Source organism: Macrosteles quadrilineatus, unplaced genomic scaffold, assembly GCF_028750875.1.
Source record: "Macrosteles quadrilineatus isolate MER2022 unplaced genomic scaffold, UCM_ALF_1.0 Scaffold_4__1_contigs__length_99947679, whole genome shotgun sequence".
In the NCBI taxonomy this organism is placed as follows: Eukaryota; Metazoa; Arthropoda; class Insecta; order Hemiptera; family Cicadellidae; genus Macrosteles; species Macrosteles quadrilineatus.
In genome coordinates, this window is record NW_026542597.1 from 17,584 (window position 1) to 89,672 (window position 72,089).

A 72,089-nucleotide genomic window follows, 5' to 3' on the forward strand; every position below is an offset into this window, starting at 1 on the left:
GTAATTAGAAGGTAGCTGGTTTGATTCTATGTTACTTTGTTTGTATTACCTGTCACTAGTTTGGTATTACTAATTTAATTAATCTTTGTCACAGGTGTACGAGGCTGCTGGGCTGGCCAATGCTGACAGTTTTATCCGACAGTTCCCTGATGGCTACAGTACCATTCTGGGGGAGAGAGGAGTTACCGTGTCTGGGGGCCAGAAACAGAGGATAGCTATCGCCCGCGCTCTACTGAAAATCCCATCCATCCTCATACTAGACGAGGCTACCAGGTCAGTTGCAAGGGAATGACTTGATCGTAAAACATGTTAAAATGTAACATGTAAAAATGTAACATGTGGAAATATAAGAAGTAAAAATGTAACATGTTAAAATGTAACGTGTTAAAATGTAACATTTTAAAATGTAACATGCTTAAATGTAACGTGTTAAAATGTAACATATTAAAATGTAACATGTAAAAATGTAACATGTAAAATTGTAACCTTTTAAAATGTAACATGCTTAAAGGTAACTTGTTAAAATGTAACACATTAAAAACGTTATGAGTACTGGTATGAGTAAAAGTTTTTATGTCAGCTTGGTGGTTGAGTGATTATAGTACTGCTGTACTCGCCTTGTAATTAGAAGGTAGCTGGTTTGATTCTATGTTACTTTGTTTGTATTACCTGTCACTAGTTTGGTATTACTAATTTAATTAATCTTTGTCACAGGTGTACGAGGCTGCTGGGCTGGCCAATGCTGACAGTTTTATCCGACAGTTACCTGATGGCTACAGTACCATTCTGGGGGAGAGAGGAGTTACCGTGTCTGGGGGCCAGAAACAGAGGATAGCTATCGCCGCTACAAGCGCTCTTAGCGCTCTACTGAAAATCCCATCCATCCTCATACTAGACGAGGCTACCAGGTCAGTTGCAAGGGAATGACTTGATCGTAAAACATGTTAAAATGTAACATGTAAAAATGTAACATGTGGAAATATAAGAAGTTAAAATGTAACATGTTAAAATGTAACGAGTTAAAATGTAACATTTTAAAATGTAACATGCTTAAATGTAACGTGTTAAAATGTAACATATTAAAATGTAACATGTAAAAATGTAACATGTAAAATTGTAACCTTTTAAAATGTCACATGCTTAAAGGTAACTTGTTAAAATGTAACACATTAAAAACGTTATGAGTACTGGTATGAGTAAAAGTTTTTATGTCAGCTTGGTGGTTGAGTGATTATAGTACTGCTGTACTCGCCTTGTAATCAGAAGGTAGCTGGTTTGATTCTATGTTACTTTGTTTGTATTACCTGTCACTAGTTTGGTATTACTAATTTAATTAATCTTTGTCACAGGTGTACGAGGCTGCTGGGCTGGCCAATGCTGACAGTTTTATCCGACAGTTCCCTGATGGCTACAGTACCATTCTGGGGGAGAGAGGAGTTACCGTGTCTGGGGGCCAGAAACAGAGGATAGCTATCGCCGCTACAAGCGCTCTTAGCGCTCTACTGAAAATCCCATCCATCCTCATACTAGACGAGGCTACCAGGTCAGTTGCAAGGGAATGACTTGATCGTAAAACATGTTAAAATGTAACATGTAAAAATGTAACATGTGGAAATATAAGAAGTAAAAATGTAACATGTTAAAATGTAACGTGTTAAAATGTAACATTTTAAAATGTAACATGCTTAAATGCAACGTGTTAAAATGTAACATATTAAAATGTAACATGTAAAAATGTAACATGTAAAATTGTAACCTTTTAAAATGTAACATGCTTAAAGGTAACTTGTTAAAATGTAACACATTAAAAACGTTATGAGTACTGGTATGAGTAAAAGTTTTTATGTCAGCTTGGTGGTTGAGTGATTATAGTACTGCTGTACTCGCCTTGTAATTAGAAGGTAGCTGGTTTGATTCTATGTTACTTTGTTTGTATTACCTGTCACTAGTTTGGTATTACTAATTTAATTAATCTTTGTCACAGGTGTACGAGGCTGCTGGGCTGGCCAATGCTGACAGTTTTATCCGACAGTTACCTGATGGCTACAGTACCATTCTGGGGGAGAGAGGAGTTACCGTGTCTGGGGGCCAGAAACAGAGGATAGCTATCGCCGCTACAAGCGCTCTTAGCGCTCTACTGAAAATCCCATCCATCCTCATACTAGACGAGGCTACCAGGTCAGTTGCAAGGGAATGACTTGATCGTAAAACATGTTAAAATGTAACATGTAAAAATGTAACATGTGGAAATATAAGAAGTTAAAATGTAACATGTTAAAATGTAACGAGTTAAAATGTAACATTTTAAAATGTAACATGCTTAAATGTAACGTGTTAAAATGTAACATATTAAAATGTAACATGTAAAAATGTAACATGTAAAATTGTAACCTTTTAAAATGTAACATGCTTAAAGGTAACTTGTTAAAATGTAACACATTAAAAACGTTATGAGTACTGGTATGAGTAAAAGTTTTTATGTCAGCTTGGTGGTTGAGTGATTATAGTACTGCTGTACTCGCCTTGTAATCAGAAGGTAGCTGGTTTGATTCTATGTTACTTTGTTTGTATTACCTGTCACTAGTTTGGTATTACTAATTTAATTAATCTTTGTCACAGGTGTACGAGGCTGCTGGGCTGGCCAATGCTGACAGTTTTATCCGACAGTTCCCTGATGGCTACAGTACCATTCTGGGGGAGAGAGGAGTTACCGTGTCTGGGGGCCAGAAACAGAGGATAGCTATCGCCGCTACAAGCGCTCTTAGCGCTCTACTGAAAATCCCATCCATCCTCATACTAGACGAGGCTACCAGGTCAGTTGCAAGGGAATGACTTGATCGTAAAACATGTTAAAATGTAACATGTAATAATGTAACATGTGGAAATATAAGAAGTTAAAATGTAACATGTTAAAATGTAACGTGTTAAAATGTAACATTTTAAAATGTAACATGCTTAAATGTAACGTGTTAAAATGTAACATATTAAAATGTAACATGTAAAAATGTAACATGTAAAATTGTAACCTTTTAAAATGTAACATGCTTAAAGGTAACTTGTTAAAATGTAACACATTAAAAACGTTATGAGTACTGGTATGAGTAAAAGTTTTTATGTCAGCTTGGTGGTTGAGTGATTATAGTACTGCTGTACTCGCCTTGTAATTAGAAGGTAGCTGGTTTGATTCTATGTTACTTTGTTTGTATTACCTGTCACTAGTTTGGTATTACTAATTTAATTAATCTTTGTCACAGGTGTACGAGGCTGCTGGGCTGGCCAATGCTGACAGTTTTATCCGACAGTTCCCTGATGGCTACAGTACCATTCTGGGGGAGAGAGGAGTTACCGTGTCTGGGGGCCAGAAACAGAGGATAGCTATCGCCGCTACAAGCGCTCTTAGCGCTCTACTGAAAATCCCATCCATCCTCATACTAGACGAGGCTACCAGGTCAGTTGCAAGGGAATGACTTGATCGTAAAACATGTTAAAATGTAACATGTAAAAATGTAACATGTGGAAATATAAGAAGTTAAAATGTAACATGTTAAAATGTAACGTGTTAAAATGTGACATTTTAAAATGTAACATGCTTAAATGTAACGTGTTAAAATGTAACATATTAAAATGTAACATGTAAAAATGTAACATGTAAAATTGTAACCTTTTAAAATGTAACATGCTTAAAGGTAACTTGTTAAAATGTAACATATTAAAAACGTTATGAGTACTGGTATGAGTAAAAGTTTTTATGTCAGCTTGGTGTTTGAGTGATTATAGTACTGCTGTAATCAGAAGGTAGCTGGTTTGATTCTATGTTACTTTGTTTGTATTACCCGTCACTAGTTTGGTATTACTAATTTAATTAATCTTTGTCACAGGTGTACGAGGCTGCTGGGCTGGCCAATGCTGACAGTTTTATCCGACAGTTCCCTGATGGCTACAGTACCATTCTGGGGGAGAGAGGAGTTACCGTGTCTGGGGGCCAGAAACAGAGGATAGCTATCGCCCGCGCTCTACTGAAAATCCCATCCATCCTCATACTAGACGAGGCTACCAGGTCAGTTGCAAGGGAAAGACTTGATCATAAAAAATGTTAAAATGTAACATGTAAATATGTAAAATGTAAAAATTTAGACGACGACGACGACGACGACGACGACGACGACGACGACGCCGACGACGACGACGACGACGACGAACACGACGACGACGACGACGACGACGACGACGACGACGACGACGACGACGACGACGACGACGACGACGACGACGACGACGACGACGACGACGACGACGACGACGACGACGACGACGACGACGACGACGACGACGACGACGACGACGACGACGACGACGACGACGACGACGACGACGACGACGACGACGGTTTTTATGTCAGCTTGGTGGTTGAGTGATTATAGTACTGCTGTACTCGCCTTGTAATCAGAAGGTAGCTGGTTTGATTCTATGTTACTTTGTTTGTATTACCTGTCACTAGTTTGGTATTACTAATTTAATTAATCTTTGTCACAGGTGTACGAGGCTGCTGGGCTGGCCAATGCTGACAGTTTTATCCGACAGTTCCCTGATGGCTACAGTACCATTCTGGGGGAGAGAGGAGTTACCGTGTCTGGGGGCCAGAAACAGAGGATAGCTATCGCCCGCGCTCTACTGAAAATCCCATCCATCCTCATACTAGACGAGGCTACCAGGTCAGTTGCAAGGGAATGACTTGATCGTAAAACATGTTAAAATGTAACATGTAAAAATGTAACATGTGGAAATATAAGAAGTAAAAATGTAACATGTTAAAATGTAACGTGTTAAAATGTAACATTTTAAAATGTAACATGCTTAAATGCAACGTGTTAAAATGTAACATATTAAAATGTAACATGTAAAAATGTAACATGTAAAATTGTAACCTTTTAAAATGTAACATGCTTAAAGGTAACTTGTTAAAATGTAACACATTAAAAACGTTATGAGTACTGGTATGAGTAAAAGTTTTTATGTCAGCTTGGTGGTTGAGTGATTATAGTACTGCTGTACTCGCCTTGTAATTAGAAGGTAGCTGGTTTGATTCTATGTTACTTTGTTTGTATTACCTGTCACTAGTTTGGTATTACTAATTTAATTAATCTTTGTCACAGGTGTACGAGGCTGCTGGGCTGGCCAATGCTGACAGTTTTATCCGACAGTTCCCTGATGGCTACAGTACCATTCTGGGGGAGAGAGGAGTTACCGTGTCTGGGGGCCAGAAACAGAGGATAGCTATCGCCGTTACAAGCGCTCTTAGCGCTCTCCTGAAAATCCCATCCATCCTCATACTAGACGAGGCTACCAGGTCAGTTGCAAGGGAATGACTTGATCGTAAAACATGTTAAAATGTAACATGTAAAAATGTAACATGTGGAAATATAAGAAGTTAAAATGTAACATGTTAAAATGTAACGTGTTAAAATGTGACATTTTAAAATGTAACATGCTTAAATGTAACGTGTTAAAATGTAACATATTAAAATGTAACATGTAAAAATGTAACATGTAAAATTGTAACCTTTTAAAATGTAACATGCTTAAAGGTAACTTGTTAAAATGTAACATATTAAAAACGTTATGAGTACTGGTATGAGTAAAAGTTTTTATGTCAGCTTGGTGGTTGAGTGATTATAGTACTGCTGTAATCAGAAGGTAGCTGGTTTGATTCTACGTTACTTTGTTTGTATTACCCGTCACTAGTTTGGTATTACTAATTTAATTAATCTTTGTCACAGGTGTACGAGGCTGCTGGGCTGGCCAATGCTGACAGTTTTATCCGACAGTTCCCTGATGGCTACAGTACCATTCTGGGGGAGAGAGGAGTTACCGTGTCTGGGGGCCAGAAACAGAGGATAGCTATCGCCCGCGCTCTACTGGAAATCCCATCCATCCTCATACTAGACGAGGCTACCAGGTCAGTTGCAAGGGAAAGACTTGATCATAAAAAATGTTAAAATGTAACATGTAAATATGTAAAATGTAAAAATTTAGACGACGACGACGACGACGCCGACGCCGACGACGACGACGACGACGACGACGACGACGACGACGACGACGACGACGACGACGACGACTACGACGAAGACGACGACGACGACGACGACGACGACGACGACGACGACGACGACGGTTTTTATGTCAGCTTGGTGGTTGAGTGATTATAGTACTGCTGTACTCGCCTTGTAATCAGAAGGTAGCTGGTTTGATTCTATGTTACTTTGTTTGTATTACCTGTCACTAGTTTGGTATTACTAATTTAATTAATCTTTGTCACAGGTGTACGAGGCTGCTGGGCTGGCCAATGCTGACAGTTTTATCCGACAGTTCCCTGATGGCTACAGTACCATTCTGGGGGAGAGAGGAGTTACCGTGTCTGGGGGCCAGAAACAGAGGATAGCTATCGCCGCTACAAGCGCTCTTAGCGCTCTACTGAAAATCCCATCCATCCTCATACTAGACGAGGCTACCAGGTCAGTTGCAAGGGAATGACTTGATCGTAAAACATGTTAAAATGTAACATGTAAAAATGTAACATGTGGAAATATAAGAAGTAAAAATGTAACATGTTAAAATGTAACGTGTTAAAATGTAACATTTTAAAATGTAACATGCTTAAATGTAACGTGTTAAAATGTAACATATTAAAATGTAACATGTAAAAATGTAACATGTAAAATTGTAACCTTTTAAAATGTAACATGCTTAAAGGTAACTTGTTAAAATGTAACACATTAAAAACGTTATGAGTACTGGTATGAGTAAAAGTTTTTATGTCAGCTTGGTGGTTGATGATTATAGTACTGCTGTACTCGCCTTGTAATTAGAAGGTAGCTGGTTTGATTCTATGTTACTTTGTTTGTATTACCTGTCACTAGTTTGGTATTACTAATTTAATTAATCTTTGTCACAGGTGTACGAGGCTGCTGGGCTGGCCAATGCTGACAGTTTTATCCGACAGTTCCCTGATGGCTACAGTACCATTCTGGGGGAGAGAGGAGTTACCGTGTCTGGGGGCCAGAAACAGAGGATAGCTATCGCCGCTACAAGCGCTCTTAGCGCTCTACTGAAAATCCCATCCATCCTCATACTAGACGAGGCTACCAGGTCAGTTGCAAGGGAATGACTTGATCGTAAAACATGTTAAAATGTAACATGTAAAAATGTAACATGTGGAAATATAAGAAGTTAAAATGTAACATGTTAAAATGTAACGAGTTAAAATGTAACATTTTAAAATGTAACATGCTTAAATGTAACGTGTTAAAATGTAACATATTAAAATGTAACATGTAAAAATGTAACATGTAAAATTGTAACCTTTTAAAATGTAACATGCTTAAAGGTAACTTGTTAAAATGTAACACATTAAAAACGTTATGAGTACTGGTATGAGTAAAAGTTTTTATGTCAGCTTGGTGGTTGAGTGATTATAGTACTGCTGTACTCGCCTTGTAATTAGAAGGTAGCTGGTTTGATTCTATGTTACTTTGTTTGTATTACCTGTCACTAGTTTGGTATTACTAATTTAATTAATCTTTGTCACAGGTGTACGAGGCTGCTGGGCTGGCCAATGCTGACAGTTTTATCCGACAGTTCCCTGATGGCTACAGTACCATTCTGGGGGAGAGAGGAGTTACCGTGTCTGGGGGCCAGAAACAGAGGATAGCTATCGCCCGCGCTCTACTGAAAATCCCATCCATCCTCATACTAGACGAGGCTACCAGGTCAGTTGCAAGGGAAAGACTTGATCATAAAAAATGTTAAAATGTAACATGTAAATATGTAAAATGTAAAAATGTAGACGACGACGACGACGACGACGACGACGACGACGGTTGGCAAAATGTGTTTTTGGGCCATTAATGCTGTATATTCTGTTCTTTGAAGGATTCTCCCCACTTTCAGCTGTCAGACGTTTCAAAATCAGGACGAGGTTGAGTGGATGGAGTGGGAGTCGTTTCTCATATGAGTCCTTGGAGGCTAGCGGCCATCTTGGATAATTTTAAACAGCTACTGAAGAGTTGCAATTTAAATATATAGTGAACTGTGATATTATAAATGTTCTTTTATAGTTTTGAATTGTTTTCCAAGGGAATCCATTTAAGCTTACGGCCGGATTTGCCTGCTATAAGAGTAATGTTAATTTCTGAAGAGTTATTTACCATCTCAAATTATTTTTAAAACACCAGAGTGATTATAATTTAACTACCTATTACACCGTGAGATTCAAATTTTCTTTGTAGTTTTTTTAATTGTTTACCGAATTAGAAGGTCTAGGCTCCAAGGACTTTTATACAGCCTGAATTTGTGAACGAAGCATGGACAAAATTTAACATCCTTGAGAGAGGTTGCCATATCACAAGAATCAATAGAACCAGAATAGTGTCACATTTCTATACTATCTAAACTTTATATAGTGAATAGACACTTCTGATCTCAATAAATTAACGTGTCCGATTAGAGGGTGGCCATAATTAGATTTTAAATATTTACGTTTACAAAAGTGTTATGAATGTAAAAAAAGAAATACTGTAACATAGATGAAGATGCAACTTGTCTACTTTAGCCTAAATGAAAGTGTTGGCCATGCGTTTACACAGTTGTATAACCAAAGGCTAGATTGAATATGTGACGCATACAATTGTATGAAAACAACTTTGACTTGTCCATGCATGTAAAAATCACAAATAAACGTCTTATGTCTTTGACAAGTTTAAGTGTACACTTGATTTATCCGGTTCACTGTCACAACATAGTCAGGTAGTCCGCGTGGCGCTCGCCCAACCCGGCGCTCGGCCCACGCAACCCTTAAAAGTTGGTACCTTACATCCTGGAATTTTACCCCTGACCAGAGCTGACGTCACTATTACGTAAGTCATCTGAGCTTTCTCAAGTTTGTTCGTGGGACAATCGTCTACAACCTGACTGATCACTTATTGCAAACGAAAAAAAAACTGGCCACTGATAAATCACTTGTTTGATTAGACCTAGCTTAGCTTTCTTTATTATTTTGTTCTTGGAATGTTTTTAAAAAGAAGTTCTGAGTTCCTTGGGGTAATACAGTAAGTAATCGCATTCTAAGCAAAATCTTAGACAAAAAGTTAGAGTCACCGGAGGTATTCGATCTGGTCACCTCTAGAACAACAGTCTAGTACTCTATCCACTACACCACAAACCCGAACACCAATGGCTGTGGCTGCTGAGGCTGACTAATGTATAGCGTCTTGGTTTCCCCTGTCAGGAACTGATGGGAGAGAACCTCTTTAGAGAAGGAGTGAGGGGGGGGGCGTGACGTCACTCTGCTCTTTAGGGAACACCATTACCGTAACGAGACGATATGATTCCATCGGTGTTCGTGACGTAGTTGATAGCGTCTCGGACTCGTGATCTGGAGGTCCCCAGTTCGAATCCCACCTGCGACACTAACTTTTTGTCCAAGGCTTTGCTTAGATTGCGAATCTTTTGTTAGAATTTGAGGCATTTATAATTTTATTTATGAACAGAGCTATTTTTTTTAAATAAGTAAACCTTCATTAGATTTATACTTTAACTTATATATTTTTTATATTATCAGCAAGTTTAGTTGGTTTGGTTAGGTTATGGCAGTTTAATTTTATAACAAATTTTAAAATTAATTTTATAATAAAAAATTAATCTTATAATTAAAATTAATTATAAGATGATTATTATATGCTGGCAGCGAGACTGACAAACGGAATTGCACGTGTATTCTCTACTAACATTCCACGGGCGTTGCACGTAAAACTAGTCGCGGGGCATTGTGGCATATGGGAGTGAACACACTCATCTTATCTCGCTGAATTTTTTCCACGGACGTTTCTAGTTTAAACCTGACTGATTTAGTACGTGGAGGGGGGGGAGTCGGAACACTGACACGGACGATTTTTGTTGCCAGTGTGGCATGCTCTATCAGTCTCACTGGTTTGCCCGAAAAATCTATCTCGTAAGACGAGTGTGGCCACGGTAAAACTGTTTTACGTGGGTCGCACGTGAAAACGGAAAAAACTGTTTCGCTGGTTAAAAGTTACAAGTGTGGCCCCGGCCTAAATAACTAACATCATTATCGGGTTTGTCTTAATCTCAATTCTCTTTCTCAATCATGCCTCAATTGTCTCAGTCCCAGTCACAGTCAGTACTCGGTAGTCGGTCCCGGTCTAGGTCGGTTCGGTTCGGTCTAGTCAGTTGGGAATTGCAATTGGACACGAATTAGGCCTAGGCCACGGCCGCCTTTAACTACAGGCCGCGGCCATCGAACTGGCAACGTCGCAAGTGGTGCTGTGTCACGTGACTGTGTTGTTTACATTTTGTTTGGATTGGAAGCAGCCGACGCCGACAGCCGACGCCGACACGCACTTTTAATATTTTTACACACTTTGCACTTGCTACTTGCAGAATGCAGACCAGACAAGTAAGTTAAGTACAGTTGTATAATCAAGTAGTCTGTTGTTGTTCAACTTGTACAGTACATTATTTTCACGAAATATGCTAAGTTAATTATTATTTCTCTAAATCATTTGAAGAATCGAGTTGTATCAGCAACAATACGTAAGTTTGATTTTGGTACAAAAACTAAAAACTAGCCTACAGATTAAAGAACCAGCTAAGATTTCAGTTCTAATCTTATTGTCTAATTGCCCATGTATTTATTAACTTATTAAGTAAGCCTATTTTGTAGTTTGGTCTAGGCATTGTCTTTATAAATATATCCAACATAGATCTGAAAGTAACAGACATAAATTGCGTCAATTAATCCCTTCATAAAGTTGAACGCAGATAAATTTAAATGCATTTTTTAAAGTAATAATTGAACAACAAAACGACCCTCACGAAGGTATTCGTGCTACTGACCTATTGTCTTAACTTTACAGCATTAACATAGACATTAAATTTCTGATCCATACCGTGTCTGTTCGTTTAAAGCCTATCATTGGCCTGTTCCTGTTCTAAGTTAAGTTAGTACTGTATTCGTGGGTTAGACAAGACATAGCCTATAGAAGCATTACATAGTTATAGTTAGTTTCTCTAAATTTTTGTCTAGACAAGGTAGTATCAGAGAGTGCCTAGGCTAGGCTTCACTGTGGACATCTAACTGATAACCTATTTAGTCTACCATGATCATTTAATGCTTAGGGAATTAAGTTAACAGGCATGCAGGCTATTGGTTAGTGACTGACTTAAATAACTTACATAAAACTAAAATGGCTATTTGCAAGACTAAACAAGTAGACTCACAATACTCACTTGTGAAGTCTAAATATTGTATTTCTTCGACTCTAGGTAGGTTATAAGTTAGCAAATATTTTAGTAAGTTATAGTCTATGTAACTACTTAGTATGATAACTTATTGTCGGTTTATGTCGATTTCTTAAAGATATTTTTTAAGTATACAGATTTGCACTCTGTCCATCTTTTATGCTACATTTCCGTTATTTAACTTAAGGTCACTTCAAATTTACAACTACAATAATTTTTCATTGTTCAGTATCAACAGTCTTTGGTGAGTCGGTGGCTCAGTTGGTAGCGTCCGGACTTCGGGCCTAAGGCAGCGATGCCGTGGGTCCGGATCCTGGTTACTGCCACTAAAATTTATCAGTACAGTTCACCTTCGTACTGTACCGGTTCACCCCTTGCTTTGCTAGATACGTTCCACAGCCAGATCTGTAGTCTTTTTGGATAAAAGAGGCCGCCAACCTCTTACAAAAAATAATAAAAATAAAATATTAAGTACTGTAAATATAAGCTTATAATTTCTGTATAGCCTACGCATAACTTAAATGGAAAACTCTTGTCTGCTACATATACGCTTTGGGTTTAAACAAATGCAACCAAGTGCCAGTAATAAAGTACCATGGCTCCATTTTAGTGTAACTCACTCATATGTATACCAGGTTGAATTGCTGAGCAAGACATCCAACAGCTGTAGGCCTATGTCTACTAGGAGGATGGTGGTTAACCTGCTTGCCACAAAGTTTTTTTTTCATTGGGGGACCGAGCAAGGCAGATTTTGGAAAGGCTAAACCAAACAAGTGCATCTCTTGGTAAGTTTTAATGTAGGATAATTAAATCTTAACCTAAATGGCTTCGCCAATTATTGGTATCAGCCCTAAATGAAAGAGTTGAATTAAAAAAAAAAAAAAATTTGTCTGGATGTCAATGTATGTAGTAGAGATATCTAACTCATTTATGTTTTACCAGGTGGATTGCTGAACAGCATGGGTGAAAGATTTCTACAACAGTACATCTACAGCAGATGTAACTACAGTAGTAACTAGGAGGATGGTGGTTGAACTAATTGCTACAACATTTTTCCATTCAGAAAAAAATATGGGGACCGAGCAAGGCTAAACCAAACAAATGCAAATGTTGGTAAGTTTAACACGTTCGCTGCTGAGCGCTAGATGGCGGGACGGCGCCAGTTGCTGAACTAACGCTCGGCTGCTGCGTGACATTGCCACCGATACACTGAATTACAGTAAAAACAACAGTAGTTATACTGGATGGCAATGTTCTGCAATAAAACTGGCTTTGGATATAGTACTAAGTGATTCTGATAGATAGCAGCACTACCCAGGTTACAGTCAGTAAAGTAGTGTCGCTATCTAGCAGGAAAGAGGTAAAACAAAGCCCTGTTCCAAACGACCCTGGTGGTGATTTGGGAAACTATATTTTTTATTGTCAGAAAAGTACGTCCGTACGAGCTGCAAAGAAATATAGAACGCTTGTGACGTGCTGGCTTATCCATAGCAACGTTAAACAACAATGAACGGTGACGTTCTGGAACGTTCTTAGCTCCTGGCGCCGTGGCCCGGCTGACGTTCCGGAACGTCCGTAGCAGCGAACGTGTTAATGAAATTACATCCGTACCTACATGGCTTTGCCAATTATTGGTATCAGCCTAAATGAAAGAGTGAGTTGAAATGCATAAACTTGTTTGAATTTCAATGTAATAAAGATGCAATCTTGTTTTTTACAATTGTTTAAAGGGAACGGAAAAATCAGTTGTTTGATCTGGGTAACTATTATTAACCAATTAAACTAAAAATTTGAATAAAAAAAAATCAACTGCATTTTAATTATTTACAGCTTGCAGGCTAATTAAAAGTGTAATTCAAAATAGTTTTTATTTAAAAAAAGTTTTATTTAGGCCTAATTAATTAGTTAATAATATCTACCCATATCACTAGTGGTGATCTATTAAACTCATTGCTACATTGTTGTCTAATGTTAAACATAGACTAAACATTCATAATAGCTCAATAGACATAACAGTAAATGATATAGCCTACCTAACTTATATAATATCTAACAGATTAGCCTACCTGAGACGGGTAACCATTAGCTTCAGTAGAAATATTTTTGTCTTAGTGTGGATTTATAATTTATTATAATGTCATCATGAATATCACCCGAGATCACAGCCGTTATATTATCTACCGTTACTTACTTACGCACTCCTGTGGCCATTTAAACCCTAGGCGGTCTTTGGCGTCGCCAACCATGTGCCTCCAGGATCCTCCATCTTCTGCCAGCTCTAGGTTTGCTCCCATTCTCCTTAGGACTTTTTCCCAATGCTCTCCTATCCTCCATAGTACCTCTTATCACATGCTTTACTATCTCTCTCTCACCTGTCTTTTGAATGTGGCTCAGCTATCTCAACCTTCTACTTGCCACTACCACAATAGGTACCTATCTAGTTCTCTAGTTCTCTATGAAATTCCCTCAACCCCCTATTTTTTTATTCTCCACAAAACTTATCTTTTATTGGTCCAAAAAACGCTTCTTAATATTTTATTTTCAAAAGTATTAAGTCTTTATTGGGATTTTTTAGTGAAAGAACAAGTCTATAAACCGTATAAAACTTACGTACCTCATCCCGCATTTTCAGTCTTAAAAAATTAGTCTGGGGATGACTAGCTTCGCGTCAAAGACCCATTATCAAATCCACATCAAACTGGGCGACAGAGGTCGTCATCAAAATGTATATATACGAGTCGACACATAAAGCTCAAATTTACACATAGATACAAGCACATTTATATACATTTAAAAAGCTATTGGCCGGCCACATTCGTTCACATACTGGATAAACCGACACAGTTTGTATGGCGGACACGATGGAACTATCCACAGTTCCATCATGTCCGACAAACAATAACAAATAGACACAGGAACTATGGATTTCATTACAATATTAGGCAGTTTTAGGTTAAATTCCCCCTCCCCTAAAACCGTCTTAGAAATATTGTGGACAAATCCATAGTTCCTGTGTCGGTTTGTCCTGTGCGTGAAGGAATGTGGCCGGCCTAAATATAAATAGCTTTTTAAATGTAAGTTAGGTACTCATATCCGTGTGAAAATTTGAACTTTGTGTCGACTCGTGTATATGTACGTTTTGATGAAGACTTCCGTTCCGTCGGATTATAAACTCTTCAATTTGATGTGGATTTGATAATGGGTCTTTGACCTGAAACTAGTCATCCCCAGACTATTTTCAAGACTGAAAACAGACAGAAGTACGTAACATAAATGTAAAAGAAATAATAGTGTTGTAACTTTAATGCTATTGAACATTATAGAACAGAACCAACTTGTTTAATTGAAACAGCTGTTAAGATTCATTAATTCCATTTCTCATAAGGTTAACATGGGAAACTCCAGAGCCACTGGGGCGAAGCCGATTGGACGGATCACGAAATTGATGGTGTATAAACCTATTCCATGAAATTCTACACGTATGTACCAAGTTTCGTGGCAATCGGTTCAGTGGTGTCTGAGTTTATCACTGCCAAATATATATACAAACATCCTCTTTTATACTTTATAGATAATTTCTAGTACTGTAATTGTTAATTAATTAATGCTCTATGAATATTTTTTCTTCTTATTTCAGATAGTAAAAACCTGCCGTTGGAATGGATCGAGTTGATGAGATTTACGCCTTTCATGCCATTCCCCATTTATGTCTTGGAACTTTTCAGTCAAACTTACATCATCATCATGAAAATGTTTAATACATACCACAGAGCTTGCATTGGGTTCCCAATCTGTTCTAGAAATTGCACGAATCCACGCCCTACACAATTCAGGATTCTTCGGGAAAGAAAATGTACTAGTAACGGGTACACTTCCATATCTGTTGGCACTAATATCGAATGAGTACTTTTTATATCGAACGAGTACTTTTTATCGATATATCGATTAATCGATATATAACCTAACCTAACTAATTAAACTATCGAATGAGTACTTTTTATCGATATGTCGATTGTTCGATATATCGATAAAAAGTACTCGTTCGATATTAGTGCCAACAGATATGGAAGTGTACCCCTAGTAACTCCTTCATCTTTTACATTATTTCTATAATTTGATTTGCAAACAGGAACAACACATGCTTGAGGCATCTCAACATCACTTTATTACTTGTACTTCATAAATAGTGAATAACTTGAATAAACATGGTTTCTAATTCACTTTGGTAACTTAATTTTTCCCACTTCACTGGTGAAAATACCCAATATAACCCACTTAGCTCAGTGAAGAGTTAGGCCTATGTACCGGTATTTATCTATCTTATGGAAGGATTATTTTCAAAATACCTATATGAATAGACCAATTAAATAGATAAAATACAAATTTGACAGATATTAATGAATATTAAGTATACGATGATAAGCCTATAGTCCTGAGCAGTGTTGGGAAGTAGCGACGCTACAGTAGCGCGCTATTTATTTTGTAGCGTTAGCTGTAGCTACGCTACTTTTCAAATTTTGTAGCTAGAGCAGTAGCGAGCTACTTTTTTTAAGTAGTTGTAGCGGAATATTAGCTACTTTCCTAGCTACGGTACTTATATATTTCTTGAGCTAGTGATTTTTATCACAACCTTACTCTTAACAACGTCTTTTGAACTAAAGTTTCAAAATAAATTAGGCTTAACTAAAGCCAAAATCTAGACGCAGCTGTTTTATAATTTTTCTTTGCAGTTTTGCATAGATACTGAGGTCAAAGAGTATTGATTATGTTGATGTTAAAGACATTTTTCACTCTCATTCCTTTAATTCGCTACTCTTCTAATTCGCTTCCAGTAGATGACACGTCAACTCCGTCAACTAAGCTAACCCTGTTGAATAACCAAAATATCGCATAATATTCCTAAAGTTAATAGCCTAGGCCTAAGATAGTGTTAGGCCACACAAACATCTTTAAACCCATCAACTATACTAATATCAAAGCTTGTGTTAGCTTAGCTGTACCAGTAGATGCCTATGACAGGCCTGTAGGCCTAAACTATTTGGCCTACCTAAGTTAGGCATATTACTCTTAAAGTTTCAAAAGTGATTTATAATTACCATATCCCCTAACATTAGGCCTAGCTCTAACTTAAATCAGCTTGGGAGACTGAGATTAAATTTTTGTTTGATCATCCTTGTAACTTACCTAGTCCAACCAAAGCCAAAAGAAAAAGAAATAGACCTACTGAGTTTTTAGATTAAGTAGAGGTTATTCTTTCAAAGGTTAGGGTGAAACTGTAGCTTCACAAGATTTTTAAACACATTGCTAATCAAGGCTTGTGTAGTTGTGTACCAACAAAAATAAAGGAAAACATCTGAATTTTCGTTATTGAAATTATTGAACACAAAGATGCTTGTCATTAACTCTTATTATTAGTTTTATTTGTAAAGTGTACAAACTAAGTTATTGGCTCGGTGTCAACTCAACTAAGTAAGTAAGCTACTGCTACTGGTATAACCCAGCGAGCACATAATAATAATAATAATAATAGAGAGGACACGGCGTTTAACCAAATGCACTGAAAGTGTGGCCAAATCCGCCATCTTGGTCCGTCATACAGCCTGAATCCAAGACCCGCGAGCTCAGTTCGCATTAAAAACCCCGCAACAAATACACGATCATAAACAACATTAATAGTTGACAAAAAATTCTGAAATTTTGCACACTTGTAGATATGATACTGAGAAAAACGATGGTGTTAATATAAAATTATTAGTTATGATAGTAATTGAGTTATAAATATGTTTAATACTTATGTAGTTTAATTTTTCAAATTCAGACATGAAAAAGTTGTATTGCGAGGAAATTTTTTATTTTTTGGTCAGAGAAATTTCGTCAGCGGGAAAGTTGTGGATAAATAACCAAATTTAACTATACGATTCACCAAAATTTTTTATCATGTTCGGTTTTCTAAAAAATCAGGTACAAAAGGGATCCATTGCCGCTGCTCCGCGCCACGCCGCTGCACCGCCGGCCGTCTTCTATACATTTAGCGTGCAGTGTTTTAATAATTTATACTGTTGTACTGTAATATTGTATATATTAATGACATTTTCAAATATATTGTCTATGTAAAATTTTCAACCGTTTAGCACAACTTTTTAAGGACTAATTAGCTTTCAATATCATCCAAGATAAACTAAAGATAATTCTGTAAGTTAAATTAAACTTCCCAAATATATTTGTAAAATTACACTCAATTTATTGCCCCAGAAAAATTACAGTTTTATTGAGATGTTGCCTGATTTTATTTTTGTGAAGACTTACTTATTTTACAGTAGTAGCAAACTCTAACATTGGAATATTTTTGAGCAATAATTTTAATTAGGTACGAAACAAAAATGATTTTTGTCCATATTGTTTCATATCCTGAGAAATGTGTAATATTTGGAAACAAATTTACACCTACACATTGTCCAAGTACTTTGTTCGTTAAGTCCTCAATTACATTGTTTTCCTTTACACTAATATCGTTAACTTTATATCTACACTATTCTCATCAAGCATAGCAGACGACTAGCGCGCTGCACACGCCGGGACTACTGTTGGGGAAATAAATATGTGCACTCGAGTTTGAGCCTAAATATCTCTTGAGATGAACTATCAGATTTTGTTGAGACAAAAATTAAATATAATCTGGTTTAAATACATTTTACGTGGTAAAAATTAAATAAATCCCGTTTACTAGAAAAATTTATATAGTTGAAAGATCCTAAAAAGTACCGATTTTTAAGAAACTCTGCACTAACACTGAAGTTTAAAATTTAATTGTAAACAAACTACTCAGCCAATATTTGTGAAATTGTTATGGCTTATTGGTAGGTTTATTGTTAACAGTTCCATGCATTTTAAAATTTTTACTCACAATAGTCTTTATGGTGATGTTTATTTTTAAAACGTATGCTAACATCGTTAATAAGACGCTAAAAATGTCGTTCAAAATGCCATCGTGTTTGTCGTGACACAAGAAATAAAATAACACTAATATGACAGATTTATAATGTGAACAAAGATGTTTTTTAAACAGATATATATTTGTAAACAAAAATTTCTCCCGCGATAAAAAAAATCGATTTACTACGGTAAAAACAATCGATTTACTTTAAGACATTTCCAACAATATACTAATACGACAATGTACTTCCAGAAAAACCTAAGTAATTTTTATACAAAAGTATTTTTACATTTAAACAAAGCCTATGTAAACAACAGAGTGAAAATTTAAAAACGTACGTTTTCAGGAAAAGCACTTTGCAAATTTTTTTCCCTTTTTTTCAAAACTTTTATTATTTTTTTTATTTCATTAACATTTGAAGTTTCATAAAATGTCCATGGTAACGCAATATGTTTGGTAGTTTCTTTTTAAAAGAGCATCTTGAGTGGAAAAACACAAAATACTGTCACGACCATAACGAACGTTTAAATGAATATTAAAAATAGTTAATATTATTTTTATAACTATGTTTTGCTATAAACTAATTTATTTGTATGACCATTATACAATAAAAAGGTCACTGAGCTTTTGGTATATTTGGTCTTTCTAGAAAAAAATAAAAAACTCAAAAAATTTAAAAAAAGCCAATAAAATCTTTTTAAGTTTGTATAACTCCGAAAAAACTTACCTGAGACCCGAAAAGTTGTTATGTTTGTATAGAGGTGTGCTTCTTTTGTATATAAAACATTGAAATATGACGATATTTTAATTTTAGAAATTTTTATGATAGAAATCATAAACGTGATGGTCAGGGACAAGCGGTACGGTCGTGAATTGTCTGGAATAATCTAAATCTTTCTAAACAATCCTTCAATTATCCTGTTAGTTATAATAAAAATATGTGTTTCAATTGCACTAAACTGTTCAATTTACAATTATATTAAAGTTATTGTCACGACCAAACACACTATAATCCATAAGGCTGGATTGGTCGTGAAAAAACCCGCGATGGTCGTGAAACTTTGGTCGTGAAATTACGAGTTATTTGGCTCTGTTCTGGCGGTAGCCCTGCACCTCATGTTCGAGGATACAAAGTGGACTTCTAGGTTAATCTAGCAATTGAAATATCTTATTAACAAAAATTAACACCATGTCTACTTCATCGAATGACTATGTACGGTCATGGACACACCAAAATTACAAAAAACACAATCTTTCCTTTATTAATCTTGTAATTCCTACTTTCAACTAAAAACGACCGGCACTACAATCCTGACGTACACCCCGACTAGTCTCTAAAACCAACTGACTCCATCGACGCCAGGCTTGCCACTGCCGTGCTCCAAAGTGGAAAATTTTTCCCAAATGGTCGTGATGCCAAATCGAGGGACAGACTTATTTTGTCATGGTAGTCAGTTTGTAATGACAATAAAATTATAATATGCTCCTTTTTTGTAAGTTTAATAACCATTGATGACATAAAAATATGGCTTTATATATTTCGGCAAGAATAATTAGTCTAAAAACAGCGTGAAAGTTGGAAAATGTACCCTAGGGACACGTCATGGTCGTGAATTTCGAGACTTTAAAAATACGAAAAAAATACCTAGAACCTATTTAAAACCAAATAAATGTGTGTAACATGTTGCCCCCGTCCTAAAAAATATTAAAACACATAATAATAAACTACAAATCCAGTATCTACGAAGTAAAAGGCCAGGGACATGAAAACGTACGTTTTTAAATTTTCACTCAACACTGACTCGAAGCATAGCAGACGACCAGCGCGTTGCTGACGCCGGGACTAGGCTAGCGCCGCCATCTTTGTCCGTTTCGTCGGCTAGTCAGACTGCCACGCTCCTCCGCTCCGAGTAGCGCTTCTATTTTGTTATGTGTTCGCTGGTATAACCTTATCAGAATTTTTGTTTACTAGGCTACTAAGTTATAGTGAGCTTTCTGGACGGCCCTGCTTTCTGTCAAGTAAATCTTGCATTTTCCTTTAACTAGCCTACTAACCAACAGACAATCAGAGTTGCGAGAAGATAAATTATTTTGAACTACAAGGCTGAAACCGGGCTTAACTTACCTAGTTTTGAAATGAGAATTTTTTAGAATAGGATAGGCTAGAGGAGTAGGACATTGGACGATTGGTCACTGGGCTAGTAGGTTAGGGCTATAAAAAACGACTTCGGTTTGAATGTAGGAATAGATTTTCAATTAAAATCGTTTTGGTTTAGAACACTATATGTTTTATATTAAATATTTTAATGGATTTATGATCATACATTTACATTTAAATAAATAATCCGTAAATTACTGAGCTGGTGTCACTCGCTTTCCATGTTATCTTATGGGACTTTCAGGGCTGGACAGCACCACTTGCAACGTTGCCAATTCTACAAGGCCGCGGCCTGTAGTTAAAGGCGGCCGTGGTTACAACCACGGCTACCTTTAAGTCCAACAGAATGGGTAGAATTTAATCTATGCTAAAATTCAGATGTCTTTGTTAGAGATTCTTATTATTATATGTTATAATCTATATCTCAATGGTCCAGGGTGGCAACACTGTTCGACTTCGGTGCGATAATGAAATGGAATGGAATGGAATTGGAATGGAATGAATGAACAAAGAAAAGAAAATGGAGTAGCCACTAGCCAGTGTTTGTGAGTTAGACGCTGATTTTATCTAAAGCAATTTATTTCAGATCTTGTTATCAACAAATCTTTCGTCCCAATCATTTGGGTACATTTATACATATTTTGAGGTAAGAATACATTGCATGGGTTGATGAATTGTTGGTATCTTCATTATGTTTGTTATGTATAATCTTTACACCTCTAGCCTAACTTAGGCATAATGTCGATAATCTTTAAATGCATATTTCAAATCTAGCTAGCCTCGAGAAACAATCGATATTAGCATAGCCCAGTTAAGAAATTGTACCCCGAGACACATTCAGGATAACTTAATTAGTCTTTGATTCAAGCGTCTTGTTTTGCTTCTAGGATTTTTTAATTGAGTGTTGAGTGCAGTCCATGTTTTTCTTTGATGACCAGTAGGCCTAATGACCTTGGTAACTTACTCTTAGGCCTACCCCTAACAGGAGCTTAATATCTACTCGAGAAACGGAATTGCTTTACAGAGTACAGTATTAGGCTCATCCACTCTGTGCGTTAGATAGACTTAGGTACTTATGAACATCACTATTGCCCTAACACCCTCCAATTACATGTAATTTTACTTATACTTAAGATAAGTTTAGCATATTCTCTTGACCAATCTTATAGGCCTAACCCAAGGCTATGCATTTATTTTCAATACAGTAAGTTACATCATTCAATCATCTCTTCTTGGATGTGTTGCCATTATTTGATTTGTTGGTATTGCGACGAACGTGACCATGGGAACCTATATAGGCCTAGATTTATTATAGCTAGTTTTATAGTTTAGATTTATAGTTTATCACTAGAAACTAGATTTTTAGCTGAAAATAACGGTGCAAAAATTTTTCCGCGCTCTCAAATATTACGGCTGTTTTAACCCTAGCAGTGGCCAACCGTCGCCTGGTGACGGTATGACGTTGATGCTTAGAATGGCCAATGTCGTCTGGTGACGGTATGGGCCGAAATTTTTTTAACGGTAAAAAAAACACTTACAATCAACTGGTAATTATATCGACCTCCGGACCTCACGCGAAATTAAAATTTTTTTTTTCCAAAATGTTCGAAATTTCACGCTGATTTCAAAAATGATTGTCGTTTTTTTCGGAAACGTCCCGTTTTCCCAGAAAATGGGAAAAACGGGAAAATATTTTTTTGCTCAAAACCCATGTTGTGGGTACTCAAATTGTGCGGAATTTCCTCCTGAACAAGAATATGTAAATTTTATTACGATCGGACCACTATTAAGTAAAATATCACCGAAAAACGGGAAAACGGGGAAATTTTTCTTTGCTTAAAACCCATGTTGTAGGTACTCCTGAACAAGAATATGTAGTTTTTATTACGATCGCTTTTAAGTAAAACATCACCAGACAGGTTACCCAACCTAACATAACCCAACTTAGGTTTAGGTTAGGTTAGGTTAGGATTGGTTAGTTTAGGTAAGGTTAGGTTAAGTTAGGTTGGTTTAGGTTAGGTTGAGTTTCGTAAGGTTAGGTTAGGTTAAGTTTGGTTAGGTTAGGTTAAGTTAGGTTAGGTTAGGTTAGTTTAGGTTAGGTTAGGTTAAGTAAAGTTAGGTTGGTTTAGGTTAGTTTGAGTTTCGTTAGGTTAGGTAAGGTTAAGTTTGGTTAGGTTAGTTTGGTTAGGTTAGGTTAGTTTAGGTTAGTTTACTTACAATACTCATGTTATTGATAAACTAACCCAACCTAACCTAACTTAGGAACTTAGGTTAGGTTAGGATAGGTTAGTTTAGGTTAGATTAGTTTAGGTTAGGTTAGTTTAGGTTAAGTTTGGTTAGGTTAGGTTAGTTTAGGTTAGTTTACTTACAATACTCATGTTATTGATAAACTTACCTAACCTAACCTAAGTTTTGTTAGGTTAGGTTAGGTTAAGTAAGGTTACACTAAACTAACCTAACCTAACCAAACTTAACCTAACCTAACCTAACAAAACTTAACCTAACCTAACCTAACCTAACCCAACCTAACTTAACCTAACCTAACCTAACGAAACTCAACCTAACCTAAACCAACTTAACCTAACCTAACTTAACCTAACCTAACCTAAACTAACCTAACCTAACCTAACTTAACCTAACCTAACCTAACCTAAACTAACCTAACCTAACTTAACCTAACCTAACCAAACTTAACCTAACCTAACGAAACTCAACCTAACCTAAACCAACCTAACCTAACCAAACTTAACCTAACCTAACCTAACGAAACTCAACCTAACCTAAACCAACCTAACCTAACCTAAATTAACCTAACCTAACCTAAACTAACCTATCCTAACCTAACCTAAACTAACCTAACCTAACCTAATCTAAAAATAAGTTAGGTTATGTTAGGTTAGGTAACCTGTCTGGTGATGTTTTACTTAAAAGCGATAGTAATAAAAACTACATATTCTTGTTCAGGAGTACCTACAACATGGGTTTTAAGCAAAGAAAAATTTCCCCGTTTTCCCGTTTTTCGGTGATATTTTACTTAATAGTGGTCCGATCGTAATAAAATTTACATATTCTTGTTCAGGAGGAAATTCCGCACAATTTGAGTACCCACAACATGGGTTTTGAGCAAAAAAATATTTTCCCGTTTTTCCCATTTTCTGGGAAAACGGGACGTTTCCGAAAAAAACGACAATCATTTTTGAAATCAGCGTGAAATTTCGAACATTTTGGAAAAAAAAATTTTTAATTTCGCGTGAGGTCCGGAGGTCGATATAATTCAGATGAGAATAATATATATACCATTCGAAAGATCACATTCTGAACTTTCATTTGATTACATAAACAAACCCTGTAGCAGGTATATAACAATGTCACGACGATTAGAAATCAAATGAAATTTTGGCGCGGTACGACTTTTGCAGCCGACACTTGGGAACTGGCAAAACACGTCTTGTTTGGCATTACCCTGCTCGGGTAATTTTCGTCTTGGGATGTTGCGGGTGGTACCACTGGATAGCCATTGATTTTATCTTCATTGTGGTAGTGATATGTATAACTAAATATTGATTGCACAATCGGTACAATTTTATGAAAACAGCTGTTTTCGAAATTTCTAACAAATGGCCAACAGTCGTCTGGTGACAGTATGGAAAATACGAATTATATACAGTGAAAGTTATTATTACTAGTCATATAGTATATCATTTTGAAGAGGAAGAAATTTAGATTCAGAGAGTGGCAGCCCTGCACTCAGGGTTATTTCTGTATGCTCGCATGTAGACGACAAGTGAGTCATTACTGCTACAGTCTGTCAGCTGTCTTGTATTGCCATTGTTTGTTTGTGTTGTTGCCGTAATAGTTTTATCCGCGATTTATTACTAAATATGTTATTAGTTCGTAGTGTTAGTGTTAGTGAAGTGTTGTGTGTGTGTGTATAACAGTAATCTTCATGCATAAATATTACTGAATTGTGTGAAATAGTGTTCATAAAAGGTTGTATGTTGTTAGCATCATGTCCTAAAATGACGATTCTGACATTCAGAGATTGTTGTACCTATATAATGATATACCCAAGGTGTTATACATTTTTATAAAGGTAAATGAATACACTACAACATGTTTATAATGGTTTGGGGGTAAAAAATTTTGTAAAAAAGTTATAGCCTATACTAAATAGGCCTACTACTGTATTTTGTTAGCATCATGTTCAAAAATGACGATTCTGACATTCAGAGGTGCTATATATGCTATATAATGATTTACCCAAGGTGTTATACATTTTTATAAAGGTAAATGAATACACTACAACATGTTTATATTGGTTTGGGTGTAAAAAATTTGGTAAAAAAATTATATAGGCTACTAAATACTGTACACTCCATTTTCTCGAAATGCGCAAAAAATTCAAAACGTTCTCAAATTGATACATAATCATAGGTGAAAATAACTTTTTACCATCATACTTATGACTTTTTTGGATTCCTTACTTCATTAGCTTTACAAATATGTAGGCTACATATCATCAGCCTACATAATGTTTCACAACACAAGCAAACACTGTAGGCTATAGTTTACACTTATTTGCGGTTTTGCGGTTATTGTATTATTATGTCCCTATTACGTACCTACAAAAAAAAAAAATTCTAACATGTTATACATTTTTATGTAGGTAATTGAATACACTACAAGATTATTATGTTGGTTTGAAGTAAACAAATTTGGTACAAAAGTTGTATACTAAGTACTGTGAATTTTTTTCTCGAGAAATCGCTAAAATATAAAAACATTATTTTATATACGTATGTTTATAGGTAAAAAATTATTTTTACCATAAACTTTATGACTTTTTTTGATTCCTTACTTCATTAGCTTTACAAATATGTATATATCATTATTAGTATGCACATATATTATAGAACTTTTTACAACATAAACTAACACTGTACGGTTTTCAATTTTTTCGGTTCTCCGTTTGTCATTATATTTCGCCCCAAAACTTATAAAAAAAAATATTTTCCTAACATGTTATATATTTCTATGTAGGGAATTAGATTGTCTACAAAATGTATATAATGAATTTCCCATAAAAAAATCCGTAGAAAAAAAATGCAGAGGCCGCTTTTGAAATTTCAAAAAAGAAAATTCAATTTTTTTTATTTTTTTCACTTTACCGATAAAATACACTGTCTAAATCATTATGATATTACTATTTCTAGATTCTCCTGTTCTTTCCGAACAAAATGAATATGAGGTTGGCTAGGTTTACTTGTACGGTTGAATTTTTACGAATTTTCAAAAAATGGTCTGCAAAATCGCCAAAATGGGTTGGCCATTCCCCACTTCTAACATTGGCCACTGCTAGGGTTAACCCTCCGAGTGTCATGCGTCGCTGCAGCGACGCGTAACGCACTTTGTATAGTGTCGTGCGTCGCTGCAGCGACTCGCGAACACTGTTTACGGCGAAGGCTCTATGACTAACTGAATCGGACTGTACTGGATTGAGTTAGGTATCGTTCTGTCCGTAATATTCTAAGCTTTCTGCAGAGGTCTGTCTCTAAGCACTAGTCATTTTAGTTCCGAAAATATTGTAGCAGACAGCTGACTGAGCTGACGTGCGTGTATTTGTAAACAGTTAGGTTACCCTCGGACCGATGACTGATGTGTTTTATTACGTTTATCATTGTTTTAGTGTTAAAAATCAAAAGTAGTAATATACGTGGTGCATTATAAGAAGATTTAAGTGGTTTTGAAGTGCTGGTTGATGATCCTGAAGAAGTAAGTAGTGATATTGATGTAAATTATCAGCCAGATTCCTAGCTATGGTTGGGCTATGCATTCTTAGCTAAACGCTATGTACTGAAATCTGTTTTTTGCCCATAACTTTTTTATTTGCAAATCTACTTCCTTATATTATTATAGATTTGTAATCCTCATAAAATTTAGAACAAAGTGGCTATTTTCAAATATTTATAGGCCTATAATTTATACAATTTCATTGAGCGCAAACTTATTTTTTTTTGAAAATTTTCGAAATTATACATTTTTTTACCTAAAAAAATTTTTTTTTTTTAAATCTTCCTTATGTTTTATATATAATATTGAAGCCCAAGATTTTCCAAACAAAATGGTATATAGAACAGTATAATTAACATTGTTTTTAAGCTTCTCAGATCAGTTTTAATAAAACCTTGCAAATGAGCAAAAAATAGGCTGACATTAAGGCCAAAACACGTGACACTCGGAGGGTTAAGCTGTATTTACCTAAGTACTTTGTTTTTTGACCTAACCTATTTGTATGCCTGTTCTCTTTTACTTGATATATTACGTTAACCCTTAGAGTGCCAGGCGAGAAATAAAAGTAACGCTCAAAAAATGCCGATGATTATTCCCGAAGGTCGCGCTTAAAATGCCGAGCGCGATCTGGCGATTTTTAGGTTAAAATTTCGTAAAAATCGAATTTTCGATATTTCGACCAACGAAAATCGATGTATCGCATCTAGTAACTTTCGACTCAATGTTAATATATGGGTTAAAAGAATCCGAGTATCCATTCGGTTGTTATGACAACTGTTCGATCATTACGAAACGTCCGGTCAGCCGGACGTTGGCACTTTTGGCTCGTTCTAAAAACGTCCGGTCGGCCGGACGTCGGCACTTTTGGCTCGTTTTAAAAACGTCCGGTTCCCTGGACGTTGGCACTCAAAGGGTTAATTATAAGTTAAGTAGGTAATTAAAGTATAAGACTCACTCTTTACCTGGAAATAACAGCAAAAATGTCTCTGAGGCCATGAATATCTAATTAGGTAACTTAAGATAATTTGTCGTTTTGATTTCCTTTATCTAGTCCTACCTTTTAATTCTAGTCTGCTACTCCTTGCCACATTACGTAATTACGGAACGGACTAACTCACTAACTGTTACTCGTAGAACTATTACTGAACCTGAAATGAAAATGAAAATAAGTTAACTTACAAAATTGAAGAGAAGAGAATAAAAATAAGTCAATCAAGACATTCAAAGTAGCCTACATGTGCTAAAAACATCTAAGAAACAACACGGCACTGAATAACTTATTTCAGAATGATTTTATTTAGGTATGTGTGGAAGGCAAGTCGGGCTTATGCGGATTAGTGACTGTTTTAAGTGTTTTGAAGTTAGGTTAGATTAGGAAGGTAAAGTGTAGGTTATAGTGAACCGAGTTGATAATTTATATTACACCCAGGCAGTTGTTGTGCCATTAAAATAGTGTGTTAAACACAAAGAAATAATGATTTCACCTCCAAAGGACTTAATGCAGTCACAAATCTGCATAAAGTTCGACTTGCCTTCCACACATGCCTTTTCTGTCATCATACTTATATTTTATGTTACAGCAAGTTTGTTTTGGTTAGGTTAGTTTAGAATAGTTTAATTTGAAAAATAATACGAATAACTTCTTGACCAGCAAAACAAAAATAATATATATTCATAGACTAATCAACGTGTTATTTAAGTCAATGAATAACACAATCACTCATCCCCTGGTTATATAACCAAATGTAAATACAGTTCATTACTAATTTTTTTAAATAATACTGTGGTATTCTCTGGTAATATTTAACAAAGTGTTATGATACTAGCGCTAAAGTGTCACCAACATGAACTAAGTTAGACATTGAAAAAACTTCAGATTTTAGAATGGAATGAGAAGTCTACCTTCGTTGGTTAGTGTATGTTTAATAAAAGTTGTTAGGCTTTAGAAGTATTCCTACATAAAAATCCTTATTCTATAAGGATTTTAATGGGGATAAAAGCTACATGGTTAAAGTAACAATGTTGGCCTATTTTGTGGAGTGGATTGGACTAGAACTGGATTTTGTCAAATCCATCATGCCGCCGCCACTAACCATTTCACTCAAGTAGCTGCGTACAGCTTAGCTATCTTGTTTCCCGAACGTTCATTATGCTGAAATTAATAAGTTTGCGTCAATTAACCTATTGATTGTTAGTGTGACTCTAATATTTACTTAAAATCACTTACAATTTACATAAATTTGATAATAATATATCAAGTTTCTGGTGAGGAAATATCGTAAATTAAAATAGACTAGCCAGGAGACTTACAAAGGTAAATAAAACTTAAAACAGCCGTAACTCCGTTAATATTTGTGAGCTCGGAAAAATTTTTGCACCGTTATTTTCAGCTGAAAATCTAGTTTCTGGTGATATATAAATCTATATAGGTTCCCATGGTCATGTTCGTCGCAATAATTAGGCCTACCTACCGATTTGTTAAGTAGGCCTAATAAGGTCTTAAAAATCTGGCTTGTTAATTATTAAAAGTTAAGGGTCAGCATTCACTCACACACCTCTAATAGACCTTGAAAGAATTGTAAAATTAGCGACTTTTTGATTACCGTAAGTTACCACACAGTAGGCCTACCTAAGTAAGTTAGGCTTGGCTTAACTTATTCTTTTACCAATCTGGATCAGCCTCACAGCCCACTGCTTAGAAATATCCCCATTTAAAGTGAAAGATCTGATGGCTTATTGCTTTACCTAATAATTCTGAAATGGGAACTAACAAATGTAAGTTAGGCATTCTAACCCTTTGCGGACAGGTGACGGATATGTCCGCCTAAGTCTTTGGTGATAAAGAACGGGTGACGGATATATCCGCATATGGTTTTTGATGTTCCGGACGGGAAGAGGTTATATCTGCCTTCTCTTCAGACAGACTGGCAGGTGCGTAACTACCGGTAGATGTTTCGCAGTACCAAGGCGCCTCTTTCCTGCTCTTTCCATGACTGCGCTCTACCCCACACCCCCCCCTCTCACCCGCGCCTCACCCCCTCCCGCACTCCCCCCTCTCACCCGCGCCTCACCCCCACCCGCGCACCTACCACCACTCCTACGCTCCCTCCCTCGACGTTTCGCGCTAACATTACGTTGTCTTTATTTATTGTTTACATATTGTTCTTTAATTATTGCCTAACGTTGTCATGGTCATATCTTCAAAGACGGGTGACGGATATTCGCTGCATTTCTACTCATCCGCGGGCGGGTAGTGGATATATCCGCATAGCCTAATTAAAAACGAGTAAACAATTATTTTGACAGTAGGCCTATAATGTGTTCCACTGTGTTTATTTTATGTATACATGTATAACAAAACACAAAAATGAAAAATTAATTTTTATTTTTTTCTCTAATTTTTCCTTGTCCTATATCATGATTTCGCCCGTCCGGGAAGGGTTAAGCCACGTATGGCTAGAGATAAGTTAGGTGTAAGTTAGTGGTGCGATTTTGTAGTCTTGTTAGTGACTAAGGCCGACATGTTTTTTATAGACATCCCAGAAACAAAAGAACCCACCTACCGGCGCGAACTACGTGATCTTTTCGTTTCTGCGCAGGTTGTTTTGTTCTTGGGATGTCTGTAGACACAGCTGTTAATTAACACCCTTACAACCAATGGCAGCTAAGGGACCTACTATAGTGGAATCCGAACCACATTTTTGCCTTGTAACCAATTTGTCTAATCAAGATAGAACTGTGGGTTAGTCGTAGTACTCACTAGTGCAGATGTTAATCCACACCAGGGAGTATCACATCCACAGTGCATGCCTATAAATAATCCACGATTCTGTTAATTTATAATCACACATAAAATAAAACCTTACAGTTACTTTGCCTTCAATGTTCCAAGTTAAATTCAAATTTATTAACAATTACATTAGCTTTTCATGGATTGGCTTGAGGCTGGTGAATGACCCTTTCCGGTAATTAAGTTATTTTGATCACAGACGTCACATTCAAAAGTGTTAATAGGCCTTTTTTTAACACTATTAACTTAAACACGTCCTGAATTAAAAAATTACGGTAGTTTTCCCTGGAAGAGACCCCAACTTAAACACGGAAAATCAGAAAAAATATGTACAATGGGTTCATATCCAAGTTAAATACACATTTAACTTAAGGTAGGTAGGCTACCGGTTTTTAAATTGTGCAGAATTTTATGCTAAATTTGAATATGTTTAACTATTTTTTTCCACACGATAAATAAATAGGCTATTAAACACGCTATCATCGAAAAAGTAGGTGTATGGTAACGGCAAGGAAACCAAAAAATGACGTTACTAACAAAGCCTATCATTGAAATTAAAATATCATTTTATGACCAAAATATAACCAGCAGCCCAGCACCATATTTTAAGATTGTTCATTTACATTAGAGCGTTATTAAGTAATTTGTTTTCCTTTAAAATACTATCCATACTCATTCTGTTTTAATACCTTCAAACGAATTTAAATTACAAATTGAGAGCTAAATCTTATTCAGGCAAAAATAAAATGAAACTACTTATTTAAAACTAAACTAAGCCTAAACTAACTAACCAAACTTGCTGTAGGCCTAACATTATGAAATTCCCTTTGATAAGTTAACAGAAAAGGCATATGGGAAACATCAAACAGATTTTTTGAATGTTACATCAAGTTTGGTTTCTTGGTTAGCTTAGTTTTTAACAGTTTCATTTCTTAATCAATTTAGGTATATATTTTTGCAAGTTGTGTACCTCACTAATTCGAACCTCGATAATTCGAAAACCTCTATAGTTAGAAATATGTTTGTTTGTTCCACTTATAAAACCGCTAAAAATTACAAATATATTAGGCCTATATGTACCAATAATTCAAAGTGATTTTTATGCTTTATGCAGCCTCTACAATTCGAATTTGCACAGAAGACTCTCTCTTATCCGAACTCCTCGGAACCGAGGCCAGTGCGGGTAATGAGTTTTCCAGTTTAACCGACGTCCCCAAAAACTCGTTAAAATGCATACTGTATACAGTATTTGTCTTAATTTTAGGAGCGCATTTCAACACGTGATCACATGGTCTCAAATCTTTCCCACGAGAACAAGTTTCAGTACCGCCAACACCGTGCCAAAGAAACCGTTTCAGTACCGTCGTCGATCTAGTCTGGTTAAACCGATGTGCTGATAAAAATTGTCTTGTTAAAGAGATCTAATTTCTACCGAGTGTAGTCCGGTTAAAAGGTATCCGGATATGATGGAGTCTACAATACTCGAGCCTCTACAATTTGAATTTTCTTGCCGTAATTCAAACTGGGACCTCCTTAATTTGAATTTTATTTATTCTAACCACTATAAATCAAACTCTCAAAATTTCAAACTTCCCATAGTTCGAAATAAATTGTCTATCCTCTGATATTCGAATTAGTGAGGTTCTAGGTTACTGTAATGTGGCAATTAAGTTAGTCTGTAAGATTATAAAAAGTTGCCAAGAAACATCTAGAATAATATGAGGTATTAAACTTTAGAAATGGATCAGGACCAGTATGAACCAAAGAGGGACGTAATTCATATTCAGAGCCTTCCTTTTGGTCTATAGTTAGACTGAGGTTATATTATGTTGGTTTTTACAATAAATCAACGTTTGGTACTCTACATTTTGTATATTTAAGTTACTGGTTTTATTGTTTAATGGTAGGCTATAAAATAATAAAAGTTGTCCTGTCTTGAGGAAGTTTGTAGATGATTGCATCCCAGACAAACTCTTATAGCCTAACTGAAGGCTGAAATTTCATCCTCGTGACAGAAAGCCATCATCGAAACAGTTTACCAAAACAGTTGTCAGGCGCTACTGCTTTGTTACTCGCTCTACTGGTGTGTAGTAGCACCAACACCCTAAAACCAAGTCTGTAATCTAGAGTTTATATATTTAATCGCTAGTTTATAAAACCAAATACTTTTTCTTGATTTCTAGGTGACAGTATTCCCTGAGACCAAGATGGCCGATTTCGAAGATAGAGGGAGAGATGACCGGAGACAGATTTGTCGAGACTTCCTCAGAAATGTATGTAACCGAGGCCGTGACTGTAAATATTTGCATCCAGATCAAAGGGAAAAAGATTATGGCATGCGATCCAAAATATTAACATTTTGTCATGATTATCAAAATGGCAAGTGTCTCAGATATCCATGCAAATTTTTACACTGTTCAGACGAAGAGGAAGAGCATTATAAGCAAACAGGAGAACTTCCTAATAGGATCCTTGACGAACCTTGGAACAAATGGGTCGCTGCTGAACTGTTATCAGTTAAAATGGGAGAAACAACACCTGTATGTAAAGACTATATAAATGGGGATTGTACCAGAAGAAATTGTAGGTTCCGTCATATATCATTGAGAGAACTTGAAGCGCTTAATAACAATCGCAACCACCAGAGATTGCCTCCTGCGCGTCAATCGTATATTGATGAAGAGCCTATGTACCGTAGGCGAGACGATAGAACAAGGCCTGTTCTCGACGATTACGAGCCAGTCTACAAGCGTAGGCGATTAGCAGAACCAACTTACAACAGCTACCCTAATAATGGGCAAATGCGATCGGATAGGGCGATGTACGTTTTGGAAGAAGAAAACGCAATTTTAAGACAGCGGGTTGCAGAACTGAAGAAGCGAGTGGACGATTTGCAAGCGACCAATGAGTTTTTACTGGAGCAAAATGCACAGATGAGATTGAATGATAAGGGCGCAGCGAGCTTGACCGCTGTCACAGTACCAGCAGTGACCATTACCAACACTGCACAGATGCAGCCTGCGCAGGCTCCAAACCACCAGGTGATGAACGCAGCGATTCGCACAGTGACTGCAAGCGTTGCCACAGTGCCTGTTTCCATTGCCGCAGTCGCTGGCACGCCGTGCTCCATCGCTACCGTGTCTATGGCGCCTGTACAGATCCCACCGGCCGTGGTGACGATGGCACAACAACCCAGCGGACAAAATCCATCCATGTCCATGAGCGAACCCCCCGGACCCCTTGTCTCCTACCCTATAATGACCAGACCAGTCCTGCAACCCAACATATCTCATTAGGACTCAGGTACGCCCATAGTAAACATTTGGAAAATATAAACATTATACCAGGCTTACTTATTATATCTTATATAAATAAAAATATAAGTAGCATTCATAACTAAAAAGAAGTATGGTAGCCTATTTAATTTGTTATGGGATTGGCATTTAGGCTACCTGTTTAAGAATTGGTTTAGTAAGTTGGAAAAAAACATTGGCTGAGACATTGAGTCTAAGGTCAGGGTTAATGATGAACTTAGTAGGCTGTGTTACCATAAAATTATAAATCAGGCATTCTATACATTGCAATGAATCATGCAAACCATCAAATTAAACTCATCATTTAGTTTGCCAAGTCATTCTATTAAATGCCTGTTGGCACCACAGGTAAAGTATAAAATATGCTGTTGTAGGACTTTTTCAAACTTGATTTTTTAGTTTCCTTGTTTCTCATTAACTAATCTAGCCTAGAATAAACAAACCAACCTGAACTATTTACAAAAATAAATGATTCTAAAGAACTAAGGGAAGTTTTAATTCTTTTTTTTGCATAAGCCAATCTCATCTAAAGTAACCGAACGGACCTAAAACATATTCTATACAAATATCTTTATTTTATTTGCAACTTTTTCAGGCAATGTTTAAAATGCTTGCATTATATTCTTTTCTGGTAACATACATAGCCTACCTATACCTATAGCTGGATTCAAGTAAAATTCCTGGAAAGTTCACTTACCAAAAATTAAAATGTAAAATCACTCAAGTGCAATAACTTGAACTATACGTTTTACAGCGATGGGGCTTTACACTTTTGTTTGAGTTAAAAAGGCTACAATATACTAAATTTGATTAAAAATCAGTCAAGCCTTTTTTGAATATCAATTTTTCAGTTATTTTATGGGGTTTTATGGTAAAATTACAATTAATAATTGGAATTGTCCCAAAAAATGCCTGTGACTCAATTTAGTATTGGACTACAGTGTGTGGTCTTAAGCTCTGTACATGCGCACGGAAATCATTTTGCAAACCACTTTTTTGGGTTCAGGGGTCCCAAAACCAAAATATCCACCCAAAACTCAAACTCCAAAATGTTGACAAAAACAATACTTTCTCCATACAGGCTACTAGTACTATGTATAGAGGGGAAGTCAGATGAATCAGTATAGCAAAATTTTTGATTTATATTTCACAACAAGCATACACTTTATAAAATAAACTATTTTGGGGAAGGATATGCCTACCCACTAACTCAAGTAACGTATTGTCTTAGTTAACCTGAGACAACACCAGTCGTCCTTCTTTTGTCCGCAGTGAATGGCGAATGTGGTTACTGCTGCGTTGCTATTTGTTGCGTGGTTGATTCAGTAAGCGTAGCTTGGTCACTTTTGAGCTTACTGTTATCCATTTGATTACTTTGGATACACATTAAACACTTGTAATACGAGTGTAGTATTTGTTAACTCCTATGTTGGTTTCTATTAAACACAAACGTGTGAAAGGGTATGCAATTTACAGACGTAAATGTTTAAGGGACTGCCCCATTTTATTTATAGAGCTCAAATTAAGTTTTATGATTTTAGCTTTGGCCTGACTATCAAGGAGTAAACACTTGTTCGTTTATCCACCAATGATGAAACAAGTGACTCAAGAGCAACTTTTAGCCTACAAAACTTGTTTATCTTATCTCGAAGCAATAACTATTCTCTTTAATTATCAAGAATAGAAAATAGTGGTCAATATTTTAAATATGTTTGTTTTAAAATATAGAAAATTACAAAGATCAAAAGTCAATACCTCAATATACTTTCAAAACACACTTCCATAATTTAGTTTTGAAATAATCAAATAATGATAAATAATAATGAATAATGTTTCTATTGTCAATTTATTTTGTCATCAACTTCATATTGTTACCAACAAAAATTATACATCACATTAAACTGATCTAAAAGCTTCCTTTCAAAATATCAGGTTTTAAATTTATTTTGGGGTTCCTGTTTTCTTTATGTGTTCTGAAAATTTGTGCCTAGTTATAGTAGGCTGCAAAAGATCAGATTACTCATACTCTCCTATTAGCTACTACATATTTATGTTCTTGTTACAGGCATGTGACGCAGAAAAAACTTACACATTCTTACTACCTGAGCCAGAAATGACCAAAGACATTTTGGCTAGATTTGTGAGAAAAAATTTAAGTGTTCTAAGGGTATGTGTGAAAGTGGATGTTTTGTGTGCTACTCAATTTTCAAACGTCATTTTAAAGTACATTATTCTGTACATAGTATGGGATTACCTTTGTAAAGTCTATATACTATATAGTATACAGACTTCTGGTGTTTTTTTTTCTTGGCACATTTTAAAGTTAGTTTGTATGAGATAAATATAATAATTTATAAGTGCAAAATAGTAATCTGATACAATTATGCTTTTACAAACTATTTTAAGGTCTGATCATATAGGCTACTATTTAAAAAAATTCTTAAGTGTTTATTGATTTGTTATTTTAGAGCATTTTATCCATAACTTACAAAAATATGTATTTATGTTAAATAAGACGTGCAGTAATAGCAGGGATAGTACTGTCACATAGATATTTTGTATCACATTTTGTAATGTTTAAACACATTTTTTTTCACATTTGGTTTGTTTTTGTTTTGCTTACCATTAAAATTATTTTGCAGTACAAATATAGTTTTTCAATTTTTTATCACTTGTAATAAATAATAGGCTAGTAAGTAGGTTAAGTAATTAAAAGGTTTGAGATCGTACATTGGATTTTGTTAATATAAGGCGCTCTAACCTTGGATGCTTTAACTTGAATAGATTGATGCTTTGGAATGAATATTTTATCTTTACGACAGTGATTTATTAATATTTATAGTGTCCCAGAACAAAATAGTTGTATTAAATCTACAACCATGGTTTCAAGCCAGTTGCGTCATGGTCACAAACACAAAGGAACACGTACAGGTATTCCGTCCCCCGAGAACCTTTTTGTAAACCATGTACATGTCCCTGTGAGTTTGACGACGTCCAAACGACCGACTATGACAACATGATACTTCTCGACATGACCTACGTGACCATGACGCAACTGGCGTTGAAACCATGGTTGTAGATTAAATACAACTATGGTTTTGAGCTGGGACGAAAATGAAAGGTAATCAAACCACTATTAATATTTGTCTTATCAGTTACCAGGCAACAGGATTTAGAAAGTAAATCCGGAAAGATATTTTGTACTCCACTTCAGTATTATGGGAACATTTTGTTTTTGATCTTAACTGAACAGGTTTCATGCTAATTATGTTTTTCACAATTTCACCTTTGAAAAAGTTGAATACTTGTGGTGTTTTTAAATTTGATATATACAAATTTGAACGAATGGTGTTTTTGGCCTCTGGGGACATCAAAATGAAAAAGTAAATCGGTCCCGGGCCTAGGTCTTACCATGAGACCTACGGTAATAGCTACTTTCCTATAGGGAAATTCGCTATAACATCGAGTATCGATGCTCATCCCTACTTTGAAAGGGCAGAGTAATAACACCACTTATGAATAGTAAAATTTTATTAAAAATTTCTATTCAATAATACAAAAAAAATCATTTTTTCTCCTAAAAAAATTATTAGTGGTTACATAAAATATAAAAATGAAGCAACAAAATAAAAATAAAACACTTAGGCTACTAATGATGAGGCTACTAATGATGAACTCCTGCTCCATGTTCTCTTACAGATTATTTGGTACATGAGAGAACTATATTTTGTAAAGACCAATTTGAAAATATCACAGTGGTCAAATGCGTGGCATACAGCACAGCTAGCCCTATTTAAATGGCAAATTGATTAAAATGCGTACAAATACAAAGCAACATACTTTAGCTTTAACAAAGTATTCAACTTTCATGATCAGTGGAAAAAAGTCAACTAGAACTTGTGATTTTACTTTGTGTAATGTTTGTAGGGTTTGTTAATTGTGTTTTAATCAAAACCTCTCGTACCGGTACTTCTGAACATTAAGAGCTCATATTTTTATAACAGTTGTAAAATTCCAAAATAAACTAACATGAGGTTTTGATGTTAAATATAATCTCAAACATCATTATTCTTTTACATTGGTGTAGCTTCAGTTTAAATTCCCAACCCATTTAGCATTTTAACACAGTTGATGAAAATAATCACTAACCTTATAGATGTTAAGCTTGTTTTATGAAAGAAGATAATCGTGTTTACAAATAAAACTCAACCAAAACTCGTATTTGTTAAAACGGTTGTAGCGGAACAAGTACTTTAATTTTTTAGCTCTATCTAAGAGGTATCAGAAGAAAAAAATAAATGGTAACTTAAGCGGTAATTCAAATTAAAACTAGCCAAGAACTTTCTACCTAAGTAAAACTACAATGAGAATTAAAGCTATACAATAAACATAATGTCACTAACAAACCAAGCAATAACAACACCAATATAATCTCTTAACATATCTCAAATTAACCAGACGTTTAGGTAAAAATAATATAAAGTAAACAAATCCTCATAACTAAAATACAAGTTTATTATGTAAATGCAATCTGAATAATAACAACCTACGAGAGGTCGTCCAGTGGTCGAAACTCGACCAAAAATAATTAATGTACAGACTTCTCTATTTTCTACCCACACTGTAAATAAAACATGTGATTGGAATTTCTTCCCTTTGTTTTGATTTTCTGTTTACATTTTGTTGTTATTTCGTCACCATCATGGCAACCCATATGGTCCATGTTAATTTTTTGAAGTTTTCAAATTCATTTTTTGTGCTTATTTGTTAGCCTATTTTAATTTTTAAAGGCATTCTGCACATCTACAGGAAAATATCTCTCCAACAGTATGCGTAGATTTTCCCTGCGATGCACACGAGCTGAGAAAAAAGGTTTTAAAGAAACATGCTTGCCTATTAATATATAGATAGATTAGGCGGACACTTATTGCAACTATACAACATAGTTTGGTTTTGGTAGTGGTCATACTTAAAAATACAACGTACAATAATTATTGTTATCTGAAGGTGGCTGGTTCAATCAAGAGATAAGCTTGAAGCATTTTGATACGGTTAAAAATAGAATTTCATCCCAAGCGGCATTTCATCCTTGGTCTTCTAAAAAATAATCCTGGCTTAAGCCGGGTTTTTTTCACTATAACAACTAAGCCACTGTAGGCGTCTCTCCAATCGCACAATGACATTCCAATTTATGTACACTTAGTTGGAGATTAATAATTTAATTTTGAATATACAAATACTGTGGATCCCCAAGTAATCGCCACTCCTTAAACCATCACTCTCTGTTTATATGTCATTTCTAAAATATGTATGGCTGTTTTTTACTCTAGGTTTTAGCCGCACCACAATTTTTTAATAGAGTGAATTATGTGTCAGCATGTATATACTGAAAGTAAAATTATACTATGTGCAACTCACATGTACACAGTGTTGTACATACTACATTCCCAAAATAATTGTAACAATCAAAACTGTAACTTAGTTGACTAATGTTAAGTTATACTTTTCCTAAACTTTGGTGTACAAGTGTTATTTTATCATCAAAGGCTGGATATGCAGCGAAATCCGATGAGCAGCAGTCGCCAGGCGTCCCTAGTTCTAATGAGTTAAATGGAAGCATTTATGCAAAACGGGTCGGCAGCAGTAAAGGTTTTGCTGGAGCAACATGGCATTTTTTTAATACCAGCAGTAAATTTAGGAAATGTTGATTAATATTTTCAAAAAAATTCTGTTGTCTATTTACTTATTAGGTCATACTTAAGGACCCATGGATGGCGGTTAGTTGGGGTTTTACTGCACATAGTATTTAATTTTGCACTGTAATTTGCTATACACTAGTAATCCTCATATATAATACGTGAAGGCAATTTCTACGAAACACTACTCCTCTGTTAATAATTGACAGATTTTTACAAACGAGGTGCCAAAATTAAGTATTTTTTGTGTAGACGCCCCCTTTCACAAATTCCTGTAATAAAAGTCTTCGGGCTTTGCCCCACAGGCCATCGAAATCCCAATGTACTTCTTATGAAGAAAAGATTTTGTTTACTTAAACAGACGAATAATTTGTATTAATTACAGCTGTTTATAGTAAACACATGATACACACAAGAGTGTCCGTTTTCAGAGTGAGTTCGTTTCCAGTTTCGATAACTGGAGTGGAGTGATTGATTACATTATCTTTGCTTTGAGTTGAGTTGACTCTTTTAAGTCAACAGAAATTGTGACTGTTATTCCTAAAAAAAAACGCCTTCAACTGCTCGAATTCGAGCAACAGGTGCACTAGTATGTAAATAACGATATATAAATAACGATAGAGTTTGGTCTGGTGTTGCAGCTTTTTATACTAATGAGAATTGTATAAAAGCACAATAAGTAAGTAAAATTACTAAATCTTTTTCTTGCTGTGAAAGTAATCAAAACTTGTGAACAAATCAGTTTTGATTTCAACGTAGAAACCATTCTATATTTATATATGACAACTTCACAAAAAATCCAATGCTTAAGAAAATTAAATTTTTTTATCATTGAAGTGTTAAGCCTGCTCTTCAGATTCTATTTAGTTCTAGGCATATTGGTTTGTGTTAAATAAGGATTTTGATAAACATTTGTTCACTAACTGCAAACTAGTTACTATATAAATGACAAAAACACTTTCAATGCAATTTACATTATTGAGCCCTTTTGAGACTAAGAAATTAGGTCAGGTTTTCAATTTTAATACACTTTTACATATATGAGATTTTTCCTTGGGTTTAAAAAGTTCCTAATGTTAAAAGATTAGAAACCAATAATAATATTTTAGTAAAACAATATTTTGTATTAGTGATCTATTCAAAACATGTCCGGAGACAATTTGATAAATGCCAATAATAGCAAGCTCTGTAAAGCTGCGTTGTCCAAGGCGCGTCTGTTGCGTCTGACGCAGAGCGATGATCGCCGAGCGATGATCGCTGAGTGTCGATCGCTTGGAGGCCCGTTGTCCAAGAACGCGTCTATTCAGTTCAACAGTTGGTTGCTGACTGTGTTAAAATTTTTTTTTTTTGCTCTCACTATTAGCGTTAAGAGCCAAGTGTTGAAGATCCTATTCATCGAAGAGATAGAAAACGAGGAAATTCTGGACCTTTAGTGAACCTCGATTGTGTACCCACAGTGTTTTCAAAAAGAGAAGTGAGGAAGGATATTTTAGAATACTTATCAAAAACCACTTTAATGCAGACAAGAGTCTGTTAAGTGATTTTTTTTTTTACTTTTAATGGAATCAGTTTACGTTCCGTTAAATCCTTTAAAGTTTAAGTTGTAATAATTTAATTTAACACTAATTTATTATTATTTTGAAATTGTTCTTTACTTAAATCTTTACTTAAAAGTCAATACTTTGGTGAATTATTTTAGACTATACCGGTAACTTTAATTTAATTTTGTGTTTTTGTTCGTAGCGGGTCTCTAACTCGTCTGATTTTAATTATCAATAACCCAAATGGAAGCCCCTACATTACTGAATATTTTAAGGTTGAAACGAACTGCAAGCGTTAATAAGAACTGGAGATATTTAAAAAAATGATAAAAGTACGAAACGTCTATAAGAAATGTATGGGGAAGAGTTTTCTTTTGAATATCTTTAAAACGAAAAAAAAATAAAAACGAATTCCCGCATTGAAATTAGCATGAAAATCTAGTTTTGTAAATGATGTGTCACAAAACTATCATTACATAAAAACAATATGTATATCCAAGATGGCGGCCATAAACGTTTTTCCTATCGAAATGAAGTAATAACCACCCAATAAATACTGGTGGTGGTCTTAAGTCAATATCTCGAAAATGTGCATATAAAATGCATGTGGAATCATTTTTTACTTTTCCAATGTTGGGAAAAGCCAACATTTTTTATAATGATTTTAGGGGGTTTCCTATGGACCGATGTTTGGCAACTTTTAGTATATCACTCAGCAGACTCAACACTACAAAATAAAACCTTAAAACATTATCTTGCAATCTTTTTAGGTCATATTCTATATTTCTTTGACTATAGCCATTACATTAAGATACTGTATATTATGGAGTATACGGGAGAACACAGAAACAACAATGCAATAGACGCAATAGACGCTGGCCGTCAGCGATCCCGTCTGCTCCCGGAGCAGTGCCCCGCGTCAGACGCTCAGCGTCTCAAGCGTCAGACGCTAGAGTTGGACAACGGGCCCATTGAAATCAATGCTTAGCAGTCACTGAGCGTCCATCGCTAGCGTCTATTACTCAGCGTCAGACGCAACAGACGCGTTCTTGGACAACGGGGCTTAAAAATGTGTCCTAAGCTGATTGACAAGTAGGTCTGTTTGAGAAATAGAGCTAATTTAAAATCACAATTAGAAAAAAAATACTAGAATAACTCCCGGTTGAAAAATGTGTTTAAGGTCAGTAAATGCCTACACCTACACAATTCTTTAGCAAAACATTGATAGAAAACTGTTCACATAAAATTAAGATTTTGTACACTTACTATTTAACAATTTCCTATTGCCTATAATTTTTCACCTGAGATTCTTTACGGTATCCATTGAAACTTGTATCTAAGTTGTACATTAAATTAGTAACATGAATCAACCATAAATCATGACTTACCATTTATCAGCGTTTATTTTTTAGTTGGAACTAGGCTGGTTAACCAATCAACAAACTTGGTTTTAATTGGTATTTTTTTACATGGGTATACCTGGTGTTTCTGTTTTTACATTAATTGGTGTTGGAAGAACGTTTTTTTTTTGTACTACTGACAAGATAAACGTATAATAAACATAATATGCCAATTGATGGTGAGTCATAACTTACAGATTTTTTATAGTTGGTGAGAAAGGGTAAGAGACTTACTACCGTATGCGTTGCTGGTAGACATTTATACACTACATCACTGTGTGATTCGGTTCTGGTACATTCTAGTTCCGAGCCATATAATAAAAGATACGACACCAGAGCAGAACAGCCCAGCAATGATGCGCAGTCTCCAGTGATGTCTACTGCATTTGAGAGCCGCCACGATCCTTGTGACTTGCTCCCGAGTGTCGTCTACGCTGCCTGAGTTCTCTATCACGTAATGTGCTCGCTCACACTTCTGGTCCAGCGCCATCTGTGAGGCGATACGCTTCTTGGCCCGCGTCTCAGTCAGATTACCTCTCTCTATCAGCCGCATCAGTTGGATGTCTTCCTCACTGGAAAACCATCAAATTGAATTTAATATACAGTACTTGAGATAACAGTGATAAAGTAACTGCTATTTCAACAGCACTTATCCACATACCTCCTTAAAGATGTAGGCCCTTAGTTTTTGTCGCACAAAATATAGAAAAAGGCAATATTTAAACATAATTTATTATTTACAAATACAACCATTTACTCATTTCAAACACGTATTTAATCAAGAGAGAGGTTTATTAACAGGAATTTTTAGAGTTCAACTAGTTTATCTGAGAAAATTTAAGTCCAGGGACTTAAACACAAACAATATGATTATTTCATCCTAATATAGGACTTTTTAGGAAGAAGGTATAAGAAATAAGTCACATCTTCTACTTAAAGTTTCCATTACATAAGGTATATACAATCCTTAGATAATTATTAACGTTGCGTTTTCTGAGGAAAAACCAAATTCATGGATTTCTAAACTCAAGGCAGAAGTGTCGTGGGTTCCGATCCTGGTCACTGCCACTAACTTTTATCAGTACAGTTCACCTTTGTACTGTACCGGCTCACCCCTTGCTTTGCTGGATACGTTCCACGCACAGATCAGTAGTCTATGTGGACGGGCAAATGCAAGGTTAAAAGAGGCCGCCAACCTCTTAAAAAAAAAACAAAAAAAAAAAAAAAACTGACGAGCGAGGAAAAGCCCTAACACTGGGCAAAAATTGTTATTGCACAGGGTATCTTCTTCCAACATGAGAGTGAGGGGGGCGGATGGGGGGGGTCTTTGCCTTAGACACCAGAACTGGTGCTAAACACAACTTAAGTGTACCATTGATTGTTTCCTCTGTATCTTCTCTGTGGTTTACTTAAGAAAATTTTCATCAGAAGGGCACACTTCAATTAATAGCTTAAGTAACTATCTCCCCTTAAATGCAAAAATTCACTCTCTCATAGTTTATTTTCCACTTTAAATGATTAATTTGATTTACAGACTTAGACAACATTGTAATCAATCGATCAACTTTATTTTTAAATATCAGTTTAAATAAACACAGCACCTACCATGTAACAACTATAATTTTATGGATATAATCCAACATTGCACCAGATTCAAATAGAAGAGGCAAATCCATGACAATGAACTGATGACCTGGAAGAAACATGCAAATTAGCACATGATTGACAGAAACACAAAGATATTACAATTAGTACTCTTTTGATTCTTAAAATATTCTTTTAAAATAAATATTTTGTTCCATATCTTGAATATGGATCAATTATATAGACATCAATTTAGGTGAAATGTCAAGTAGAAGAGGCCCATACTAATCCATTTTTTTATCTTGCTTTGAGGCATAACCCGATTAACACGTTCACTGCAGCATACATCAAACAGGGGCACGCCAATGGCGGCGAGGCCCAGGTGCGCCACCGAATCAGCGAATGCAATTGGCATTCAAATATTTCAGCCTGACGAATAACAAAAGAGCACCGGTGATTGTGCTGCGATACCCCGATAGTGGAGGTAGTTCACTGAAACACCCAAAGATAGCAGTACCTGAATCCGTAGCCAGTAAGAATAAGAATAAGAATCCTTTATTACTAGACACAGTTGTGCAATAGACATTGTCAAAGCTATAAACTAAAAAATGTAACAAACATTATGAACATTAACACAGTGGACCTTAACATAATGTAAAACTTAGCCTATATCATCAACCCGTGTTACACAGTGTCTTTGTAATGTGGCTTGAAGAGAGAAAATCCCCAAAACTGGGACAAAAGCATTGCCAGACAGGATTTTACGAAAATTTTTAGTACTAACCTATACCAAAATAAAGCTCACATTCTAAGCTACAGGCTGGCAACAATTATAACGTTCCCCAGCAACAACGGAGCTTAAAATGAATCAATGTCGATGGGAGAGGCCCAATGACTGGTAAACCCGGCATCCGCAGTGAAGGTGTTAAAAATGATTTATTCCTTTAATGATATATTATTTATTAATCACAGGAGCAGGAGTGAAGTAAGTTGAGTGAAGTTCTGGCAAAGTCTAAAATACTATTCTTGGTTAAGTACTACTGAAGTGGAGGACTGTTGTTTTAAACTATATACAATCGTAAATCCACAATTAACTTGTTCGCTGCGGGCTACTATAATTATTGAAGTGCCTGAGCACTAGCACTGCACGCAACCTACTATACACATAGCACTGCGCTTCACTTACTAACATTGCCTCGGACGGTCTGAGCTCAGCATTCGGTGGGGAATGTTTTTATTGTTATTGTTATTGTGTGTAGTGCCGGTTTTGGACGTTATTTTAGTGCAATTCGTTTTTGAATTGGTTATTCTTGTATCAAATTAATATAGGTTAGCCGTAAACCACTAATTAGCTTGAGAAGGATGAGTTAAGCTTACACCTTACTTATTAAGTTAAATAGGCCTATAGGTAAGTTACATGTCCCAAGTTCAACTAGAAGAAAATATCAACAACTCACCTTGGAAAAAACATCTGACGGCAGCCCAAAGCAATTCTTTGTAAATCTCTGGATGAGTAATTTCATTTAATTTCCTCCTCTTTTTTGGGTCATCAAAAATTATATCTCCTAAAGCTTCCCTGTTAAGTTCTCCTGAAGGATGAAAAACCTCCTCTCCGAATTCTTGTCTTATTTTTTTCCATGCTACTTTTCCTGGTTCTACAACTGAAATTATCAACAAAATATATTTTGAAAGGTTTTTATATATAAAAACTATTTTCAATTAGGATAAGTTATTATAATTGTATATTATTTCATCACAAGGGCTGAAGGGCTTAAAGTGACTCTTCTCCTCAGCCGGAAAATGAGCGAGGGTCGAAAAGACACTTATTGCCCGTATGATGAACTATTTTCGTCATAAATTGCAACATTATTTGACAAACTGATTTAGAAAACGAAACTAGGCTACTTTTTATGTAAAGATAACCTCTCAATAGCCTGTACCTAACTATTTCCAACTCGTTTTCAATTTTGCTTGCAATCTAACAGATGTTCAGTAAATTGTTTTGTCCATTAAGATTGTGTTAGAGTAAATTATTTGATATGTTGAACAATTGACAAGAATGTAACAATAAGTTACTACCAAATTAAACAATTGATACGGTACATTATTATGATAACATGCGATTGCTTAAGCCGCGTTTACACCGGAGTTAGGAACACATGTTTACAACAAATGTTTTTTATTTAGTGTTTACAATAGAAATTTTGTTTCCCACTAAAAGTCGGTAGAGATCAAAGGGTGTTCAAAAAATTAGGAAATGTTTCTGTACTCCTATGATGTTTACAAAACTTCCCCACTACCCCCCCGCGCCTATCGACCACCACGAGACTACGTGGCGCGCCCTCGGCGCCAGTCAGTCTTCGCGCTGTCATATAACTGAGTGCACTGTCTGCTACTGTAAAATTAGATGTTGTGTCATTCAATTATTCAAAAATTCAACATTCATCATCATTCAATAGGTTATTGCCACTGTATTTTGACCTGGCTTGCAGCGATGATCTCGCCCAGTACAAATACTGTCTACACTGTGACGATAGGATTACACACGCCGCTTTGGCCAGTAAAAGATCCTCTTCTGTAAACATCTTGAGAGGGACTGACTTAGTGTTCTCGGGAACAGTGATTAAATATGTTTCCAACAAAATCAAAGAAAGGTGCACTATATGTTGTAACAGAAGTTTAAATACCTAATTCATTTTTTTCATTTCATTAAAACTTCTGTTCTAAAAACATTTGTTTCAGAAACAAGTGTTACCAACAAAAATTTCCAAACATTTTGTTCCAAACTCCGATGTAAATGCAGCTTTAACTTACCTCATGTTTAAATATTAAATTAATTTTACTCCCTAGGGAGTAAAAAAGCTTTGGTCACAAGAGACAGGGACCTAAACCAACTACGCACTGACGCAGAATGCCTTCTTGCTCGCGCAAAGGAGTGGTTCAATCAGAACTTACTCAAAATAAATGACGAGAAGACTCAAACACTGCCGTGTACACTCAAACCAAACCATCTGGATGAAGAAACTGTCAAACTCCTGGGCTTCTGGATTGACACCAGGTTAAGTTGTAAACATCAAATTAGCCTGGTATGCATCAAGTTTGCCAGAGTGGTCTATCTCCTGGAGGAAACTTGTGTTCGTTATCTCTAAACCGTACTTAGTCACAGTGTACCATGCTCTCTTTCAAAGCCACATAAGCTAACTTATGGCATCACACTCTAGGGCCATACAGCTGCAACACACGACATCTTGCTTCTTCAGAGAATGGCGTAGATGCGAGCAAAAAAAAAAGGCTTTATCACGTTAGCTGGGCACTGTTAAAGTGCAGTGTTATGACCACTGTTAAAGTAGGCCTATCTTTAAAGACCTAGAAAGGTTCTGACCATCTACAGCTAGGACATCCTAGAAATAGCATAGACTTAAAGAAAATTCAGCAAAACTCGCTCGATTTAAGTGACCAACATTCATACCAAACACGACATGGACATCTCCTTGACCTACCCAGATGTCGACTTGTCTGGACTGAAAAGGGCTCCCTTACTACAGTAGTAAGCTCTATAACACGCTCCCAGTTAAAGTGTGTGAGCTGGACATTAGGGCCTTTAAAGATACACTGAGAGATAAACTTATCTGGTGGCCAGACCTCTATAAACTTAAGTGAGCTGGACAACACTTAACACTTTTTAGAAACCTGCGTCATCTTAGTTAGCTTTCATGTTAAATAACTTAAATAGCATAAGGCCTATAAGTTACCTGACACAATCTCTTCCGACTTTGTCGGTCCCCGATGCAGTATTCAAGTAGGTATCAAATAAGATGAAGATGGATAAGATAAGATGAATAAGATAAGATGGATAAGATGAATAAGATTATTGTTATCTACTCAAATCAAATTTATTATTGTTATCCATTGTAACGCTTTTACTGATTTGTTTTGTTGTAACTGTTTTGTTTATTGTCACTTGTTTGTTGCAACCGCTGTCTTTTTGCCATCTTGTTGCCGTCTCTCTTGTTGTTGTTATCAATTCATTCTAATTTCTTTTGTTTTCACTCAACATTATTTATAACTAGCTTTAAGAAAGTCTTGTTTGTATTGCATTGATTTGTACGAAATATCAAAATGGAGCTGTCCGTTGGAATGTAAAATAAATAAATAAGATGGCTCCGTTATGAGCCGAAACTAGTTGTTTCACAACCACTTGGGATTGACGACATTACAGGTACAGTATTTTTAAACCACTTTAATTGTATCAAATAACTTAAGTATCGAGTAGTTTAGCAGTAAAAATTAGTGAGTCCTCTAGACTAGGCCTACTGCCAAAGTGAAGACGTAACTTAGGCCATGGCAAGCAATGCTCCACAAACAATTAACTTAGGCTAATGGTCACATGTCTTTTTGAAGAGGTGAACAGACCGTTGTATATGTAAGTTGCGCCTAAATCTAAGCCTTAGAGCCATACCTTATAACAACCACTCATTTCACATCAAACTTAACTGATTTAATGTTATTTGTTACTAACATAAGAATTGATGATAGACCTAGCCTAAGTTATGCCTTAATCCTTGAAAATAATCTATTATTTTAAATAACTTACCGTAACTTAAATAGCCTAGGCCTCGGTCTAGCTTAATACCTACAAATAATTATTTTACTACCTTCCTAGAACCTACCTTTTCTGGCCATCTTATCTGCATCTATCACTGGGATCCCATATTCTTCAAACATTTCACTTACAGTTGATTTTCCAGTGGATATACCACCAGTTAGGCCTACGATAAACATGACTTTCAAATTGATTTGACCAAGTCTAAATTACTAATCACAGATCATTTGATTTGAATCAAAATGAATTGCAATTTGCAGTTATATAATAAAATGGAATGTTGCTGCGAAGTGCGAAGTATTAAAAAGATTAAGATTGCTATAACCTACTGAGTTCTGATCTGAGTTCAGTGAGTTGATGTTTAAAAGTTAAATCTACTATCATGAAAAACCAAACCACTTTTATTTACATTAACAGCTGTTTTGTTTTGTTTACCCGAGTGTTTTCCTTCCTTTCCTTAGAGCCTAAGCACAAAAACGGTACTGCCAGACTATGAAATAAGAAATCAAAATTTATTTGCCCATTGATTATAGGAGCTTTACTTATACATTAAGCCGCGTTTACACCGGAGTTTGGGACAAAATGTTTGGATTGGAACTTGTTAAAGTCTACAACGGACAGTCCACTTTTTTGTTCTTGTCACGAGGTCAGTCCTCGTTGTGGGGGGGGGGGGGGGGTGGCGCGTAGTCAGGTGGTGGTTGGTTGGCGAAGGGGTATCGGGGACGTGTTCGTGTTGTAAACAGCGTAGACGTTATACTCCGTTCTAACAGCCGTGGCACCTGAGGGATTAGGAGACCCCATGGAAACCCTTGGGGCCTCCTAATCCCTCAGGTGACACGGCTGTTTGAACGCACTATAACAAAAACATTTGTTCCAAAACAAATGTTTCGTTTTTAACATACTTAGATCTTTACCAACTTTTGGCGGGAAACCAAATTTCTGTTTAAAAAATGTTTTCCAACATATTTTTATTTTATCTTATACAGGGGCAGGCCAAAACCATAAAGCAATTCATCAGAAAAGTCAAATTACTATTGTACTAAGTACGAATTAGTATTGTGCATTCCCCGAAAGTTTTTTTTATTGATAGGTCCTAAAGATTCACGCATCCGATGAATGCCTGTTAGTAGTCGGTAGTCTTCTAATTTAATTCTTCCTCGGGCTCGGGAAGGTATCTACCAGTGCTGACCTCTTACCAAATTATACCAAGTTGAGTAATCCTTCTAGCATCAGAGAGTTTTCACAGTCAGTTCGATCCTGACAAGATTCTTGTCATTCGCCTATTGGGCCTGATGATGATTGGAGTGTCCAATCGAAATCGATCACCACTTACCATTTGTTTTGTATATTTACCGTCTTGTGAGTAACAGTATAAGCGTAAATATATGCTTTAAGTGTTATAAGACGTTTCTTTTATTTACTTTCCGTAAAGTGCATTAATAAAACTGAAACTGAACTTAGAATAGTACACATTTTCAATAGTAGACTAAAGATACGTACGAATTTACTTGGGTTGTTCACTATACAATTGATTGTTGTTGGCCCACCAACACGACCCACCTTACTTTATTTAAACGTTTCTGGATATGCGTTTCGTATCAGCCTACCTGGATTGGTATGACGTGAAGTTGTCTCCCATACAATTTTTTTAATATCATAATAATTTTTGGACCATCAAACGACAGCTTAGTCTTGATGTCAAATGAACACTCTGTAAAAATTGAAAGCTAATTTACATTTTGTTTGTGGTAGCACTGATTGTGTCCTAAGTCTATTCCTGTGGTAAACCTACAAAAAAGTCAGGGCCCTAATGCACTCGTCAATAGACAATAATGGTGAAACTGTGGTTCTTATTGTTGTATACTAATCCAACTAAACTTTAAATTATTGAAGTAATTTATTTAGAACATGACATAGGAGAAGTTTGGGCACCACGACTGACACCACGATTCAGGACGTGTAAGGATAGAGATTGTCTAAGCTATTCAGAGGTTCTCAACTTAGGTCTCAAGTTATCTGTCACAGTCAGTGACGTAATTGAAGAGTCACAGACAATGTTATCTTTGCGCTGGCTGGTTTAGAATAGGCAGGATTCTCTTAAGAGCCTCCGTAAATTTGCTTAGAAACTAATGGGTTACAGCTATTTAACCTAATAATTTCGAAAGCTAAGGTTGGATAAATATAATCTAAGCCTAAAGTAAAAATATAATAATATATCAAATTTATTTTTGAGAGATGGTCACATACTTGTTGACATTAAAGTGTATACGAAATTACTCTATGCAAAGCTACCGTAAAACGTAAAAACATATTCTTAAATGAGTTATAATTAATTCATAACATGTACTGAAAAATTAAAATCCTTCATATTTGTTACGTTATGTATATTTTGGAATATGATTGTTAGTGAGCCTAATCGCAGGAAATTGTGAAATATGATAATATGCAAGCTGATCCGTAAAGCCCGTCTGATAATTCATAGCCACATTATCCCAACGTCAACTGTGGGATGAAGATATAATGTCCTCGTAAATTATGAGGTTTTGTTGTTGGATAAAAAGTTAGTTAGAACCCAATGGACTAACGATGCTCAGGTCACACGTTTTGCACCTTTCAAAGTGCTTTGTAAGAGAATCCATCGATTGATCGTCAACAAACTTGTACAGATGTACAGTATACACCATTGAACATATGCACTATATGTATATTATATAGTCAATGATAAAATAAAAATAAAAATGATAAATCAAATCAAATCAAACACAGTTACCGGTAATTCCAACGCAATAAATACATTTATTAATTGGAAAAGGTACATGGATGGTTTGTCACATAGGCGATTTTCTTGCATGGGAATGATTTACCATTAGCATTAACTAATTAACTTAATATAATTTATGGTATGATTACACCAGTAACCAACAGAGTAATAGCATTATACTACTGTATATTTTTTCTGTCTAAATTTGGCTTGGTTAATTTCATGACAAGAACTTCAGAGGGAAGCTTTTTTTTAAATTTTATTTAGTTTTTTTTTCACAAAAAACAAAGTGATGGAAGTAATAATAATTGACGTCAAACGAGTGTTAATTACTTAACACATACATAATACTTAACATTGTCCGTAGCTAATTGCCAAAGACTTTGTAAAATTGGGTTTAATAGCACACTAAACGTACTGTGCTCAATGTACTCATTTTTAAGAGTGTTAACAATCTAAGGTAAAAAATGTGCAAAAACCCATACATTATCCATGTAAAATAATTTCGAGAAACATTGAAACATTTAAAGACAAGTATTTCAAATTTAAATTAGCAGGTGGGAATGATGGAGAAGATGAGTTTGTAATCGCCTTGGATTTGTTGATAAACCGGTTAGAAAACCGTGAGTCTTAAATGAAATGTTTCAGATATTGATCCTAAACCCATTATTGTTAGCTAATAGTTAATCAGACGGATGTTTTATGTAATTAAAATATCTTTTTAATCAGTGAGTGTGATAGGTTTTTAGTCTATAAACACTTTTTAAAGATTACAATTCTTGTTTTAAGATGACAATATTACCTTATAATTGACCTGCCCCTCCCTAAGAACTTTCAAAAATAACCCTACAATTTTTGTTTTAGCGAATTTCCCTATAGGGAAGTAGCTATTACCGTAGGTGGCACGGTAAGTCCTAGACCCGGGACCGATTTACTTTTTCATTTTGATGTCTCCAGAGGCCAAAAACACCATTCGTTCAAATTTTTATATATGTATATATATATGTGTCCGTGAACACGATAACTTGAGTAATTTTTATCCGATTTTGATGAAATTTGGTTTGAAGGTGTAAGGTGGGATAAACTTGAATGAGTTCGCGATCCAGCATGATCGAACCATGGGAGCAGGGTTTTATGGGGGGTTTTATGGGGTAAAAATTGGTTTTTCTCACTTTTGACCCTCAAAAAACAAAATTTCCCAATTTATCTCTAAACCTTCTTAAAGAGCTTAAAAAAACAAACAATTCAGTATATCAAAGTGTTTTTGTACGGTTATTGGTTACGGAGAAAACTAAAAAAATGGTAAATTTAAAATTCCCATGTTATTCTTATGGAGAATATTGTAAATGTTGTAGTTTGCTTGTTTATGGATATCTTTTGATCAAACTTGGCAAATATATTCATTTATACTAAACAATAATTATTTTACTTAAAATACACACTTTATTAGTTTCCTTGTAGCAGCAAACCTAGGTACTCGTTAAACCTAATGTTATTTAAATAGATCAATTGAAAATCAATTCAGCCAAATGGAAATTCGCTTAGACGGCAGGTTTGCTGCAGCGGGGGTATTGTTTATCAGTTTTGTGTCGGTAGTATAACGTCAAAATATCAGATTTATTTCAATATTTCATATTTTTAAAGGGGATATCATTAATGATCAAGGAAAAATTGCATCTTTCCAAATTAAAGAAACCTCTATCAGTCGATTCCAATGTTGTATTGTTATTGTAAGGTATTTAAAATCAATTTAAAATTCGTTTCGTTAGGTAACACTTGTTTATACATGGTCAAGGTAACCTACAAATGTTATTAAAAAGTAATAAAAAAATTAAATCACTAAAGTAGACATTTTTTAACAAAGTGAATTATTTATATGGCTAAAAACGAAAATCTATTAATACAATATTACTGCTTAAACGAATTTAAAACACCTTTACTCATAGTTTGTACCAAAATCAATAATTTAGGCAATAGCAATGCTTTGTAGGCGATAGCTTTGTATTTTGTAACACAAAAAACCCATCATTCTGAAAGCGTTAACACAATTGCACCAAGAAAAGGAAATTGCAAAAATATTTTGTAACTCCCTTTAACAATGAAAAATTTAGTTTTAATTAAAATATAAAACTTTTGATTATAAGAATGTATTGTAATGCATGTTCCACTGTTAGACACAGACAAATTAAAGTTGAACAAATTTAAGCTCAGCGTCGAGGACCGTCACATCTTGTTATGCAATATTATGAGCATTTACATTTTATGAGGCTGAGACCACCGAGCGGAAAATTTCCTCCACAATCTATGTAAAAAAAAACCGTTTTATAAAACTTACCTTTTTAGCAAAAACAAAATATTTATATTTATTTAATTTCCATTTGAACCGTCAGGTGGAAATTCGTAGATTTTGTGAGCTAAATAACATGGGGATTGTGGTCAACAAAGTTAAATCCGCTATAGTCAACATACATTTAGTCACACATTTTTTGTATTACTGGTACCTACTAAATTCATTGATTTTTTTTATAAAAAAGCATAAAAAGCTGTTATTTAGATAATGAAGAATGCTGTGTTTTTAGAACCTAGCTTTATTTTATTAATTTAGCTTGAACGATACAATGTTACATTATATATAATTTGCATTAGTAGCCTAATTTATTTCTGTTTCAATGCTTTAAATGACTTTAGACAGTTATTTATTTAACTATTTGATTAGTTCACTGATATAACTGTTTGGTTTTTCTTATGTTATCCGTTGCGAGTTTCATATTTGTTGTTATGTTGTTTACGATCATCAACAAAAAGTTAACAAATTAAACAAAATATGTCAAATACAAATTCAATTAGTACGGTATAACTATATTTCTATTGATGGAATATACAGTCTAAAACCATTTGCGATGCAGTAACCAATACAAATATTTCAGTAGGACGACAACCTATCCTATATCGAACTCGTAAATACATCGGTTGGTGATAAATGTGAATCCGATGTGTTATTAGAGACCTACTTGAATTATCACGGTTCAACCACATATCTTTCAATCCAACCGTTATGATTTCTCATTCATTTTTCTAAATGAATAAAAATCATTTATTGCTATTAGCCTTCATAACTTATTTTATTAGATTAGTTATTTTCTAAGGTTGAAGCCTAGTGATCAGTAAATAGGATGATGCATTTTTTTTAAATCGGTTACTAAACAAACACTGTTTACCCATAATTCATATTTTTCAGTAGTCACAATAATAAATTTTAACTAACTATATGAACGCTTACTTTATTCTTTAACGATTATTAAATAAATTACCAAACAATGTGTTAGTTAATGTAAATTAACTGGTTACAATATTTAACCGTATAATGATTCCTATTATACATTTTACAATGTGATTTAGATACCTGTTTAACCATGTTAACTGTCTTGTTTTAAGAATACAAACACATAAATAAATAAAACAGCACATAATGAAGAACAATTAAAAACAATCAGTTTATCACATTTAATAGTACTAGTAATAATTTGAAATGCCCACTAATATAACCTTCAGAAAATGAAAGCTCCCAGCCCTTAAGTCTGAATACAAGGTAACTTAAATACTACAAAAATAAGTAAACATGAAATGCTTAAATTTCAAACGTGACTTTGCAAAAATCAAGGCTCAAGTGATTCTGATAAAATCCTCGAGAGGTAGAAATGAAGATCAAAATCAGGCAAATTAGAAGTTGGCCTTTTTTATTAACTCATAGACTCAGATTTACTCGAAGTTAATAATTAGAACATTTATATAACAGATTTTTGAGTGATGGTAAAATATGACAACATATAATTAATTAATGAAAGTTGGGATTTCACAATGTATAATTTCAAACGACGTTTAAGATTTGGATACATTTACTTCTTATGGATTCAGTGAATACCTTTTTCATTTTAGTTTACAACGGAAACCATTTATTATAACTGTTTGGTAAGTAAAAAAGCAGATTTTATCCAATAAATATCTGAAATTGTTTTACGTGATAAGGTAGAACCCATTTGTTTGTGTCGTTAACATGCTTTGCTGTTTAGAAAACGATAATGTAAACAGATCGTCCTTCTTCTAGCAGTGGTAATTTATCCGTGTAAATCCATTCCTTGAACATTACTTATGTTTCAGACAGTCATTAACATTTTCCACAACGTATCTATTTAAACTTCCTTCCTATTACAAACATATTAAATTTCAACGATTGTTAATACTTCATAACATTTTAAACGACAATCCTATTACAATACCTCATGGATTGAACGAACTATATAATTTACAAACGGGAAATCAATATCGAACTCTGTTTATCATATGCCAAAAACTAATCACGCATAAAAACTATTGATCTAATGAAAAAAAATCTACACAATCCACAAAGTAGTTGAGTGATGCTAGCAGCAAAAATATCGAGTAAAAGGGATTATAAATACATAATATTTAAAGTTGGGTAAAGATCAATTGATTGATTCATTAACTCCTCTTCAAACATACTTCTATACCTTGATAGTAAATAATGTGTCCCCAATCTTGGTAATAAAGCCTGCTATATGGTGTTTCTAGTGATAAAATTGTATTTTGGACTAAAACTGATTTATATTTAATGTTTTCTTATTTCGAATAATTAACCAATGAAATTATTGCAAAAGCCACGAATATTCAAAAGTTTGAAGCTTAGAGTTTAATATTGAATGAAGTTTCCTGGATTGTACCATCACTGGTCAAAGTATGTTTCATTAGTACTGACACATGTTGTGAATTTGTTCAAACCTCAACCCTGGAAATAATTTACTATCCTGGAAAACGCGTTGCCAGAACTATTGTATTTTACCTTCTGGATGTGGTTGGTGTATCATTATGTATGTAAAAAACTTTCCCAATAAGCTCATCTTCTTTAAATTTCGTATTCAAACTGAATCACGGATGAATCATAAAGTAAAAACAATATGCATTGTTCTAACTTTTTACCATAGACAAAAAAGATCGCTTTTCATTCCAAATTTGTTTTGGGCTAAAAAATTGTGTCTGTTATTGAAAACATAATTTTACAATAATTATAGCTTTATAAGAAATAATCTAATTCGTAAACTTGTAACGGTTACGTTCAGATGTTATGTTATTTCATACAAAGATAAGAATTAGTTAAAAAAAAAAAAAACATAGTCATAGTATATAAACCACAAAATGAGCCACTAAATTAATCACCAACAAATTCAGTTTATAAAATACCACAACATACCTAATTGTATATTGCCGAGATCACTGTAGCAGATATGATTTTCAATATTTAGCTTGATGTAAGCTGGTTGATGGAATCAGGAATATCTTAGTTTCAAAACAGATCCTTCAACTTTTATATTTGTTTGGAATTAAGAATTGTTTGAAATTTGTAACCATCTGCATTTTTATACTAGATGTAGCCTAAATGTAAAATATTTATAATACTAAAATATTTTTATCTAACTGAAAAAGCCGTGTTAAAATATATTATGATACCGTACTCTGATAATAATAATTATTTTTATTATTTCAGCTCATCCAAAATTTAAGATTTTAAGAATTCATCATTTCAAAATCAAATGACGTAAGAAATGTGAATGTGATAAATCTTAGCTGAATATTGTTTTATGAATTCAATTTATGACTAAAATAGGCAAAGTAAAACGAAGACTTTATTGCTATTTATAACTCACCATACAGGATCCATTGAAATATAACTCAACAAAATAGTCATATTTTATTTTATATGAATTGTGTTGTTTTAGTTACTATTTTTAACCGACTTCCCCACTACCAACAAAAGGAGGAGGTTCTCAATTTGTTTGTGGCGATGTTTTTTTTTTCTATGTATGTTCACCAATTTCTCTGTGATTCTTTTACCGATCAGTGTGGTTCCACCACCAAAATAACCAGGAGAGTTTCTATTTGGTACCTTATATATTATGTTTAAGTATAATATTTGTTTCGGTGAAAGATTCTGAAAACCTTAAATATTCAACATTTATTTTGTTTACATTTGTGCAGATTGTTTACATTTGTGCAGAGAAGGCAATAAATAATAATAACATTCCTACAGCTGTTAGTTGAAACCATTTAAATGAAGCTACAGACAATTCTTCATGAAACAGTTGCTTCATATTGATCAATGAACTATTTCTTGCCATGGAGCCTAAATGAATTACATTGAGAAAAATGCATTTTGTTTTGGTTACTATAAAAAATGTATTTTAACGTTTGACCTGATTTGTGTATACAGTAATTCTGTTTTTAGTATTGAACATTCTGACTTACAAAAACATATATGTTTCAGTGAATAGCTGTATGATATTGACAAATAAAGGTGTATTGTGAAAACCAAAGCATTCGTAAAACAGGTCTAAATATAAATTAAATGCAATTATTCCTTACACGACCTAAGAAGTGTGACAGTGCATAATCGTCAATTTTCTTAAAAGTGTTAAATATTTTAATTAGGTACTAAACATGCATTTGCAGATGTGGAATGTTTATTGATATTCTCTACCCAGTTACTATATCATATCAATACTATTATGCCTGCTTCGGAAAGTCCTAGAGGAAGATGATTTGCAATTTTGACTAGGCTATCTTGATCAAACAAAACCACCTACATGGCTTGCACCACTTTTAGCTGAACCAATCTTTCATATACATATTTCATTTGCAGATGTGGAATGTTTATTAATATTTTCTACCCAGTTACTATAACATATCAATACTATTATGCCTGCTTCGGAAAGTCCTAGAGGAAGATGATTTGCAATTTCGACTATAGGCTATATCTTGAGCAAACAAAACGCCCTACATGACTTACACCACTTTTAGCTGAACCAATCTTTCATATAATATTTTCCAAAGGTACTATACGTGTTAACGACCAATTTTCCACTTTTGAGAGATTTTTTAGTGCTGGTAGCTGAAGAATAACTTTCATATTGTTCCAAAAGGCTTGAGACGTTACTGTATTTCTTTTTATAATGTAGAAGTACACCGATTGCAGGAAACGATGATGTCTGACATTTTAATGTATCTAGAAAAGACAATTAGTTTTTCATTAGGCCTAATGTAATGGACAACTCTTTCTTTCTTAAGGAATATCTAAAAACGTTTATTTTCATACCCATTGATTATGTAACCTGAACAGGTGACTCAAGCAGTTTTAAAATAATGATTGTTCTGTGGAACTTTTGATTGTTTCAAACAGTTTTGCTTATCAAAAAACCTCAAGTAATTAATATATATAAAATTATACAGTCACTAAAAATCATGAAATAATTTATTTTTGTAAAAAAATACAACCGACTTCAAACGCTCTAAAAAGAATGAAATAATTTCAATCGAGTAAACTTTTGTATTAGGCAAGCTCACGTATTTCAAGTCGGCGCGGCTCAAACTGCAAATATGATTGAAATTAAATATTGTGTGTGTATTTTGAAAATCAATAAATTGTAGCTGGATAACATAAATATATAAAAAAAACATACTGAACTGTTTTGTTTATATATTAAAGGAAATATTTTCTTGTATTTTATGTTTACTTCAGAATAAATGCATTATGAAAATAACACACACAAATGTTATATATGAATAGGAAAATAATTTAGTTTGATATTATGATAGGGAAAAGAAGCTAGTTTAGTATTAAAACATTACTTTTCCAAGTTAGAAACATTTAAATGCGTTATAATCTTTTAAAAGATACTCGTTAATACCACTATAATGCCGATCTCTGATTACGGTAATAAAATAACAATTAACGCATAGCTATGAAAAAGACATGCAGATTAACACCTTTAGTTATAGATAGTCACCTGCAATATGGACACCCTCTTTCAATTTTGTATAAACAATCATCATAGAGCCGCGCCGACTTAAAATACGTGAGCTTGCCTAATACAAAAGTTTACTCGATTGAAATTATTTCATTCTTTTTAGAGCGTTTGAAGTCGGTTGTATTTTTTTACAAAAATAAATTATAATGATGGAAAGATGAAATTGTTAGATACCAATTTCACATATAACCGACCTCCACACATTAAATATTTCTAAGAGGAAATGGTAGCTCAAAAGTATGGCAGCGAAAATTTACTGTTCTTAATTGAGCTAAACCAGTCCATTTATGAAATTGCAATACAAAAAGGTATAGGGGTTTTATTTGGACCAGAGCCATAATATAAAATACTGGGAGACTGAAAAGTCATCAATCTTTAAAACAAAGACAAAGTCCTTCGAGTTGCTTTTCACGAAGAGCTTTCCAAACACCTTCAAGTATCTCCATTACCTGAAATCGAAGAGATTTTTTTCAAACAAACCTTTTCCTAAGAAATATTTTTAATAAGTTGTTTTTCTAATTCAATTCTGTATTTATAACTTGACATTTCTACAAGGTTTTAATTTTGTTCTGTTAAAATAGGCAGTATAAGCAAATAATTAATGTTACTTAATATTTACCTGTTTTTTTATAGCGTAATTGGTTAGGAAAATAAATTTGGTTTGGTAAAAACATCGCTATATAATAAGTAGTAAACTTGTTCCTTTTAGATGGTACTTAACATTATTGAGATTTTATAGGTTGACCCATAAGACAGTGTTTAATGCAACAATATAACAAGATTTTACTATCAAATCTTGGTCTTCACAACTACCTATTGAACATAATCTGAAAAACCTAATGTACCCTTTATACTGTAGCTTGTTTAAACAAAATCAAATACTGTAGTAATAAAACATGTTACTGTTTAAAAATTATTGATAGCCTATATGACAATTCTAAAATATTATATCTGTTCTATCATAAAACAAATTAGCATAACCCATTTTTGTATTTAGTGCTGTATTTACAAAATGAAATGAGGTAAAAAAGTTAAAAAACTTTAGTTTCTTTTGTGAGTAGTTGAATAAAGTGACAAAAGATACTTTCTGTCATATTCTATTATTTTCTAAATCAATGTGTAAAGTGATGCATAATAATCCATACCAATGTTACTCATTTCGAGAAGATAACTAAAAAAAAGCACACACATATTTATTGAACAGTTTACATAAATAACTTCCTATAAAGAAAATCTCACCACTGCTACAAGTACTAATGTTAATTCCAAAGAGTACTTATTTTTATTATAAGGCTAAGGTAGCTTTTCCAGACTCTTGTGTGGATAATATAAGCAAATTGAACGTCAGCCACAGTTCCGGTTTCAATTTAAAATCACCAAAAGCAACCCTGAGACGAGTCTACGGCTAGTGATTAAATTTTCTGCTTCGGTGAACCTAATAAAACATTTTAACAGCGATTTGAATCGATTGATTTAATTCAGTATTATAGAGTTAGTTAATAAAATAGTTTTATCTTTCTACGAATTAAAAACATATTTTATAAATCACGAGGGTTTAACCTAAAATTTATATTCTTTCCAGTAAACTTCAATTTAATTTTACAGCAAATGAAGATTTTATCAGTATAATCAAATAACATGGTTCTACGAAACAGGAATGTATTGTATTTAATCATTACCAAATTCTTCTAAGAATAAATAGTCAACAACTAAATAAAAAATAAATAAAGTGATCATAGCGAACGGATTACATATCAATATTTAATATTCCAGTTAGTTTTAATTTTATTACGCATAATATTATTGTAGTTTATAACACCATTTTAAAATAATTTTGGAGTTAAACGTATCTCATTATGATTGGATCTGCAGCAATCGAAATACAGAACTTATTAGCTAACTAATAAACTAAAAACATGTTATTTTTCTTTCAGTTAAGATACACAATGTACCACTCATATTAATTTATGATTTATATTTGCATTTGCGGTGAAAGTCTATCTTTCAGTTTATTTTTTAACGGACCTAGTAGTATCGAGTACTGTTTGGTGCACTGATATTTAACAAACGTCAATTTACCGTTATAAATTTTACAAAAGAAATGTGTAGTTTTAACAACATAACTGGTTTAGGATATTGAAGTGGTAAAAATTTTCCTAATCCATCGCTTGATAACTTTTGGCTATCATTGGAATTTATTTATTTGTAAATTAAAAAAATAACACTGATGAGCAGTTTTGTTGTATTTTATTTACACATTTCATGAGGTTTCTCCAAGAAAACGTGTTGATGAAATTATTTACTTTTTCATTTCTAGAGGCCACATAAACGAAATTTAAATAAAAAATATATATTTCTTAAAAAAGATACATTATATCGGATTGTAAATTTGCGATCTTAGATTATTTTTTCCCAGGTTCCTTTTCAAAAATTTTTGTCAGTATTTAGTTTTTCATTTAACTATTATTAACTTTTGTTTTACATTTCTAAGTTTCAAGCAGAAGCAAGCATGAAATACATTTTAATAAACACCATTTTAGCTAAACTCATATAATCATGCCTGTTGACCACGTGATTTAAAAATAATATATTCATAATGGTGTTTCCCTTGATTAAAAATTGAATTTGAAATGCAACTATGATTAACTTTATTTTTCACTGATAAAATGTGAAAGTTGACAAGAAAAAACTACTGGCTGAAAGGCCAAGTCACACCGAGCTCGCTCCCACAGCGGGAGCGAATTTTGAAAAATCGCTCACCATGTTATCAAATGTGCCAAGTCACACCGCACTACCGCGCGCCCGCGGGCGTGCGGTAGTGTCCGCCACGTCCGCCTGCTGAGCGATTTTTTGAGACTACCGCGGCGGGAGTTTTGTCTAGTGCATGCGCAAAAGGGGCATTTCGAATGCCCAAGCTATTTAAAGTTTAAAAGTAATACAGTTTATTACAGTTTTAAATTAAATTTCACATGTTTCTTTTGTTTGATGATGTAGTCTATGTTCTTTTGTATTATCTTCGTAATTATGTTTATCACCAGAAAAAAATCATTTTTGTTTACCATGCAAAAATAATGTTTACGGTAAAAATTTAATGTTTCCCATAAACATTTTTATATTGCCGACGTAAACAATATTTTTTATTGTTTCATCAACTTTTTCGATTTGCAACAACCAAAACTTTACAATCAATGTAAACTTGAACTTTCAATAGAAGGCTTAGCAAAAAAAATACATTAGTTTTGAAATGGTCATATGTTTTTATTTAAAAAGTAAATAGTCTTTGTAGTGTAGCGAAAAATAACGTTCAAAAGCTGAAAGTGGATAATTTATCCACAACCATATTTAAAATGCTTCGAACACAAGGTATAAATTAAATTTAAAAATAGTTATTCACTTTTTAAAGTAGCCCTACACTAACAAATTAATAAACATTCAATTGCTTCTTAAACACTTTACTTAAAACCTGCAAATTTACATGGCATACTAAACAGGTAAGATGAGTTTCTTATGTAAAACGAATTGTAATGAACTTATCTCCAAAACTCCCGCCGCGGACGCGAACTTTTGGTGTGACATGGCTCGAGGAAAAACATCCGCGCGCGGTACTCCCGCGGCGGGAGCGACGGATGTTGGTGTGACATGGCCTTAGATTATAACATCTACATCTACACATATTTTTATTGGGTTACAACATCACGAACGATGATAAAAGTAGTGGTTCGTAATATTCTAAATGTGTTGAAACATAAAACACCATAGATAAAACATAAAGAAATATAACTGATATAGACTAAATAGACAAAACAATTATTGTTTTTATCCTGTTATGCTAGAATTTGGTATAAGTTCAGTTCAGTTCAGTTCAAAAATCTTTATTCACATAAAACATTTTTTATACAAATAATATTCAACCATGTGTTGTAAAACACGTGCGGTTGAAATAAATAAATAAGTGTAAGTGTGTAAGTAAGAGAGATAACTTTGAATAATATTTACAAAGTATTCAGTGTGATATTTCATATTTTAATATAGAACGTGACTTTGAAAAATATAAGGAACATAATCCTTAAACATAAAGTGAAAGACAGCTATCTTACAAATTTGATTATTTTGTCTGCACCGATCTAAGTGGATATCTTTGTAGAGAAATCCATCAAGTCCCATTATACTCAAATTACTGATGTCCATAGTTTAATCCTAAATAAACCACATTATAAATCCATTGCAGTGTTAGTTGTATATTCAGTAAATGTTTTGTTTAACTCGTTTTCAAACGTGGGAGGCTATGTAGTAATGAAAATAATTTTAATAGTTGAAATGCTATTTAGTTTTCCTTAGCAAAGAGAAATAACAGAGCTCAAAGCTAGTAATTACAGTCATATCTTTAGAGAGTATTTCTATTCATCACGAACACTATTCATAAAGATTATAAGACGAAGGCTATATCATCTTGCACGAAATAATCTGTAAAAATCAATGAAGACCTTTTTTCAAAAATAACGCTAAATATCGACTAAAGAAAAGTCTTTTATTTTTCCATATTATAAACCGTATCAGTTGTTGGATGATTTCATAACCCATAACAAGTGTAGACAGTATGTTTAGTTTGTAGATAACATACTACTGCGTTAAACTATGTATCCAAGAAACGCAAAACTGAAATGAGAATTTAAGTTGCCTCAATACTAAACTAACATACCCTTATTTACCAAAAATATGAATGGTTTAAGTCTAGGTATTTTAGAGGATTTTACATGAGATTTATTTTGTTGTGTCTGTGATGTTTTATAAAAACAATACGGTCCGAAATACAAAATATTTTATTACAGGAGCTCAAACGGTCACTAGAAGGTTAATAATAACTAGTGTCCCTGTTGCTCGAATTCGAGCAATTCCTAAGTATTACAGGCGTTATTTTAAAACAAAGTTCAACCAAATCAGCAAGTTTGTAGCAAACTTATTGACTGTATACAATCAACATATTATCATAGATAAATCATACTCCCCTTAGTCTATGATATTATGCTCTTCTTACTTTTGATTTGTGGCAACAGCTGGCGTTTCATAACAATTTTTGTTTCCAATGTTAATCTTATGGAGAAATACGAATCTTTAAAGGGCTACATGGCCTAACTCTCTCATTATTTCCCTAAAAAGAAGTTTCCTGCACAACTTCACGTTACGCTCTTTCTAATGACACCAAAAACATGTCAATCGGTTCAGTAGTTTCGGAGGAGTAATTGTCACAAAAATCCTGCTTGCGTATTAAATAAGTATATAGATTTTCTTATGCAATTAATTGCAATTTAAAACTGACAAATTAGATTAAACTGAATCGCAATCTCAGATTCTACCTATTCAGAAACACTAACAATTAAATACTTTATTCAACACTACAACCGATGAAATGAATTGTATTTGACCGCAAACGGACATGTCACTGCTTTTGATTGAAACTTGTCCTCATAATATATACAAGAGGTTATGAGAGCTGTTGGCATCTTTTACCAATTTAAATATTTTTGTAGTCTTTTACGTTGATTTGTCACGTGTTTAACTTTATACACAAACTAAAGTTAGGCGATTTTAAATGTATGAATGGCTGTTTATACCTTTTCTATATTACTTACCACGACGTTTCCTGCACTGTATGGATTTAAGGAATCAATGAAATGAACTTAATTATAATTACCATGTCAAAGTAATTAAAAATGTCCTGTTTTTAGATTCAGCCAAACTACACTGATAAAACAATTTACAGTCCAATACAGTTTAAAGTATATTATTATATAGAAGGCAGGTTCGGTCATAATAATTAATACTGCAATAACACTATGGTAATGTGATTTTAAATTTCCAAACACAAAATGCCAATATATAATACAAACAAATTTACATTGGCCTTTACATTAACTTGCCAATATCTTCAATAATAAATAAACACTATGGTAGTTAAAATTAATTGATGATTTAATTATCTTTATCGATCGGAATTCGTAAATTACAAGTGATACATTTCAAGCAATATATTGTTTAAAGTATTATTGAAAAAACGAAAGGTTGGCTGGACTGCCCACCAGTCCAAGGGATCTATCGTCCATTATAAACATTGACATGCATTAACTTTCTAGATAACGTTGCCCATTTAGTGGAATATGTTGTTATAAAAACGTATCATTATTATAAACCACATTACCTGCAAATTATCTGGAAATTAATTTTTAAAAAGCACCGTAAGTATTAAATCTTAGTAAATAATTTCTATTTATCTTCATTCCTTACAAATTTGTTACCTTCATGACCAAAGTATTTTTAGAATAACAATTCATATTAATACAGTATATTGCATATTGAATAATAGGCGTTTTCACTGGACACAAAGATGGGTCGACGATTCTAAATATTTACATTAACATTTTGAAACCCACAACTTTTAAAATGATATAAAAGTCCGACTGAAAATTAGCGGAAGTCATCGACCGGAAGTCAGTAATTTGGCTGAGTTGCTGAGAAACTCCAAACTTGGCGCCGGGCTGCTTAACAGCTGATTTATGGTTGGTTCAAGACTTATTAGCAACATACTTGGGCTCCAAGGCATTCAAATTTACTCATTTTAATAGTATTATGTTTTTTATAAAACTTATATGATACACTTGTTAAAAAATAAGTAAGCAATCGTTATTTTCGTGTGAAAGAGTGCTGTCCATGATAGTTAAGCCTTTTCTCCTTTTGACAATTGTTTCTCCCGTAACTTAAAAAAGTTATTCCATCTTACAGAATGTTGATACGTCCTTTTTCCTTGTATGCTGTACCTTGAATACCTTGAGGAAAACAAGAACTCAAACAAAGAATCACAATCTATACACCATGATTTGGTGAAGATTGTTTTTTTAATTTATCAAAACAAAAAGTGTATAATGGCAAAAATTAAATGAAATGTCTCCTTATAAATTCTGTATTTTGAAGCCATTGATAAAATAAACTATGATCTAATATGCATGTATGGAAAATCATGCATGTATATATGGAAAAGGAAATTTACCGAATAGAGTACAAAATAAAGTAATCCCAGTGTTTTAATCTCTAAGGATATTTATTTAAAAACTAAACAAATAAATTACGATCTAACTTTAACTTAACACAGAAAACAATTAAACTTTAAGACTTTCTATTTAAAGTTATTATATTTTTACGGATATAGTTATATTAAGTATGAAGGATACACAACTATTCCACCCAAAAAGGAGCTCCAGATAGGTAAAAGCACTGATCTAATTAAAGGAGAGCGTTGAAATGTAAGCTTTTTAAACCAGGTTTTCCTGATCGTTGGAAATGTAAAGGCTAAGGTTTACAATTTAACCACCTCTACGCGGTTTACAAGAACAGTCATCCATAATGATTTTTAACACACTAGAATGACAAAACTCTGATAATATATGTTATATGTGTTTATGAGTGAGCCTACAAACATGCATCGAACCCATCTAGGCTTATTTCTCTAAAGTTATTCATTGACATTTTTTTCTGTAAAAAATATAGTTATTTTTAGTTATTTTTAAGTTATTACGCATATTTTTAACTTTTATTCTATGAAAAAGTAGGTAAGATGTTTTGTTTTACTGAAGCATATGTTTATATTTATCAATGTATACGGTTTTGAAAATAATTTAGATTGATTATATAAAAGACATTGATTGTTGCTTTACCTGTTTTTTATTCGAGATCCTGAGTACACCATTGTCGATAGATTCCATCCAAAACAATTGTCAAGAACAGCCCCTAGGCTACTGACAGTAACATTCAGGTCGTGAAAGCCCAAAGATTGTCTTTTCCATTAACAGACTCTCGACTAAGCCGTCTGTAACAGTCAATGACGTAATTCCAGACCCTGACTCCAAGACAATGCTATCTCAATATCGTGTTGTTTTTTGTAGTTAGGTAAGAGTTGCCTGAATGCCTCTAATTTTTAACTTATAACACCTTACATCATTTTAATATATTTATACTTCTAACAACACATTCAATAGATCCAAAGGATACCAAGAGATCATTGATAAATGTAAATGTTTTACAGGTAAAACGGGTAAAAAATAACTCAAAAAAGATTGCAAAATGAAAATATATTTTGAGTTTGAATAGTACGTCTTTGCTTATTTACTAATCTAATATAATCTCAAAGGAAATGTTTAACTTCGCAAAAGGATTTTAATTTTGCTTTGAACCTAATAGAAATTAAATTTTCCAGCTCGAATAAAGGGAAATGATAGGGAAAGACAGAAAATAAGTAACAGTGGAGTAAGAAGATTTCTTAGCTAAATCTAGCTTTTAGAAGAATAAATAATTATCCTCTAAATACTTCGAAAAAAAAAATAAACTAAAGCAGAGAAATAATAGTATAAATATATTGTGAAATTTGGTTTAAATAAAGAGTAATACTTGTACTTTGTTATATTAAAAATAGTAAACAATCACATAGTTGAAATTGTAGTTCACCTGCGTTTGTTAAAAAAGCTTATTTCAATATTATGTTACATTGAAAATAAATGTACAAAAGATGACAATAAGTTGATGCCAAAGGACGGTTTGTTTACATTGTGTATTTCTGAACAACAGAGCCTGGCGGTGACTTAAACTAATGGCTTTTTGGTTATCTTGTAAGAAGTTAGTGAAGATTTATTAAATACTACTATGACCTTGTTTTACTATTTAGCTATGTTTTAAATCTAAATCAAGTTTTTTAGTAAATATAAAAATCGAAAACAATAATTTCGAACTAAGTTGCTCAGAACAAGGCCAGAAAGGGCTGAGTTAATCAGTTTCTTGTTATTTTCCAGAATACGGAAATTGTAATATCACATGAAAAGAACTCACTATGGTTTTGTAAAACCCATATCTAAGACTCAAAAAAAGGAGGAAGTAAATCGTTCTGTAAATTGTACTTCTAAACATTTTTCTAAATTCTAAATCACATGTTGAATGATCAGTCACTAGAAAATATGTGTACGGGTTGTCTTGTTTAAACATTGCTACCTTCCGACACTTTGGTAAAAACTTAAATCTTCTCCAAGTATGCATAAACTGAAACATTAGTTATAAACAATATGGAAAAGAGCATCACCGATTACTTACCCCAAATCAATGTTTAATTTTGTACAATAGATAGATACACGTTTATAGTACACTACTCTTCGAATTGTAATAATGTAAAAGACTGTGTCACAAAACATCAATTTTGTTTACACAAGAGAAAAGGCTTTACGTCTTCAGCTATCAAGGAGATTTAACTTAAATGTCTTTATGGTCCATAAATGTTATTGCTCCTCGGGGTTTGAGATTCTAGTGACATTACCGATAACAAAGCGATATAGGCTACAGTGTTAAAACTGAGCAATATCGTTCGTCTGCTCGCATTCACACTGTATCATCTATGTATTTTCCCAGGTTCATAACTTAAAATATCGTTTTAGAGAGGATTTTATGAAACTGGTATGGTTACCTACAAGATGAATACAAATCATGACATTATTTTAGGGGTTTTATGGGAAACTAATTCAAACGCAAAAAGAACAAGACTAAGTATAGTTTACTTTAAAAGAAGATGTGAATAGTTTGACAATGGTAACGTTTTGTTTAGCCTATAAATATCATTAACAGGCTAAAAGAACTAAACGGTAACAGTAACTGTGACAAATATATTTATTTGAAAACCCTAGAAAACTGGTAAAAAATATAAGGTTAAAATAACACAGGGACGGTGGCGTTGTCCTGCAATCCAGCTTCTTGGAGGTCATTGTGGATTGGATTGGAGGTATCGCAGCCAATTGTGGATATTTATAGGCATGCACTGTGGATGCGATACTCCCTGGTGTGGATTAACGTCCGCACCAGTGAGTACTACTACGATCCGCAGTACTATCATGATAATTATACCAATTTGTAATTACAAGCCAAAAATGTGGTTCTGATTCCACTATAGTAGGTCCCTTAGTTGCCATTGGTTGTTTGGGAGTTAATTAACAGCAGTGTCTCAGGAACATGTCGGCCTTAGTCACTAATATGAGTACAAGATCACACCACTTATCCTACACTCACCTCCATTCATACTTGGCTTAAAATACCTACATTAGTATGGTCTGGTCACTATTACAGAAATAAATATTAAAGTATCTTAAAGTATCTTCATCAAAAATATGGAAATGGCAAGTAACTAAGGTAACGAAGATCCTTAACAGCCCACAAACAGCACCGGAAAACGATGAGAGAACTTTATTATTGTATATTTATTGTGAACACAAATACGTATATATGATCCACAAACAATTTGCAAAATTCTCTGCCAAATACATTACCATATTATTTTCACACATTTTCTTTGCGAACTAGGGCGCTTCCTTAGGTTAAAAATTATGCATTCAAACAAAGCGTCAATTAAATTTAATATTATATATTCTAGAACATTGTTCAATGTATGGCTTATAAGGAAATTTAATTCTCAGGAGTATTAGCAAAAAAATTAAATCGATCCTTACATCCACTCCTTCTCACTATTTCCAAATAAAATTACTTGTGAGGTAAAAGCACCACAAGGTAGGTGAAAAACATTCATTCCAGCCAATTCATTAATTGGAAACCTTCATCAATCTTATGTCGGACCATCAGTTCAAATTAAACCTCTGACTTTTTCCAACATGCCTTTCTTGGTGAAATAATCATGGGGGGTTTAAACCAAATGAAAATTAATAAAACAGATAAAAACAATGATTGAAATGTTTCATACAATATTTTTTGCATTCCAAACAATATAGAGGAAGAACTATTTATATATACAAATGCTGCCTCCTAGCTACCCTATCGTATTTTCAAATACAGGGTTATTATAAATGATGGACCCATTTTTAATGCTTTATAATTTTTATACTATTAAACTTACCCGCTATAAAATACACATCAAACGAAAAAGCAACTCAAAGAGTTTATGCCTTCCAAAGACACATCAACAAAATCGATCCAACAGAACTGTAGATTTAATTGTAGAAAGTTAAAAAGTATCCAACTTTTTTTACCACTAGAAATTTGGAGGTTACTTGACGTTTTTGCAAATAACTTTTAAATGGTGAGGAAATCGACCAAAGTGGAAGGTAATATTCCGAAAGAGAATAAAATTTCCTACAATCTACTATTACGCATATCTTGAAAATACTCAATAAATGTAGCCTAAATTTGGCTTAAAATAAAAAAGTGTGAAATTTAATGTTTGCTATGTTTATTGTCCACATTAAAGACGGGGATTTTCAATTTTTTTTCATTTTGAGGCAATTTTTGGGATTTTTCTTGAGTATTTTCAAAAAATGCATGATTGTAGGAAATTTTATTTTCTTTCGGAATAATACCTTCCACTTTGGTCGATTTCCTCACCATTTAAAAGTTATTTGCAAAAACGTCAAGTAACCTCCAAATTTATAGTGGGAATAAAAGTTGGAGATTACTTTTTAACTTTGTACAATTAAATCTACAGTTCTGTTGGATCGATTTTGTTAAATGACGTGTCTTTGGAAGGCGTAAACTCTTTGAGTTGCTTTTTCGTTTGATGTGTATTATATAGCGGTAAGTTTAATAGTTTAAAAGTTATAATGCGTTAAAACTGGGTCATTCATTTTGAATAACTATAATTCGATTGAATACAAGTTTGATGATAAAATTCCTGTTGGAATGTTCTTACAAATATAATCTAGACCACCCTCGTCATTCTGAAGACTTTTCAACAGATTAAACGTCATTCACAGATTGCCGCAAGCTTACATTCTATTTGGAAACCAGCGAAACTGCCCAAAATATATATATTTTATGTATATTTTCTCTTCGTGTGTATTTTTATGGTTCCTTCCACCTTTAGCTATAATTATTCAGAGTATTGTCAGATAATGTTGTATATCTTATTATTCTTTTAGAGAGTTTACGGTTAGTTAAATATTTGTTTTATGAAGGAGTTGTCTGTTTAGAAAGGTTTTGAAACTATATATGTAGCTTAACCATTTTATACAATTAAAAAATTATTTTCGTTATACATAATTAGTGAGCCATGTAATCGTATATGAATTGTATTTATAGAACACAGAACTAAGTGTGGTAGACAGAGATCATCACGCTCCATTTTTAAACTCACTTTAAATTCATACTTAATTTGAAATAAGCATTTGGGTGTGCATTTCTGTCCGAATGCATGAAAGAAGTGATTTTTATATACATAAGTAAAATAACCTATTAATATGTTTAAACCCAAATAATGTAAAGTTCTTAACACTACAAATACAGAAGCTGCACAAATATGCTGTGAACGAAAACTAGGCCAAAAAGCAAATGCTACTCCAGGATTAAAATTTACTGATTTCGTACTGCTAAAATTGCATTACTATGATTCAATTGATTAAACGTAATACGTAATAAATTTAAAATAATTATATCGACACATCTCCGGAATGTTTTTTACAAACTTGAGATGGGTTTACACATTGCTTTCTGCCAATGTGGTTTGTACTGTGCTTATACAGTGTAAATAAAGTGGGTAAAATATTTGTAATTTTACAGTTTTAGTAAAAAAATACCTCGTTAAATTTCATTTACTTCTGACACGATTTATAATGTACAACTTGTATTATAAGGTGATTTGGATAGGAGTAGGGTTTTTGGTTTTCTGATTGCTGACGTACTTAAGCCTATTAGGAATCACAATATATTTTAGCATAATCTGTTACGCTATCGGTGGACTACATCAGCTTATTGTCTCTATGTTAATTATTTGACACATCTAGCTTAGTACCCGTAATCGGTGATAAGGGATCAACAAGTAATACTATGGTATCTGCTAATAAATTTGCCCTAGCGAGTCGTTACGGCCAAGATATCTGCCATTATTGAGCTTATTGTTGTTATTCTTATGAAGTGTTTGTTGGAATCACATAATCAATTTCACAGGGAAGATGTTTAGGCTAGATTTGCCATAGCATACTATTGAGTTACAATACTGGGACTAATCTTAAGATTGATTTTAGTGACTTCAAATTGAAGCCTTCTCTGATTACAACAGTGGTTCATGTCGAATATGCTCATATTCTCTACGTTACTCTTAGTTCAAATGGAATTTTAGTTTTATCAAAGAATAAAATTTTTTATATCAGAACGATATTTATTTCATTGTGACAATAAGGTTGGAAGATTACTGTCGTAGCCTAGTCATTTTCTTTTGGATTTCTGAGGTTTTGCGATTTTGAGTAATTTACGCTCAATAAAATCAAAAGTTTGGCTGATTTTTTACCCTGTTATAT

The 72,089-nt window shown here is 34.0% G+C and overlaps 2 protein-coding genes and 1 long non-coding RNA gene across 3 annotated transcripts; 2 read left to right on the forward strand and 1 right to left on the reverse strand.

Annotated features, from left to right (window-relative positions):
- The first annotated feature begins 10,439 nt into the window (after positions 1-10,439).
- On the forward strand, positions 10,440-15,539 carry LOC128991712 (uncharacterized). The gene is made up of 4 exons (XR_008490678.1): positions 10,440-10,611; positions 11,955-12,104; positions 12,262-12,432; positions 14,957-15,539. It is a non-coding gene; the product is annotated as an uncharacterized LOC128991712 (long non-coding RNA).
- Positions 15,540-20,908: 5,369 nt separating this feature from the next.
- Positions 20,909-35,966, forward strand: LOC128991711 (zinc finger CCCH domain-containing protein 10-like). Its single transcript, XM_054414832.1, has 3 exons — positions 20,909-21,057; positions 32,175-33,294; positions 35,371-35,966. The coding sequence occupies exon 2, from the start codon at positions 32,199-32,201 to the stop codon at positions 33,285-33,287; it is 1,089 nt and encodes a 362-aa protein (XP_054270807.1). The 5' UTR covers positions 20,909-21,057; positions 32,175-32,198; the 3' UTR covers positions 33,288-33,294; positions 35,371-35,966.
- A 6,217-nt stretch (positions 35,967-42,183) lies between these two features.
- Positions 42,184-48,506, reverse strand: LOC128992359 (dephospho-CoA kinase domain-containing protein-like). Its single transcript, XM_054415901.1, has 4 exons — positions 48,197-48,506; positions 44,984-45,187; positions 43,548-43,635; positions 42,184-42,514 (listed from the first exon to the last, which is right to left on the reverse strand). The coding sequence occupies exons 1-4, from the start codon at positions 48,306-48,308 to the stop codon at positions 42,214-42,216; spliced, it is 705 nt and encodes a 234-aa protein (XP_054271876.1). The 5' UTR covers positions 48,309-48,506; the 3' UTR covers positions 42,184-42,213.
- Between the last annotated feature and the right edge of the window lie 23,583 nt (positions 48,507-72,089).

What these genes read in the sequence shown, in the direction of transcription:
- LOC128991711 (XM_054414832.1), top strand. Translation starts at nt 32,199, where the DNA reads ATGGCCGATTTCGAAGATAGAGGGAGAGATGACCGGAGACAGATTTGT.
- LOC128992359 (XM_054415901.1), bottom strand. Translation starts at nt 48,308, where the DNA reads ATGTTTATCGTAGGCCTAACTGGTGGTATATCCACTGGAAAATCAACT. An exon ending in AGATAAGATGGCCAGAAAAG is followed by an intron (nt 45,188 to 48,196) that starts GTAGGTTCTAGG and finishes TGATAATTTCAG; the next exon opens with TTGTAGAACCAGGAAAAGTA. An exon ending in CGTCAGATGTTTTTTCCAAG is followed by an intron (nt 43,636 to 44,983) that starts GTGAGTTGTTGA and finishes TGTTTCTTCCAG; the next exon opens with GTCATCAGTTCATTGTCATG.